The sequence below is a fragment of the Triticum urartu genome, chromosome 7A (genome assembly GCF_056163025.1).
Source record: "Triticum urartu cultivar PI428250 chromosome 7A, HENAU_Tu73, whole genome shotgun sequence".
Lineage (NCBI taxonomy): Eukaryota > Viridiplantae > Streptophyta > Magnoliopsida > Poales > Poaceae > Triticum > Triticum urartu.
In genome coordinates this window covers 623,413,690-623,485,778 of record NC_141879.1, presented here as the reverse complement: position 1 = coordinate 623,485,778, position 72,089 = coordinate 623,413,690, and the positions used below count along the sequence as shown (strand labels likewise).

The following is a 72,089-nucleotide window of genomic DNA, read 5'->3' as shown; positions in this document are numbered from 1 at the left end:
GGACCTGTGGTCACCATGCGTCCTCTCGGACCATTGTGGCTAAAGCATACCGAGTTGGATTTTATTGGCCACGAGCAAATGAAATGGTGAAAGATATAGTCAACAGATGTGAAGGCTGCCAGTTCTACTCCAATATGTCGCACAAACCTGCATCAGCCCTGAAGACCATTACACTCGTCTGGCCCTTTGCTGTTTGGGAATTGGACATGGTTGGTCCACTGAAGACTGGTAGGAGTGGCTTTACTCACGTGCTTGTAGCAGTCGACAAGTTTACCAAATGGATCGAAGCCAAGCCTATTAAGAATCTTGAAGCTAGTACTGCTGTCAGCTTCATTAGAGAGTTGACATTCAGGTATGGGGTTCCGCACAGCATCATCTGACAACGGATGAAACTTCGATTCTGATGAGTTCAAAACCTTCTGCGCCTCACAAGGCACGCGAGTCGATTATGCTTCAGTCGCCCATCCCCAGTCGAATGGACGAGCAAAAAGAGCAAATGGCCTGATTCTCAAAGGACTGAAACCCCGACTGATGCGAGGTCTCAAGCACGCAGTGGGCTCCTGGGTTGATGAACTTCCATCAGTTCTTTGGGGATTAAGGATAACTCCCAATCGGTCGACTGGCCGAACTCCATTCTTTTTGGTCTATGGAGCTGAGGCAGTTCTACCGAGTGACTTGCTTCACAATGCACCACGAGTTGAGCTCTTCTCTGAAGATGAAGCAGAACAAGCTCGGCAAGACGCAGTTGACCTCCTAGAGGAGGAAAGAGAGATGGCTTTGATCCGGTCGACCATTTATCAGCAAGACTTGCGTCGATTCCACGCTAGACACGTGAAGGGTCGAGCCTTTCAAGAGGGTGACTTGGTTCTTCGAGTGGATCAGCAGAAACCACACAAGCTCGCCCCAACCTGGGAAGGTCCCTTCATTGTCACCAAAGTGCTCCACAATGGAGCATACCACCTTTACAATGTTGAGCATAAGAAGGACGAGCCACGAGCTTGGAATGCGGAGCTGCTCCGCCCCTTTTATACTTAAGTACTCGTTCAAATAAAATGTAATAAGAAATACCTTTGTAATTTGTTTATCAAAGACAAGAGCTTTACAGTCCTCTTAGGTGATTGTTGTTGCTTTTATTTGCGTCTGAAACCCCCCAAGTGGGTGACTTAGCTGCGAATCCGTTTTGCCTAAGTTCAAAAGAAAATCCTACCGAGTGGTGAGCAAGTCTCTCACTCGGGGGCTTAGCCGCGAATCCGTTTCGCCTAAGTTTGTAAAATCCTACCGAGTGGTGAGCAAGTCTCTCACTCGGGGGCTTAGCTGCGAATCCGTTTTGCCTAATTTTGTAAAATCCTACCGAGTGGTGAGCAAGCGTCCCACTCGGAGGCTTAGCTGCAGTCCAGTACTCGCCTAAGTTTGTAAAATCCTACCGAGTGGTGAGCAAGTCTCTCACTCGGGGGCTTAGCCACGAATCCGTTTCGCCTAAGTTTGTAAAATCCTATCGAGTGGTGAGCAAGTCTCTCACTCGAGGGCTTAGCTGCGAATCCGTTTTGCCTAAGTTTGTAAAATCCTACCGAGTGGTGAGCAAGCCTCCCACTCGGAGGCTTAGCTGCAGTCCAGGACTCGCCTAAGTTTGTAAAATCCTACCGAGTGGTGAGGACCCCTTCCACTCGGGGGCTTAGCTGCAGTCCAGTACTCGCCTAAGTTTATAAAATCCTACTGAGTGGTGAGCACCCCTCCCACTCAGGGGCTTAGCTGCAATCCAGTACTCGCCTAAGTTTGTAAAATCCTACCAAGTTGTGAGCAACCCTCCCACTCGGGGGCTTAGCTGCAGTCCAGTACTCGCCTAAGTTTGTAAAATCCTATCGAGTGGTGAGAAACCCTCTCACTCCGGGGCTTAGCTGCAGTCCTGTACTCGCCTAAGTTTGTAAAATCCTACCGAGTGGTGAGCAACCCTCCCACTCGGGGCTTAGCTGCAGTCCAATACTCGCCTAAGTTTGTAAAATCCTACAGAGTGGTGAGCAACCCTCCCACTCGGGGGCTTAGCTATAGTCCAGTACTCGCCTAAGTTTGTAAAATCCTACCGAGTGGTGAGCAACCCTCCCACTTGGGGGCTTAGCTGCAGTCTTGTACTCGCCTAAGTTTGTAAAATCCTACCGAGTGGTGAGCAACCCTCCCACTCGGGGGCTTAGCTGCGGTCCAGTACTCGCCTAAGTTTAAAAAATCCTACCGAGTGGTGAGCAACCCTCCCACTCGAGGGCTTAGCTGCAGTCCAGTACTAGCCTAAGTTTGTAAAATCCTACCGAGTGGTGAGCAACCCTCCCACTCGGGGGCTTAGCTGCAGTCCAGTACTCGCCTAAGTTTGTAAAATCCTCTCGAGTGGTGAGTAACCCTCCCACTCGGGGGCTTAGCTGCAGTCCTGTACTCGCCTAAGTTTGTAAAATCCTACCGATTGGTGAGCAACCCTCCCACTCGGGGGCTTAGCCGCAGTCCAGTACTCGCCTAAATTTTAAAAATCCTACCAAGTGGTGAGCAACCCTCCCACTCGGAGGCTTAGCCGCAGTCCAGTACTTGCCTAAGGTTTAAAGTCTGTCCCTATCCGCAAGGACGACGAGGTGCAGGTCGACTGCGGCCTTCTTCTCCGAGCTACGAGGTGGTGCAATTGTCTCTGGATACCCCGTGCGCACGGGGCTGACTTAGCCCGTGCGCACGGGGTCCAACGGGCAAAAATCTCCACAGCCCATGAACACTATAAAAAGGCCTTTCTTCCTCCTCCAACCTTTAACCCTAATGTCTTGTTGAGCTCCACCATTGCTACAGCCCATTTTGCTCAATACTCTCAATCCATCCACCCAAACTTGTTGAAACTTTGGGGATTGGGAGAGCAAGACCCGATCTACAACTTGACCAAACCAAATCGCGTTCCCCGCAACATTTCTTCCCCATTGACTTGTTACTCTTGGAGCTTGGTCTCCTAGGCGGTTAGAGGTTCCTCCGGAAGCTTCCTTGCTTGTGGTGTGCTCCGGAGAAGTTTGTAAAGGTGTGGTGGTCACCTTCAAGACCAACCCCGAGTGGTTCGAGGCTCATCCATTGGGGGTGACTCGAAGGAGAATACGGTGAGCCCTTGGTGGCATTCCGCAAGCTTTGGCTCCGGCACCGCTCCAAACGGAGATTAGCTCTTCCCCAAGGAAGAGTGAACTTCGGGTTAAAATTCGCGTCCTTGTCTCACTTGTGGTTAATCCTTTCCCGCACCTTTCTTTGTTGTTGTATGCTTGTTGGGTTGCTAAGTAGTTTGTTGCCTAACTTTTCTTCCTGGAGTTTGCTTGTCATATAGGTTGCATTCACCTAGTTACATATCTAGTGAACTCTTTTATCCTCTAAGCCTTAAAATCTACAAGAAAGATTAAAATTTGTTGTCTCCTATTCATCCCCCCCCCTCTAGTCGATCGTATCGATCCTTTCAATTGGTATCAGAGCCTCGTGCTCTAATATAAGGTTTTACAACCTTAGAGGATATGGTCGATCTAGGGAATGAGGGAGGTGGCCTACCCGTTGCGGGGGATGGTCAAAACCACCACCTCCCCCCCCCCCGCCGCGACTGAGACACTGAAAGTGCGTTATATCGACTAGAGGGGGGGTGAATAGACGATTTTTATGAAAGTCTTCAAACGTTGAAGTTATGAAGACAAACAGTAGAGATATGCCTATTACTATGCAGCGGAAGTTAGACTACACTAGGCAAGCCATGGTCAAGTATCAACAGAGTGAAAGCACAGTGACAAATGGCTGTAGTGTAATTAGGATCAGGTAGGAAGATACTATGAAGCCAAACAGATCATACACTCACGTTGTGAAGACAAAAGATAGAACAGACACGCAATGACTTCACAATGAGTGATCAGTAAGTAAAAGGAAGTGAAGATGAAACCAGTGACTCGTTGAAGACAATTATGTGTTGGACCAGTACCAGTTGCTGTGACAACTGTACGTCTGGTTGGAGCAGCTAGGTATTTAAACCTTAGGACACACAGTCCCGGACACCCAGTCCTGAACATGCAGCTCAGGACACCAAGTCCTCACCGTATTCTCCTTGAGCTAAGGTCACATAGTCCTCGCCCAATCACTCTGGTAAGTCTTCAAGGTAGACTCCCAAACCTTCACAGACTTCGTTCACTGGCAATCCACAATGTCTCTTGGATGCTCTGAACGCGACGCCTAACCGTCTGGGGATGCACAGTCCTCAAGTGTAATAAGTCTTCAGATCACACAGACAAGAAGACTTAAGTGATGCCCAATGTTCTCTGGCTCTGGGTGGTTAGGGCTTTATCCTCGCAAGGAATTCTCTCTCTCAAAGGCTTCGAGTTGGGTTGCTCTCAAACGACAAAAGCCGTACTCTCAATCTGAGCAGCCAACCCTTTATGGTTGTAGGGGGTGGGCTATTTATAGCCACTTGGCAACCCGACCTGATTTGTTCGAAATGACCCTGGGTCACTAAGGAACTGACACGTGTCTCAACGGTCAGATTTCAAACTCTCATGGCAACTTTACTTAGGCTACAAGCAAAGCTGACTTGTCCGGCTCTGGACAAGATTCGCTCTCATTGTCTTCACTCGAAGACATTGGTTTTTGGTTTAGGCATCACTTCAGTCATTCTGACTGGTTCTCCTGGACCCCACTTAACAGTACGGTGGTTCCTATGACTCAACACAAAATAAAAAGAACTACGAAAAATCTAAGTCTTCGAGCTCCATAGGCTTCATAACGTGTCTTGTTTTGTCATAGTCTTCAATGTGAATATCTTCATATACCACCTTTGACTTCAATGTCTTCATACATTTTTAGGGGTCATCTCTGGTAGTAAAACCGAATCAATGAGGGACTTCTACCTGTGTTATCCTGCAATTCTCACAAACACATTAGTCCCTCAACTAGGTTTGTCGTCAATACTCCAAAACCAACTAGGGGTGGCACTAGATGCACTTACAATCTCCCCCTTTTTGGTGATTGATGACAAACTAGTTGAAGTTTTCAACGGGGAATATAGTCTGTGAAATTGTAAAGGATAAGGAATTGTCTTCATAAGTTGCAAGGGCTCCCCCTGAAGATGTGCATATAAGTTAATTTGCTTTTGGAATGCAAATGCACATGCCAGGTTGTACTTGTGGAGATCCACTTCAGCTTATGATGACAATCCACTATGCATGTGAAAGTATATGAAGATAATGACATGCATAATGGAAAATGGACGTCTGCAGAATGAGATAAGTGCGGAATTTATCGTCGCACATGCGGAATTTATCTTCGCATAACAGGGTGGCAAACAAGTAGCAGACGACCATCTGGTTTAAGTGTTACAACTCATAAGAATCAAATGTAGCAAAAAAACGAGAGTTGTAAGCACGAAGCAAAATATAAGGCACCCGCCCATATGAACCCGCTTGAAGACTATCAATCTCATATGCTTCTCCCCCTTTTGTCAGTAATGCCAAAAAGGTTTGAAGACATAGAGCCTCTACTCGTTCCCATGAGGAGTACATGAAGTAGCAGGGTTGTTGGCGTTGTTTGGCGGTGCAGAAGAGCTTGGAGGTGCTGAAGCAGGTGGCGGTGAGGTAGCATCGTCTTCTTCATCAATGATTCTGGCAGTGACTGTGGTAGCAGAGGAAGAAAACTCAGAGTCTTCAAGAGATGGAGTCCCCATCAGCACAGCTCTTCGAGGAGGTGTGGAGTCAAATTTGAATCTCTCAGTGAAGCCATCCTCTTGAAGATCAGCTTCAGAAAGCATCATCGTTAGCCCTTTCCATGTGCGGCGACAGGTTTCATGGGCAACGAAAGCGTTCTTGGTGGCAAGATTTCGGATGCGATTTACATCCACCAAGAGGCTTTTCATCTGTCTCTTCAACCAGTCATGATGCCTATCCTGCTTTTGATGAAGGGCCACAAGAAGCTCTCGGTCGTTGAGAACACGAGTGCGCTTCTTGGGTCTTGAAGCAGTGGCGCTGTCAGTGGCTTCAGTTGAAGCAGGGTGTGGTGCACGTGTAGTGCCAGCCAAAGGATACACCCTGGAGATGGCTTCAACACCTTCAACGTTCTGAGTGAAGCTCTGGTGTTCTGCATTCTGAAGACTCAAAGGTTGCTTGGCAGGCTCAGGATATATAGCTTCAGCAGAGGTATCCACATCTGGCAAGAAGATCCGATGGTTGCGGGCTGAGGGCTAATATGAGATCGCAGAGTGAAGCTTGATCAGTCTCATTACCTAAGGAGCATAGAACTTCAAACCAAGTAAATCTGAGCCTGATGCAGCAAGTTGGCGTATGAAGAAGTCCTGTGCGTTGAAGCATTTGCCAGGAAGGATACAAAATATCAGAGTCTTCATTGCACCTTCGATCTTGGCATTTGGAGAGTGCCCTTTGATAGGCCAGAGAGTCCGCCGGATAATGTGATAGATGGTTCTGGGAAGGTACTCAAAGTCTTCAACGAAGAACTCTGTTGGATAAGGAGCATCGTGGGGCAATGGCTTCATCATGGAGAGCATCTTTCTCATATTCGGTTCAGGCCTCTGGAATATGCTCTCAAGAGCTTCAGTGTGTAGTGGACAGCCTTCCTCGAAGAATTCGCCAAGAGTGGGCAGGCCGGTGAGCTCAATGATATCAAATGCATTGGCTTCGTGATGGACATTGCCGGTCATCCACTCCAGGGCCCAAGTCTTCGGATCTCTGTTGTATCCTTTGATGTGGAGGGTGGCATAGAATTGCAGCAGAAGCTCTTCATTCCAGTGCTCTTCATCAGTTACAAACTGCAGCAGACCCACTTGCTTGAAGCAATCCAACGCTTCCTCTAAACAGGGCAGACCAGCAATGGCTTCAACATCAAGGCGCTTGTGCGGGAAGATGCGACCTTGGTTGTATAGTATGCATGAATAGTAGCTCTGCTGAGGATAGCTCCAGAACCTATCTGATGAAATCCTTTCCCTTGAATAGGGGTTCTTGAAGCTGTTGAAGAACGTATTATCTGCCTTGAAGCTGTTGATGTTAAAGGAGCCAGGTGCTGATGCAGGACCTGGGAACCTCGGCAGCCTTGGGACTGGCTTCTGGACATGAGGCCTGTGCTCAACATGGTAATCAAATTGAGCACCTGCAGCAGACTCAGGAACAGAAGTGTCTGGATCAGTAGCTTCGCTGTCTTCTGAAGCTTTTGGTGGGGAGGGCTCCACATTGGCTTCAGTGTTGGTTGTGGCAGCCTCAATATTTTCAGCCTCCGCTTGACTAGCTGGAGGGTCGGTCACAAGCACGTTCTCCTGGAGAACTGCTTCTTGGTGGAGCATAGGAGTGGGCTCTTGTGGTGCTTCTTCTGTGGCTGATGCAGCCGGAATGTCTTCAGCATAGACTTGAGGCCTTGGACCTTTGCGAAGCCTGCGGAATGCAGACGACGCCTGTGGGGTAGGAGTGGGCTGGGCCTCATTGTCTTCTTCCTCTTGAGGGCGATCCGCCCATGAAGCATCCTGTGCAATTGGCGTCAGTGGACGACCAATGCTGATGAGTTCGTTGTGTTCTAATTGAGGAAGGGCTGCATCATCTTCTACATTGTCACGATGACCAATGTCTTCAGCAGCGATGGGATCAGCTGCTGGAATGTCTTCAGGAACAGGAGCCTCTGTGGAAGCAGGCTCATGCACCGTCAGTTGACGTTCTGCGTCAGGGTGAACCATAGAAATAGGTTCAACTATCAAGGGCTCTGTGGGAGCAGCCCGAGATTTCTTGGTCTTTCTCTTTTTCTTGCTGGGGGCAGTAGGAGAGGCTTCAGAGCTTTTCCTCTTCCTGGCTTCAGCCTCAGCAGTTCTTGTCTTCTTGAGCTCTGAAGCTGTTGACCGGCTCTTTGGCTTCGAGCCAGTCGTTGCAGTTGGGAAGACAAGTGGAACTGCTTCCTGCCTTGGTGCCTCTTGTTCAGCTGGAACAGTCTTTTTATTTTGCTTTGCGGCCATCTTGGGGTCGATGCCAGGACGCCCAAGTGCCTTGCGCTTCTCAGCCTCATTGTAGGCCTGCACACATCTGTCTGCCAGAGTCTTCATTCGCTCCCGCGAACCTTGAGCTTCTGCACGCTTCTTCAGAAAGTTTTCCTTTAGTTCGTGCAACATGATCTTGAAGCTCTTCACTTCTTGCACGCTGAGCTTGGCCATATGCTTCTTGAACTGAGCCTTTTCATGATCAATTTTCTGCTTCAGTTCAACAATGCGCTGGGCAATTGCAAGTTCTGAAGCAATAGCGCCTTGGAAGGCGACGCTGAGGCCAACGGGTAGCTGCAGATCTTCGAAGCTGATGTTTGGTGTGGCAAACCATTCATCGATGAAGTTGTGGATGATGGCGACAGCAAAGAGAGGAAAATTGTTGAAGATTTCAGCTTCTTCTTTGCTGTTGATGAGCTGCTCGAGAGCGTCATCTCCAAGATCTTCATCACTTGACAGATCAATGGCTTCGCTGCGCAGAATGGCAGCAGCTGTGAGCTCTTTGCCGGTGTGTGGCTGAGGCATCTTGGCCTTCTGGGGCTTGGAGACGCGGGATACGTCTTCAGACTGCACACTGTCTTCAGGAGGTGCAGTTGCCAATGGCTTCGCCCTTGAGATTTTTGGAGAAGGGGCCGGCTTTGAAACTTTTGGCTTCTTCGACTGCTTTGGCTTCGGTACAGCAGGAGCTTCATCAGACTTAGAGTCAGCTGGAGGGTCATTCACGGCAGTCCCTTGGACTAAGATGCGGGTGATGAGGCCCTCAAGGTTGGCATACGGACCGATGATATTGGGTTCTGCGTCGCGTGTGCCATCTGCCCGTGGTGCTGAGGGACCAGGGTTGAAGTCTAACCCAAATTTCTTCTTGTTCTGCTTCGCTGATTGTTGGGCAAACTGGAAGTTGCGCTTGAACAGATTGTCGTCATGACACCAGAGTAGTGACGACGGATGTGCTTCAGCAGGCTGTGGTCCTCGGACCATGCATGGGTAGAAGCCTTGAGCAATGGCTTCATCTCTGGTCCTGGGTATGAGGTTCTTGTAAAGGATGTCCCCCCATGGTCTTTTGATGGCACTTTTCTCAGCATACTCCTGGGTGACGAAGCGGTATTGGAACCATTGTTCTGCCCAATAGCGTCGAATCCATTGGATTCGGGTCTTGCCCTGACCAAAATTCTCTTCAGGATCTGTTTTGTACATTTTTGCCAGTTCATCAGGCAGATCTTTGGATGTTCCTCCACGTCTCTGTCTGCCCCCCTTCCTTGCTGCTGTTTCTGACGCCATAAACTTTAACTTGAAAGGCTTCAAAACTTTCAAGGGCTTCAAAGGCTTTCTCTTGCTGGACCAACAGGAACTGGCTTCAGGAGAATTTATGTGATGCTGTAAGAATTCTGCAAATGAATGCAGACTATGAGAACCAAAGGATTCTCCCACGGACATGTACCTGTGACAGCATTAAGGTGCGAGGGAAGGGGAAGAGGTCATATGCATTCTCAGAAGATTTTGAAGATAAATCAGTTTAGAAGACATTGACCTCATCGTGCGAAGACATTCATTCATAGATAAGAAGTTAGTTCCAGATTTGTACGAATCCACAGATCAGTACAAGTGAGGAATCTAACTACTTTGTGAAGCACAAGTGAATATTCTAGGCATGTTATGAGATGCAGTTTGAGAGAGATCTAGCTTGTGTGAACAGAAACTTCTTGTGGTAGAAAGTGACAGAACAAGAGGATCTATGGTGCTGTAAAAAGGAAGTTTTATTTACCACACTGAGAACTACTAGACGGAGCGAGAGATGAGGCCGAGCAGTTCACTCGTCCGTGCCCTAACTTGGCGACGGGGGAGACCTACGGCGACGGCGGAGAGGACGATGTCCGCGGTCGGCGTGAAGACGGCGTCAGAGAGGTTGCGGCAGCGAAGCGCTTCGTCGCCGGCGTCGTCGAGAGCTAGCGGTGGCGCTAGGGTTCGTGCGAGGGTGGAAGAAGAGATAGTTACCGCTGTGAGTGTGTATTTATAGGCACAAGGGCGGAACTGTGCTGTTACACAGGTGCCCCTGGAGATTCGCATCTGAGGAACGCGTGGCCAGTTTGCGGAAGTTTGGGGTTTGTTCCACGTCCCACGCACGCCTGGATTGTCGGGTGGTCGTTCCTGCTTCTCCGGATTTTATGTGGAGGAATGAGCATTGAAAACGGACTTTATGGTTGTCTCTATATCTTCTGCTGACAAGGACGCAGTGAAGACATTCGACAGTTTCAATAGAATGCATATGACTTGGAGAGATAGAGTTTGAGATAGAAAGCATAGAGAAGTTGGGGTCCGATCACATTCACTTAGTTCAAAAGATTCAACACGAAGATATAGCTATAAGTGAATGTTGTAGAGGACAGAACACTAGCATATATATATATATAATCAACATGGTGAAGATAATCATGAAAATATGTTGAGTTCTAAGCCAAATTAAATGTGAAGACATTGCAAGGTAACGCCATGAGAGAAACACTTCAAAATAGAATGTTTGGTGGTGGCGTTACCCACCGTATAGGAAGTATTAGACCCAGACACGGCGCACAATTATTGTGGCGCTCCGAAGTCAAATTCCACATTAATGTATTCACACTTAGAATGTATGTCTTCATTGACTGAAGATATACTTCACTTCGTGTGTTGCACATCTAAGTCATCAATATGCATAAGGGTTAGGATGTGTGCCTGATCACAGGACATTTGAGGATTCCAGGATATTTAGCTCACACCGTAACTTGCAAAACCTCTTCTCATCCAAGGGCTTGGTGAAGATATCTGCCAATTGCTCTTCAGTGTTGACGTGTATGATATCAATGTCTTCCTTCACAACATGATCTCTAAGAAAGTGATGACGAATTTCAATGTGCTTTGTCTTCGAGTGCTGAACTGGGTTGTTGGCAATCTTGATGGCGCTTTCGTTGTCGCAGTAAAGTGGCACTTGCTTCAGATGAATGCCATAGTCCTTGAGTGTTTGCTTCATCCACAGAAGCTGAGCGCAGCAAGATCCAGCAGCAATGTATTCAGATTCAGCAGTGGAGAGAGATACACAGTTCTGCTTCTTTGAAGACCAACATACAAGTGATCGTCCCAGAAAGTGACATGTGCTTGATGTAGACTTGCGATCAACTTTGTCACCAGCATAATCAGCATCCGAAAATTCAACCAAATCAAACTCTGAGCCCTTTGGATACCATAATCCTAGAGTTGGGGTGTGAGCCAAATATCGAAGAATTCGCTTCACAGCTAAGTGATGCGACTCCTTTGGTGCCGCTTGAAATCGAGCACACATGCAAACACTAAGCATAATATCTGGCCTAGATGCACATAAATAAATTAAAGAACCAATCATGGAGCGGTATACCTTTTGATCGAACTCTTTACCATTGTCGTCAGGACCCAGATGATGTTTGGCTGGCATTGGTGTTGTGAAGCCTTTGCAGTCTTGCATACCGAACTTCTTCAGGCAATCTTTGAGATACTTCTCTTGAGATATGAAGATGCCATTGTGTTGTTGTCGTATTTGAAGACCAAGGAAGAACTTCAGCTCCCCCATCATGGACATCTGATATTGCTCTTGCATCATATATCCAAACTCTTCACTGTACTTCTGATTGGTGCAGCCGAAGATAATGTCATCCACATATATTTGGCACACAAACAGTTCACCATCATATGTCTTCGTGAAAAGAGTGGGATCTAGGGAACCAGGTATGAAGCCTTTGCTCTTCAGGAAATATTTGAGTGTGTCATACCAGGCCCTAGGGGCTTGTTTGAGGCCATACAGTGCCTTGTTGAGCTTGTATACCATGTCAGGATGTTTTGGATTTTCAAAGCTAGGCGGTTGTGCAACATACACTTCTTCTTCAATCTTGCCATTGAGAAAGGCACTCTTCACATCCATTTTATATAGAAGTATGTTATGATGATTTGCATAGGCCAGCAGTATGCGTATGGCTTCAAGCCTAGCCACAGGAGCAAATATTTCATCGAAGTCAATGCCTTCCACTTGAGTATATCCTTGAGCAACGAGACGAGCTTTGTTTCTGACAACTTGACCATGCTCATCTTGCTTGTTGCGGTATATCCATTTGGTGCCTATTATGTTGTGCTTCCGTGGATCAGGACGCTTAACCAGTTCCCATACATTATTCAGCTCAAACTGTTGAAGCTCTTCTTGCATAGCTTGAATCCATTCAGGTTCCATGAAGGCCTCTTCAACTTTCTTGGGTTCTGATATTGAGACGAATGCGAAGTGCCCACAGAAATTTGCTAGCTGAGTTGCCCTTGAACGAGTGAGTGGACCAGGTGCATTGATGCTATCAATTATTCTTTCAATCTGCACTTCATTGGCAACGCGAGAATGTATAGGGCGAAGACTTTGCTCTTGCTGTTCACTGTCGTTGTTGGAAGGAATGTCTTCAGGCTGAGCAATGTCTTCATGTTGATCAGGTGCTGAAATGATAAGTTCTTCTTCAGGATGAGCTTTAGAAGGTATAATCTCTCCAGTTCCCATTAGCTTGATTGATTCACTAGCTGGAATTTCATCTAGCACATTTGGCAGTTGCTCTCTTTGTGAACCATTTGTCTCATCGAACCGCACATCCACTGTTTCAACCACTTTGTAATGAAAGAGATTGAAGACTCTGTAGGAGTGCGAATCCTTTCCATATCCAAGCATAAAACCCTCATGTGCTTTTGGTGCAAACTTTGAGGTGTGGTGTGGGTCCTTGATCCAGCACCTTGCACCAAATACTCTGAAGTAACTGACATTTGGCTTCTTGCCAGTTAGGAGTTCATAAGATGTCTTATTCAGAAGCTTGTGAAGATAAACACGATTGATTGTATGGCATGCAGTGTCAATGGCTTCAGTCCAGAATTTTCTTGGAGTCTTGTATTCATCTAGCATCGTTCTGGCCATCTCAATGAGTGTTCTGTTCTTGCGTTCGACGACGCCATTCTGCTGTGGCGAGTACGAAGATGAGAATTCATGTGTGATGCCCAAGGTATCAAGATATGTATCAAGGCCAGTGTTCTTGAATTCTGTGCCATTGTCACTTCTGATGTGCTTTATCTTGGCGCCGTAATTGTTCATAGCTCGATTGGCGAAGCGTCTGAAGACATCCTGCACTTCAGTCTTGTAAAGGATTATGTGCACCCAAGTATATCTAGAGTAATCATCAAAAATGACAAAGCCATAGAGGCAAGCAGTAGTGGTAAAAGTTGAGTAGTGAGTGGGACCAAAAAGATCCATGTGAAGCAGTTCGAAGGGTCGAGTAGTGGTCATGATTGTCTTCGAGGGATGTTTTGCCCTCGTCATCTTCCCTGCTTCACAGGCACCGCATAAGTGATCTTTCTTGAACTTGACGCCCTCGATGCCTATGACACGCTTCTTCTTCGCAAGGGTGTGGAGGTTCCTCATGCCAGCATGCCCAAGCCTCCGATGCCAAAGCCAGCATTCTGAAGCTTTTGCAAGAAGACATACTGCAAGTTGTGGCCCTGCTGAGAAATCTACCACGTACAGATCATCTTTTCGATACCCTTCAAACACTAGAGACTTGTCAGATTCCATTAGTACAAGGCAACGATATTTTCCAAACATTACGATCATGTTCAAATCGCAAAGCATTGAGACAGACATTAAGTTGAAGCCAAGGGATTCAACAAGCATGACTTTATCCATGTGTTGATCCCTTGAGATTGCAACTCTACCTAGACCCAATACCTTACTTTTACCAGTGTCAGCAAATGTGATGTGACTCTTGTCGGATGGACGTAAGGTTGAGTCCAAAAGAAGACTTCTTTTGCCAGTCATGTGATTTGTACACCCACTGTCAATAATCCATTCTGAAGACTTTGAAGACGCTGGTGTCGTACCATACAGTGCAGTTAGGGGGATAGGCTTCACGAAGAGAATTGTGAAGCAAAAACATTTGACGAACCAGTGGGTTATGGAAACTTAGATCCAGATTAGGACTAATAGGGAGAGTATCATGCGATTCAGGAACGAAGTACATAATGATGCCATTCGGGCATTTTATCTTGCGCCCTACAAGTTTTTTAAGGTCCCCAGCAATAGTGTCAGAAGATTTTGGTTTTCTGCTAGAGACCTTTCCCTGCAAAAGAGAGTTAAGCCTTCTTAACCACCCACATCTTCAAGGGTGGCTTAGAAGCAATAAGTCTAAGTGCAGCATCTGAGAATTTTGGCTTTGAAGCCTTAGCAAACAGTCTTGCAGGTGGACAATAGTACTCATAAGAATAAGCAGAATAATTTTTGGTCATATGAACATGACGGTTTGATGAACCGCTCTCATATTCATATGCCTGAGTATGGTTTCCCTGCAAAACATTTGCGTTAGTGTGACTCAGGTGAGTCCTCTGTTTGTATGAAGCCTTTGGACCGTATGAAGCCTTTGGTCTGAGGTTTGTCTTCTTCAAGTGAGGTGTCATGAAGACATTCACAGGAAGATTTTCCAGACACTTTTTCGGAACCCAGATCTTTTTCATAGGCGGTCCATTCCTGCAGTTAGTACCAATGTACCTGGCAAACACTTCACCATTCTGATTCTTAAACAATATATAGTTTGCATCGAAGGATTCATCAATGATAATGGGGTTAGCACAAGTGAAGCCAGATAAATTGGATGGATCTGCTGAAGGTTCCTTTGCAGCAACCCACTTGGTTTTGGGGTACTGCTCAGGTTTCCAGTAAGAGCCATCTGCATTTATTTTCCTTACGAACCCAACACCCTCTTTCCTAGGGTTTTGGTCCAGAATCTGCTTCTTGAGGACATCACATAATGTCTGATGTCCTTTAAGACTTTTGTACATCCCTGTTTCAAGCAATGTCTTCAACCTAGCATTCTCATCAGCAATAGCAGTGGTATCCTCAGCAGAGGGGTTAGTTACCACATCAACAGTTGAAGATATTGCAACAGCAATAGCAGTGGAACATTCAGCAACAGAAGTAGCATTATCACGCTCAATGCATTTAAGACATGGTGGTTCAAATCCTTCCTGAGCGGAACTGATCTGTTCGGCGCGAAGTGACTCGTTTTCCTTTTGAAGATCTTCATGAGCCGCTCTCAATTTCTCAAGTTCTTGCTTCCTTTGAAGATAATCATAGGAAAGCTTTTCATGAGTTGTTGAGAGAGTATCATGACGATCTTCAAGTTCCTGATACTTAACATGAAGATTTTTTATGTCTTCAATTAAGAATTCAGATCGAGTCATTTCAGCACCCAACAGATCATCGCTTTTGTCTAACAGTTTTTGAATATGTTCCATGGCTTTCTGTTGTTCAGTTGCAATTTTAGCAAGTGTTTTGTAACTGGGTTTTGAATCACAATCAGAGTCATCGTCACTAGATGTTTGATAGTGAGTAGTGCGTTTGTTTACCTTGGCACCGCGTGCCATGAAGCAGTAGGTAGGAGTGGAGTAGTCCTTGTCATTTCCATCGGTGTCGGTGATGACGTCATTGTCTTCAGTGTTGAAGATGGACTTGGCGACGTATGCTGTAGCCAGACTTGCAATGCCAGAATCAGAGTCCTCCTCAGACTCCGCCTCTGCCTCCTCAGAAGCGGACTCCTCTGAATCCATTTCCTTGCCAACAAACGCACGTGCCTTGCCAGATGAGCTCTTCCTGTGTGATGAAGACTTTGAGGAAGACTTGGAAGAAGACTTTGTGTATTTCTTCTTCTTCTTGTCGTCAGAGTCATATTCCTTGCTCTTCTTCTTCTTTCTGTTCTCATTGTCCCACTGTGGACACTCAGAGATGAAGTGTCCAGTTTTCTTGCACTTGTGGCATGTTTTTGTAGTCATGAGCAGAAGCTTCATCATTCCTTGAGCTTGATCGTGAAGACTTTCTGAAGCCTTTCTTCTTGGTGAATTTTTGGAACTTCTTCACTAGCATTGCAAGTTCCCTTCCAATGTCTTCAGGATCATCAGAACTGCTGTCAGATTCTTCTTCAGATGAGTAAACAGCTTTTGCCTTCAAGGCACGAGTTCGCCCATAGTTTGGACCGTAGATATCTCTTTTCTCAGAAAGCTAAAACTCATGTGTGTTGAGCCTCTCAAGTATGTCAGATGGATCGAGTGTCTTGAAATCAGGACGTTCTTGAATCATCAGGGCTAGGATGTCAAACGAACTATCAAGTGATCTCAGCAGCGTCTTGACGACTTTGTGTTTGGTAATCTCAGTGGCGCCGAGTGCTTGAAGCTCATTTGTGATGTCAGTGAGTCGGTCAAATGTGTGCTGGACATTCTCATTGTCATTTCGCTTGAATCGGTTGAAGAGATTGCGAAGGACACTGATTCTTTGATCTCTCTGGGTTGAGATGCCTTCATTGACCTTGGAGAACCAGTCCCAGACCAGCTTGGATGTCTTCAAGGCACTCACACGGCCATACTGTCCTTTGGTCAGATGTCCACAGATGATATTCTTGGCAGTAGAGTCCAGTTGAACGAATTTCTTGACATCAACAGCAGTGACACCTTCTCCAGCCTTGGGATCGCCGTTCTCGACGACATAGCATAGGTTGACGTCAATGGCTTCAAGATGCATACACATCTTATTCTTTCAGTAGGGATATTCAGTTCCATCGAAGACGGGGCACGCAGAGGAGACTTTAATTATCCCTGCAGTCGACATAGCTAAAACTCTAGGTGGTTAAACCGAATCACACAGAACAAGGGAGCACCTTGCTCTGATACCAATTGAAAGTGCGTTATATCGACTAGAGGGGGGGTGAATAGGCGATTTTTATGAAAGTCTTCAAAACGTGGAAGTTATGAAGACAAACAGTAGAGATATGCCTATTACTATGCAGCGGAAGTTAGACTACACTAGGCAAGCCATGGTCAAGTATCAACAGAGTGAAAGCACAGTGACAAATGGCTGTAGTGTAATTAGGATCAGGTAGGAAGATACTATGAAGCCAAACAGATCATACACTCACGTTGTGAAGACAAAAGATAGAACAGACACGCAATGACTTCACAATGAGTGATCAGTAAGTAAAAGGAAGTGAAGATGAAACCAGTGACTCGTTGAAGACAATGATGTGTTGGACCAGTTCCAGTTGCTGTGACAACTGTACGTCTGGTTGGAGCGGCTAGGTATTTAAACCTTAGGACACACAGTCCCGGACACCCAGTCTTGAACACGCAGCTCAGGACACCAAGTCCTCACCGTATTCTCCTTGAGCTAAGGTCACATAGTCCTCGCCCAATCACTCTGGTAAGTCTTCAAGGTAGACTCCCAAACCTTCACAGACTTCGTTCACTGGCAATCCACAATGTCTCTTGGATGCTCTGAACGCGACGCCTAACCGTCTGGGGATGCACAGTCCTCAAGTGTAATAAGTCTTCAGATCACACAGACAAGAAGACTTAAGTGATGCCCAATGTTCTCTGGCTCTGGGTGGTTAGGGCTTTATCCTCGCAAGGAATTCTCTCTCTCAAAGGCTTCGAGGTGGGTTGCTCTCAAACGACAAAAGCCGTACTCTCAATTTAAGCAGCCAACCGTTTATGGTTGTAGGGGGTGGGCTATTTATAGCCACTTGGCAACCCGACCTGATTTGTCCGAAATAACCCTGGGTCACTAAGGAACTGACACGTGTCTCAACGGTCAGATTTCAAACTCTCATGGCAACTTTACTTAGGCTACAAGCAAAGCTGACTTGTCCGGCTCTGGACAAGATTCGCTCTCATTGTCTTCACTCGAAGACATACGTTTTTGGTTTAGGCATCACTTTAGTCATTCTGACTGGTTCTCCTGGACCCCACTTAACAGTACGGTGGTTCCTATGACTCAACACAAAATAAAAAGAACTATGAAAGATCTAAGTCTCCGAGCTCCATAGGCTTCATAACGTGTCTTCTTTTGTCATAGTCTTCAATGTGAATATCTTCATATACCACCTTTGACTTCAATGTCTTCATACATTTTTAGGGGTCATCTCTGGTAGTAAAACCGAATCAATGAGGGACTTCTACCTGTGTTATCCTGCAATTCTCACAAACACATTAGTCCCTCAACTAGGTTTGTCGTCAATACTCCAAAACCAACTAGGGGTGGCACTAGATGCACTTACAGACACTTGGTGCTCCGGTCGTTGCTCCTGCCGCTACTACTAACCCGAATGTCCCCTTGACCGCGGCCGATCTTCTTTCAATGTTTGCAAACCTCAAAGTCTCTATGTTGAAAAAGGTTCGAGCCTCAGTCAAGGAGGAAATTGATGCTCGCCTAAAGCCATCAACGTCCGCATCAAACTCGTTTAACCCAAATGAGGTTCATGATGCGGATGACTCGAGAGAACCTCTTGCTTCCCCGGCTCGTACTCAAGTTCCCCAATACAATGCCGTGGAACCCTTTTACTCTCCTCAACCCTTGCAACACCCCCGCATTAATCCTGTTGGGCCTCCGCCCCCTTTGAAAGCTAATGCATTTGCTAAGTGGAAGCTAGATATGGAGTCTCACATGCGCAGTGCTTCAACTCAATTGTGGTGGATTGTGGTCAATGGATTCAACCCCAAGGACCCAATGAATCTCACTCCAAGGGAAGCAGTTGACGATCAACTCAATGCTACCACACACAACATGCTTCGCAACGCTGTGACTGAAGACTATAGTGATTCCATTGCTCTTCTGAAAACCGCAAAGGAAATTTGGGATTGCCTTGAGGAGGCTCTTGAAGGAGATGAAGCAATTCGAAGATCTCTGCTGGCCTTGCTCAAACAAGAAGTCAATCTCTTTGTGAGGAATGAGGGTGAGTCCGCAGAAGAGGTTTACCGAAGGTTGAAGTCCCTTGTGCTCAACTTGAGAACCTTTGGGTGCACTTGGGAAAATGATGAATTCATCAAGGACAAGTTCATAGATGCTATGGTTCTCACAAAACATACCATGGTCATGATGGTTCATCAACGTTCGGACTATCACAAGTTGACTTCGGCTCAAGTTTTTTCCACCTTCTCTACCCATGTTCTTTTGGAAACCAAGTCCAAGAAAACATTTGCAATAGCTCAAGCAGCCAAGAACTCCAATCTTGCCTTGAAGGCCAAGAAAGTGATGAGCCAATCCTTAAGGGAGGAAGAAGTGAGTGAAGAGATATGTGAGGAGGATAATGATACCTCATGCCCGGCAAATTATTTTGCAGAAGACTTGGCTCTCTTAGTCAAGAAGTACTCCGGGACCATGGCAAACCAAGGAAGAAATCTTCAAGGAAGATCTTTTGGACGAAGGAAATGCTACAATTGTGATAGCCCAAGACACTTTGTTCATGATTGTCCATATGAGAGACGTGAAGACAAGTCCGAGAAGCTTGTGCTTAAGAAGAAGAAGTTCACCAAGTTTGAAAAGAGGAAGGATGACAAGGCTCTTGTTCATGAAGAATACATGTCTGGAGATGAAGATGACGGTGATGATGATCAAGTGGGCACGGCCGCCTTTGCCATGCATGCCACTACCTCCTCCACCACCACCGGCCTCTTCGACTCACCAAACGAGGACAAGCCATTCACTCATCGATGCCTCATGGCCAAAGAGGTAAAAACAAAGTCCAAACCCAAGAGACCCGACAACTACACTCCGAATGTCTCATGTGAGATAGTGGAGGATGAGTGTGAGGAGGGTGTGGATAATGATGAGGAATCCTTAATGGCTTTCATGAAAACTCTTCATGGTGAAGCTCGTGCTCGTTTTGGCGATCTCCTTAAGTCACTCGCCGAACGCGATGACTTTATTGAGAACGTTGAGAACCTCCTTATAGAGGAAAAAGAGAGAGTTGATCTCCTCGAGCACGAACTTAATGAAGAGAGTGTCATGAGAGCATCACTTGAGGAAGCCTTGTCTGCTCATCAAATTGACTTTGTTAAAACCAAGGATGCTTTGCAACTTGCTCTTGAGAATAAAGATGCTCTTAACGTTAGAGTTGAAAAACTTCTAGTTGACCATACAAGACTTGTTGAGGAGCATGATTTCCTTGTGATTAGTTCCAAGGTTGTCAAAGGTGACCTCATTGCTCTCACCGAGTCTTATGCTCAATTAAAAGCTACAACCATTAAGGCTCTCACTTCCGTACCTCATATTGATTTAAATGATAATGCTTGTACGGCTAACTTTGCTCATGATTGCACCTCCCTTCAAGAGGAAAATAAGAAGTTAAAAGCTCAAATTGAGAAATGGCTTGTATCATGCATCCAAGGGGAGAAAAACCTAAACGATCTCTTGAGCAACCAAAAGGAGTGTGTTGCCAAGGAGGGAGTTGGGTTTAATCCCGCATCTAAGAGTGGTAAGAACAACAACAAGAAGAACAACAAGAAGATCGGTCTGACTCCTTCCCCTCCCCAAAAGTTAGTGTTTGTGCAAGAAGGGCACAAGGAGAAGGAGAAGGAAATGAAGGGTGTTGGGAATGGTAAGGTCATTAGGGACAAGGCTATTCCCAAGAATTTTGCTAGCAAGAACAATCCATCATATGTTCTCATGAGAGGAGATGATGGCTATACCTTTGCAAAATTTGTTGGAACTAACTATGATGATTATGCTTGGACTATTTGGATTCCCAAGACCCTTGTTGCTAACTCACTAGGACCCATTGCAAAATGGGTACCTATAACCAAAGCTTGATTATTGTAGGACTATGTCTCCGGTGGAACTCAATGGGTGATCGACAGTGGATGCACCAATCATATGACCGGAGAAAGGGAGATGCTTGTGGAGTTCGTTGATTCACTCAAGGCCTCTTCGAACATCTCCTTCGGTGACAATAGCAAGGGAAAGGTATTGGGTTTGGGCAAGGTGGTAATCTCTAATGATTCATCTCTTGCAAATGTCATGCTTGTCCAATCCCTTCACTACAATTTACTTTCAACTATTCAATTGGCTCGTGCCGGATATGGTTCACATTTTGGTGAATTCCATGTGACCGTCTTTAAGAGGAGCAATCTCAAAGTGGTCTTTGTTGGGCATGTTGAAGACAACCTTTACGTGGTTGATTTCTCGAAAGAGAAAACTCATCTTGCAACATGCCTAATGGCCAAGGCCGACATGGGGTGGCTATGGCACCGTAGGCTAGCCCATGTGGGCATGAGAAATTTACAAGCTCTCTTAAAGGGGGAGCACATTCTTGGACTAACCATTGTGTCTTTTGCCTAAGATCGTCCTTGTAGTGCTTGCATTGCCAGAAAGCTTCATGAAAAAGCTCATAAAGTGAATACTATCATCACCACCCTGAGGCCCCTCGAGCTTATCCATCTGGATCTATTTGGGCCTCCAACATATGATAGTTTGGGAGGAAGGAGATATTGCCTTGTCATTGTTGATGACTTCACAAGATATACTTGGGTGTTCTTTCTCAAGACTAAAGATGAAACTCAAGAAATCTTAATCAACTTTGCCAAAGAAGCTCAACGTCAACATAACTGTGAGATCAAGGCAATCCGAAGTGACAATGGCACCGAGTTCAAAAACTATACAATGGATGAATTCTTGAGTGAAGAGGGGATAAAGCACCAATATGCCGCACCATATACTCCCCAACAAAATGCTTTTGCGGAGAGGAAGAATCGGACTCTTATTGAGATGGCTAGGACCATGCTTGATGAGTACAAATCACCATACAAGCTTTGGGCAGAAGCCATCAACACTGCGTGCCATGCTTCAAACCGGCTTTATCTTCGCAAGCTCAAGAACAAGACCCCTTATGAGCTCCTAATTGGGAGAAAGCCCAACGTCAAATACTTTCGGGTATTCGGTTGTAAGTGTTTCATTTTAAACAAAAAATTCCGGTTAGCTAAATTTGAGTCTAGAACTTATGAGGGCATATTTGTTGGATATGCATCAAACTCTCATGCTTACCAAGTTCTCAATAAATCCACCGGATGCATTGAGGAAACGGTAAATGTGGAGTTTGATGAAGATAACGGCTCCCGCATGGAGCAAATTGTTCCTAGTGTTGTAGGTGAAGAGGCTCCTTCACAAGCTATAAGGACAATGGGGATAGGCCACATTCTCCCAAAAGAAACACCACATGTCCAAGTAGAAGAAGAAGGAGTAAGAACCCCTCTTGAGGATTTTCCACAAGGGAAGTCATCACTGACACCACTTGTACAAGATGCCTTGGGAAGTAATGAACCTATCCAAGAACAAGATCAAGACCCTCATATTCCTGAGCTAGATCAAGAGCAAACTCTTACGAATAATGAATAACCAATCGTTGAGGCTCAAGATCAAGCTCAAAGTCATGATCAAGATCTAGATCAACCCCAACCACAAGTGTCTTCATCGTCATCACTTCCCACTGAGCAAGAACCTATGGTTGCAAAGAGAAGAGTGTCTCCAAGGATAAAGCAATCTCAAGGGCAAGCTTCTTCATCAAGTCCAAAACCAAGTGAAGAAGAGCTTGACCGCAAAGAGAAAAAAGTGGCCGCCAAGCTAAAACATCTTCAACACCTCACCGAGAACATCTACGAAAGCATCAAAAAGGGGGTAACTACTCGTAGACGTTTGGCAAACTTTTGTGAACATCACTCGTTTGTTTCTTGTGTTGAACCCCTTAAGGTGGAAGATGCCCTTGACGATCCGGATTGGATAGATGCCATGCATGAAGAACTCAACAACTTCACACGCAGCAAAGTGTGGACCCTTGTAGAAAGACCCAAGGAATTTCATAATGTCATTGGAACAAAGTGGATTTTCAAGAACAAACAAGATGAATATGGACAAGTAATAAGGAACAAGGCAAGGTTAGTGGCACAAGGTTTCACCCAAGTTGAAGGTTTGGACTTTGGTGAAACTTTTGCCCCCATTGCCCGTCTCGAATCCATTCACATCTTTCTTGCTTATGCCTCTCATCATGATTTCAAATTATATCAAATGGATGTTAAGAGTGCATTTCTTAATGGTCCTCTTAAGGAGTTGGTGTATGTTAAGCAACCTCCCGGTTTTGAAGACCCCGATCATCCCTCTCACGTTTATGAACTCCATAAGGCACTCTATGGACTCAAACAAGCACCTCGTGCTTGGTATGATCACCTTACGGCGTTCCTAAGCGAGAAGGGGTTCCAGATTGGGGTAATAGATTCCACTCTCTTTACGAAGAGGGTAAAAGGAGAGTTGTTTGTCTGCCAAATATATGTTGATGATATTATCTTTGGGTCAACTAACCATGCTATTAACGTTGAGTTTGAGAATCTTATGACTAAGGAATTTGCGATGAGCATGATGGGAGAGTTGAAGTTCTTTCTCGGTTTTCAAGTGAAGCAATTGAGAGGAGGAACCTTCATCAATCAATCTCGTTATATCCAAGACATGCTCAAGATATTCAAAATGCAAGATGTCAAGCAAATGAAGACACCCATGGCCACAAATGGTCAACTTCATCTTGATCCAAATGGTAAAGAAGTGGATCAAAAGGTATATCGCTCTATGATCGGTTCCTTGCTTTACCTTTGTGCATCTAGGCCAGATATTATGTTGAGTGTGTGTATGTGTGCAAGATTTCAATCCGCTCCTAAAGCCACTATTCGACAGTGAAAAGGATCCTTCGATATTTGGTTCATACCCCAAACTTGGGCCTTTGGTATCCCAAGGGATCATCATTTGAGTTAATGGGTTACTCGGATTCGGATTGGGCCGGGGACAAGGTTGATCGCAAGTCCACATCCGGCTCAGGTCAATTCCTAGGGAGATCGTTGGTAAGTTGGTCTTCAAAGAAGCAAAATTGTATATCTCTCTCCACAGCTGAAGCCGATTATATTGCTGCCGGAAGTTGTTGTGCCCAATTACTATGGATGAGGCTAACTTTGATGGATTACGGTGTCAAATGTGACAAAGTGCCTATTTGGTGTGACAATGAAAGTGCCATCAAGATCGCCGAGAATCCGGTTCAACATAGCAAGACCAAGCATATTGAGATTCATCATCATTTCATTAGAGATCATGTGGCCAAGGGAAACATTGAGTTACTCCATGTCAACACTGAGAATCAACTAGCAGACATCTTCACCAAGCCCCTTGACGAAGCAAGATTCCGCGAGTTAAGGCATGAGCCAAATATCATGGATATTAGTAACTTCGGATGAAACTCTTGCTCGCACACACATAATCATGTACTATCTTGCTTAGATGTAGGCACATGTCTAGGGGGAGCTAGCTCAACTCCTGAGCTATCTTATCCTAGAAGGGCATAAAACAAACACAATCTTTCACATAAGCCACTTTAGGTGGTACTTGTGCTTCAAAGATGAGTATTGGTCTTGGGCCCAAGGTTCATATCTTTGCGGTGCCATACCAAGTAAACTCAAACATGGTGGCCTCGGCCACCGCCCTCGCTTGAGGCTTGTCCGTGTTTGTTTCGTGTGTGTGGTGTGGTGGTTCTTTTCTTTTTTGGTTGGTTCTCCTCACTTCCTTTTGGTACAAGTGATCCACATATACCCTTTCCATAGTGATAGGACTTTCCTCGCGGCGTGTTCAGAAACGTAGACCGAGTGCCTTGTGAAGTAGGGGTAAGAGTATACACTCAGCCATGTATTTAAAGATTCACTCATGTCAAAGTTCCTGAATACCCCGTGCGCACGGGCCTGTACCGTGCACACGGGGCCCCTGTGCCCACGGGCTCTGTACCGTGCGCACGGGACCCTCGTGCCCACGGGGCTCACTTAGCCTGTGCGCATGGGGTCTGCGGTTTCTGGTCCCGAAGAGGTGGGGCGTGGGGGGGCTCGGGTTCATTCCCACCCATTTGCCCCCTCCACTCCCCAGGAATCCTCCAGCGCCGCCGCCGTCGCCTCCACTCGCCAGAGCTCATCCGGGCTTTGTCGGAGTTCTTCCTCCGTGGATCTGGATCCTGATGGGGTCCTCCTCCGATTGGTCCTCTCCTCTTGTTCCATCTCCTTGAGTTCCCTTCTTTTGTTCTAGCTTGAGGGTTTCTTTGCTCCCTAGATTCGTTTGGCCTCAACTAGTTTGTAGATAGAAGTCTAGTGCTTAGATCCATTGGTCCCTCTGCTGCACCCACTCCCGGAGCTCTTCCTGGTAGTGGCTGCCGCTAGGAGACCCCCGTATCCACGGGGTGTTTGACCCCCATGCGCACGGGGCCCTGTGCCCACGGTCCTGTACCGTGCGCACGGGACCCCCGTGCCCAAGGGGTCTAAACCCCCGTGCGCACGGGCTATCCAGGAACTATTGCCTAGACTTTTGTCTATCTCCTTGCCATTTATCTTGCACTTGTACTCATTTGTGCCTCGTGCTTTGTGTTGTTGGGTTTTTGTGTGTGTTTCAGACTCCGCTGACAAGAGGTCTGAGCTTCGTCACAAGCGTGCAAAAGGAGGATCAAAGGACTTCACCATTGCTCGTCGTCAGCCGTCTGAAGGCATGGGTCAGGGGTCTGGGACAGGTCAGGGTCGTGCTCGCCGTGCAGCCTCAAAGCGGCCCGTTGTTGAGGCTTCCGATGAATCTGAGGAAGAATATGACTCACAAGATGATGAGATAGAAGAAGAGGATCGTGGTGAGGAAGATGAAGAAGATGATCGTGATGAGGAAGATGAAGAAGAGGAAGAGGAGTCTAGTCCGAAGGAAGCCACTCCGGGCAGGCGTGACCTCCGGAATATGCCTCTTGTCAAGTGGACCAAGCTAGAGATCTGGGCTAAGAGATAGAACCATCCGTATGTTAAGGCCACGAGTATGGGAATGGATCCCCGTTTCAAGAATGGGTTTCAGCAAAGAATCTATCATGAGCTTCTTATGACCAAGTCAAAGAAGTTTGCTCCTCACAAGCAAGTCAACACTGAGAGTTTGCGCGACAATGATCATCTGTACCCCGGTGAGTACTCCGCTCTTGTACGACTGGGTTTGATTCCGTTTGTCACCTTCAACCACCTCTACAATGAAGATCTAGTGCTGCAGTTCTTTGCCACTATGTACTTCTCCAATGATTCTGCTTGCACCCCCACATGGATGCCCGGAACGTATCAGTGCTCAGCTCCTATGGCAAAGTTCTCCGAGATCATTCCCTACCCATTCATGGATGAAGAGACTGTTTCTGATGAGTTTGGCATTGTTCGGGAAAGTGGGCAGCGCACTAAGGATGAGATTGCCTTTGCTTACAAACAAGAGAAGTCGTTTGTCATTGGGTCAATCAAAGACCTCTTGCCCCTCTATGACACCATGCGCCATATCCTGCGGTATACCCTCACTCCAAAGGCCGGGGATTCCCATAACATTCGGAGCTCCATGCTTGATGTCTTTGTGTATCTTCATTAGAAGAAGAAAGTGGATGTTCTGGATTTCATGTACTACGAGCTGCATTAGTGTGTTCAAGAGAACAAGTCTTTGATCTATGTTCCTTTCATACAGGCGTTGATTGAGACCGTCTGTCCAGCAAAGTACATTGCTAGCTTCAAGACTGTTGTTCCCAAGCGCAACTCCAACTGGACCCCAGCTACTCCTGCTCCCTATGTGCCCATCAAGAAGGGGTGCAACCCTAGGCCTGAGGATCGTGCTACTTTCACTCCAGGCATGTCCTCTACTGCACGGATCCCTCGTGGTAAGGCCAAGTATGTTGGCTCTGAGGCCATCTTTGTCAAGGGAGAGAAGAAGTCGCTGTTCAAGACCTTGAGCAACATGTTAAAGATGTGTCAGTCGATTCAGCATCGTCAAATCAAGGAAATCAACAAGGAGAAGCTTGTTCGGCGTGAGCAGAAGGCAGCAAGGGCTGCTGCTGGTGAGGAGGTCGGTCCAGGTTCTGAGGATGTCGACAGTGAGGCCACTGCTCGGTCTTTCCCAATGGTCGGGTGGCGTTTTGATGATGATGATGATGCCTCGAGTGCTCCTCCTCTTGTCTAGTGAGTCTCATGTCGCCATTTGTCTCCTTTTTGTTGTCTTGATGAAAAAGGGGAGAAGTGGTGTGTGCGGTTGTGTGTTCGTGGGTGTGTTGAGATCTCAAGCCTCGTGTTTCTCGCTGTTCGTGGGTGTGTTGAGATCTCAAGCCTCGTGTTTCTCGCTGTTGGTTGGTTTTAGTTGGCTTGAGATACTCTTATTTCCTTTCCGTCTATGTGGTTGTGAGCCTCTAGCGTTATTGTGAGACTCTAGCTTTATTATTGAACCTTGCTATTATCCTCTTATGCTTTTTGGGTCCCACATTATTTGCTCACCACACTGTGTCATGAGATCTAGGCACCGTTATAGGTTTATTTTGACGAATCTCATGACTTATCAATAATGATCTTGGTCGAACCTCCTATGGGTGTACTAGATGCATTCTTGTTTTCGGGCACACATATAGGGGGAGCTATCATGATCATTATTTGGTCCATGGCTTTCTATCTGTTTATCCTCTTTGCCATGCTCTAACCACGTTGTCATCAATGCACCAAAAAGGGGGAGATTGAAAGTGCTAATGGCACTTAAGCTATATTTTGGTGTGATGACAATGTGGTTAGTTGCACTAATATCGGTTGCTAAAGTTTATCTCAGGTTATTGGTTCTAAGTGCCTGCGATGGAGATGTGCGCCCCCCCCCCCATTTCAAAAAGGACAAAGGCGTGGTCTTTCGACGCTTCGAAGGTTTAGTTTTGGTTTGCTTCGAGTCGTAGGAAAGACCGCACTATTAAGAGGGGTCTGTGTGGATAAATGTTGTGTGGGAATGCCTTTGCCGAGCCTTACTCTCTTACCCTTCCCACTCCAACCACCTCATATGATCATAGTGTGTGTGCTGTGGTACTCAGAAAGTTGCAACAGTAAGTTACTGGGTACCCCGTGCGCACGGGGTCTTTTGACCCTCGTGCGCACGGGGTACTGGGCAACTCTCTGGGTACCCCGTGCGCACAGGGTACTGCGTAACTCTCTGGATACCCCGTGCGCACGGGGTGGTGCGATTGTCTCTGGATACCCCGTGCGCACAGGGCTGACTTAGCCCGCGCGCACGGGGTCCAACGGGCAGAAATCCCCACAGCCATGAACACTATAAAAAGGCCTTTCTTCCTCCTCCAACCTTTAACCCTAATGTCTTGTTGAGCTCCACCATTGCTACACCCCATTTTGCTCAATACTCTCAATCCCTCCACCCAAACTTGTTGAAACTTTTGGGATTGGGAGAGCAAGACCCGATCTACAACTTGACCAAACCAAATCGCGTTCCCCGCAACATTTATTCCCCATTGACTTGTTACTCTTGGAGCTTGGGCTCCTAGGTGGTTAGAGGTTCCTCCAGAAGCTTCCTTGCTTGTGGTGTGCTCCGGAGAAGTTTGTAAAGGTGTGGTGGTCGCCTTCAAGACCAACCCCGAGTGGTTCGAGGCTCATCCGTTGGGGGTGACTCGAAAGAGAATACAGTGAGCCCTTGGTGGCATTTCGCAAGATTTGGCTCCGGCACCGCTCCAAACGGATATTAGCTCTTCCCCAAGGAAGAGTGAACTTTGGGTTAAAATCCGCGTCCTTGTCTCACTTGTGGTTAATCCTTTCCCGCACCTTTCTTTGTTGTTGTATGCTTGTTGGCTTTCTAAGTAGTTTGTTGCCTAGCTTTTCTTCTTGGAGTTTGCTTGTCATATAGGTTGCATTCACCTAGTTACATATCTAGTGAACTCTTTTATCCGCTAAGCCTTAAAATCTACAAGAAAGATTAAAATTTGTAGTCTCCTATTCATCCCCCCCTCTAGTTGACCGTATCGATCCTTTCACCTGGACATTGGCCCGAAGAGCCACGCTGGCATCGTAAGCAGCCTAGCTATTCTCGTGCACCATCTTCATCCGCTCCATCATCACGTTAGCCTGACGGATAGCCTCCACAGCGGCGTCCGACTGGCTTTCCGGAACATGATAGTTGGTGAAGAAAGGGGAAGACGGCCCAGATGCGGCAGCTTGGAGCTCCGAGACATGGGGTTGGGCGGCTGAAGGAAACACTGGTACAATCAACGATGCAGGGCGCTCACTCGACAATGGGACAGCAAAAGTTACAGAGGCCCCACCTGCATCTTCAGGTTGTTAGACAGTTGGTTTCGTCGTCAGCCCCGGCTGAGATGTCTTGCCAGCCGCTACTTTTTTGTTCTTTATGGGCCTCGGGGCCACATCTTCATCATCATCCGGAAGCTCTATAACGTTGGGTGGGGCTGCAAATAAATCAGTCGACCCCAAGTGAATCGCCAGAATTTGATCGACCAAATAATCAAGAACAAGATCACGGGAATTTTACCTGGGTTGGAGGTAACCGCGTCTTCCATTTCCTCGTCTCGGTATTGGCGGGAAGAAGTTCCAGAGGTAGCAGCACTGCAAATGTCAACTTTCAGTCGGTTATATTCTGTTGCTCGAGTCGACCAAAAGATCGGGTCAGATGATTACCCGGAGATGGTGGGAATAGTCACTTTGATTCTGGGCAAAGCCTTCAGTGGTTTGCAGGATGTGGCCTTCAATAGTTTCGGCGCAGGAGGCGGCGCAGTCTTGAGCTGTTTCGGTCCCTTCTCAGTCGGCACCGGAGAAGACGTCCGAGGGCACTTTGAAGACTGCCCGGTCGGTGCGGCCACCAGGTCAGGGGTGTTTGCCGGGTCATGAACGTGCTTGGACCTCCTTTCTCTGTGAGGAGGCGAGTCGACCTCTTCTTCGTCACTCAGGTTGTCGCTCTCCTCGTCCTCCTCTGCATCCCAGTGCCACTCGCCACTCTCGCCCCCGCTCGCCTCTTCCTCGACATTTTTCTCCTGCACTCCATTGGGCATCGAGTACACGTCAATAAGAGCCTGAAAAGACAATGAACAAAAGAAAGACAGTCGACCGTCAACAAGATGTTACATAGTGAATCAAGAAGACACTCGACAATGCAGAATTGTACCTGTTCCGGCTGGCGCAAATGGTCGAATGGAACCACCCTCCTGGACCCCCGGGGATTATCCTTGTTGCCGGTGATACCTCTCAGCCACTTCTCCACTGTGTCCTCACTAATATCCTCTGGGTGGATCCGAGTGGAATCCTCGAGTCCCGAGTACAACCACATCGGATGGTCATGAGCTTGGAGTGGTTGGATGCATCGACTGAGGAAGACCTCCAGCAGGTCCATACCAGTCACTCCGTCGCGGACAAGTTGGACAACCCGCTCGACCAACACCTTCACCTACGCCTTCTCTTCCGGGATCACTCTCAAGGAGTAGGGCTTCTCCACTCGAGCCATGGAAAAGGGGGAAGTCCAGTCGACTGACCCGGGGTCGGCTGGTCCTTGCAGTAAAACCAGGTCGACTGCCAGCCCCGGACCGAGTCGGGTAGGATCATAGCTGGGAAGGTGCTCTTGTTCCTCATTTGGATTCCAAGACCCCTGCACATCTGTATCACGTGCGTCCTCTCGTCACTCGGGTTGGCCTTCTTGACCGTCTGGGAGCGACATGTGAATATGTGCTTGAAGAGACCCCAGTGCGGTCGGCAACCCAAGAAATTCTCGCACATAGACACATAAGCAGCGAGGTACACAATGGTGTTTGGAGAAAAGTGGTGGTGTTGAGCCACGAAGAAGTTCAAGAAACCGCGAAAGAAAGGGTGAGGAGGCAAAGAAAACCCGCGGTCGACATGAGTGGTGAGGAGGACGCACTCACGCTCCTGCGGCTGCGGCTCGGTCTCGTTCCCCGGGAGCCGCGCCGACTCATGGGGGATCAGTCCCCCCTCCACCAAGTCATCAATGTCATCTTGACTGATTGTCGAGCGGATCCAGTTGCCCTGGATCCAGCCAGGCGGCAGGCCAGACCTCGACGAAGATCCGCCTCGGCTGGTCTTCTTCCCTTTCGCCTTCGCCGTCGCCTTCTTCGCACGCTCCAATGCCACCGTCTTTTCCTTCCCCATGGCAGCGAATCGAGTTCGAGCGGGGCAACGACGCCGAGAGGAGAAGTAGGCGCAGCGGAGGAATCTGAGGAGGAGGAAGAAGAATGGGGGTGCACTGTTCAAAGGCCCCGGTCTGGCGTCTTATATAAGGTCACTTCCGAGTGACTGACTTGTAGGCCCGGACGATCTTATCAAATCCCGCAACAGTCGCGCACGCGATACGTGGCAAAAAAGGTGGCGCGGAGACCGAGGCGGCCAGCCTAATCCGTGCTGATTACTGCGGCCTCCCCCGCCCGGCGCGCTTCCCAAAATTCGAATCCCGCGAAATCCGCAAGGGGCGGAACAACCCTTCAGACGGAAGATTTTTTCCATATCAACACTCGAAACTTAACAACGAAAGTTCACTCGACAAAACCAAGAATGGATCAAGGCGACTGAACAAGCAGTTGAAGCCATCATGAAGGTTCATTCGACCTCTGGATGAGACACTCTCAAAGCACAAAAGCTGAATCGGAAGGATCATCAACTTCTTCTCCACTCGAACCCTGAACCATTCGGGGATTAATGATGAAGCTACGTACCTAGGGTAGGGTCATAGACCTGACCTAGACATCCTCCCCTAGGACAACACCCTAAAGCCAGGATCATCCAAAGAGTATCGTCATTCACTCGACCGGAAAGTTCCACTCGGAAGAATCGATGTCACTCGACCGTCGCAGAAGTCACTCGACGGGCAGAAGAGCTAAAGCCACTCTGCATATGCAACGGTCGAGCATTTACTCATAGGCTTAATTGACATTCACAACATTTTAATATAGGCGTTACCAGTAATGTTCTCTCTTCAATGTACCTTAAACCCTCTGTGTCGTGGGCTGGCTGGGGTCCTGGCGCACTCTATATAAGCCACCCCCCTCCACAGGCACAAGGGTTCGCACCCCCTGTAACTCACACGCATATAATCCAGTCGACTGCCTCCGGGCTCTGAGACGTAGGGCTGTTACTTCCTCCGAGAAGGGCCTGAACTCGTAAAACTTGCGTGTACAACTCCTCCATAGCTAGGATCTTGCCTCTACACTCCTACCCCCCATTCTACTGTCAGACTTAGAACCACGACATTGAGGCAGTGAGATTTAGAGAAGACTAATAGATTTTGTGATGTCAAGAGTGTTGTTTTCCCTTATTTTTGGCCGTAGTCTATTCACTGCAGTTCGTGGTGCGCTTAGGGCATCTTCAACGCTGACACCCAATTTTCTTCCATGTCTGTCTATCGATTGGAGAGACTAATCCACGGACACGGATGCGAGAGCCGGTCATCCAAAGCTAGCACATATGTCCGGTTATATTTTAAATATATTTTAACACAAATGAATAAATTTGATTCAAACTCAAACGAACCGGCACCTTCCTGCCACCATCAGGTACTCCTCTTTGTTTGATGTTGTTGTCGTGCTCGCCTCTGCTGATGTTCTCTTTTCTCTTAGGCCAACTCCACCGCACGACCCCATCCTGTCCGCCCCTGTCCGTTTGGGGTAAAACGGACAAACCCCACGCCCCAACACGCAATGAATTGGACCCATCTTGTCCGTTTTATGTCCGTCTGACCCTATTTCCAGACCAAACTTGGGCTGGATTTGGGGCCAAAGCGGACAGAATCGGATGTGTCTCCGTCCGCGCTAGTCCAGGGTGACCCCACTTGTCACCCACACACCCCACCTCCCATCACTCTTTCTCTCTCTTCCTTTTTCTCTCTCCCCACCAACTCTCCTGCATGGCTACTTCTGGAGCGCACGACGCCGCGCCGCCCATCGGCTCTTTGCTGGCTGCAATCGACGGCAAGCGAGCGAGGCTGGGGCGCGGCGGTGCTTCTCGTAGGCAGGCGCGCGGGGTCGCGGGGCTCCACCCGTGGCTCGCGGCAGAGCCAGCGTGATGTGCTTGGCGCCCGGGGCGCAAGCGGCAGTGCACGAGCGCGGCAGGGCGCGTGGCGGCAGCCGTGACGCAGGCTGGCACGGCGCGGGCTGGCACGGCGAAGGCGTGGCGGGGAGCGTTGCTAGCCCGCGTGTAGGCGGGCGGGGCGGTGGCGCGAGGAGCCGGGGCGGGCGGGGCGAGGCCGGGCGCGGGCAGGGCGGGGCGAGGGGAGGCCGGCAGCGCGGCGAGGCGGGCGGGGCGAGGCGGGGGCGGGTGCAGGCAGGGCAGGGCGATGGCGCGGGCGGGGCGGTGGCGCGGCGCGGCGCTGGCGGGGCGGGGGCGCGGTGAGCCGGGGTGAGCCCAGGCGCGGGCAGGGCAGGGCGAGGGGAGGCCGGCAGCGCGGCGCGGCAGGCGGGGCAAGGCGGGCGCAGGCAGGGCGAGGTGCAGGCGGCGGCACGGCGTGCGCGGGCGGTGGCGCGGCGTGCAGGCGGCGGTGGGTCAGCGCGGGCGCGGGCGCGGCGTGCAGCGGCGGTGGGCAGCGCGGGTGCGGGCATGCAGGCGGCGACAAGGCAGTGGAGGTGCGGCAAGGCGCGGCACCGGCTGCGGGTTGGACAGGAGCTGGGCGTGGGAGAGCGCCCCGGCGAGCGAGCGCGAGCAGCCACGGCATGGCACGACGGACGCGAACGGCAACGGACGTTTTGGGGTTGGTTGCTGCGTTGGGCGACTCGAACAGACACCGGACGCATATGTCCACTTTCACACCCATCGCCATCCCAAACGGACGAAATCCGGACAAACCGGACGTCCGTTTTGGGTCTTGCGGTGGAGTTGGCCTTATGTTGTGCCCTCTTTCTTTTTGTTTTTTCATGCTATCAATGGTGAGTAGTCCTGTGAGCAGCAAGGCAGTGAAGAGGTTATGTTTTCTGCAGGCTCTATGTAGTTGAGATAGTCTTTCATCTGTTCGTTTTTATGCAAGTAATTTGGTGTTGTAATTTTTTGTAACCTCGTGGTTGAACCTGCTCAGGATCTAGTGGTGGTCTATTTGGTGGTCATCTATGTTCACTGTTATTTGCAATTCATAAGCTATGTTGACCTGATTACTGATTTCTTTTCTTTCATTACTTTTCTGTATGAACCTGATGGCCACTGGCAAGTGTAGCAAGAAATAAATAAGGCTTCTGTTAGGCGAAGTTGATTAGGTTGCAGTACACACTGAATGCCTCCATAAGAATCTATAGATAAAAATGCCAAATAAAGGTGAGATTGGGCATCCCATAGTCTTGATGTAGTTTTGTTAAAAAGATATTCCATTGATTTCCGTATTTGGATATATGTTTATGATCATTTTCTTCTAACTGCATCTTAATATATGCTTTTTTAGACTGTCCGTGATAAGATAATGGCTATAATGTGAGCGACTTTTACTTCCAGAAAATGCACACTAGTAAAATCTGACATGTCTTCTTATGTTTCTCATCTTTTTGTCTTCATTTGAATGATTAAAATTTAGCTTGAAATCAACAAATAGTTAATATTAACCAAGTTATTTTCCTGCTCCACTCTTAGTTGTCAAATCATGATTCATAAAGTTATTGTGCATCTTGCACAGGTTATGATAGTATGATATTATTGGTTGCAGGGTCAATGATATAATGTGGATATTTATACCGACTGATAGCCCATGGCCCATTTTAGCTCATTTTGATGTGAATGTGATGATCAAGGTTCTGACCTACAGTTTTGTATTTTCCTTGACTAATTCATGCAGCTTCCTTCTTAATATATGCCGCATGCTAATCTAAAGTTTCTCATTGTACAAAACTTGTCAGGAGAGCAAAAGGAATAAATATGCTACGGTTTTCCTTGCAGCTCAATGTTCACACCCTTCCCAGGTTAATCTTCACTATTTTCTTCTCTGTCCACACCTCATCAAAATTGAACCAAGAGGCATCACATATGTTTAGATAATGTGTGTGTGAACATGGTTTAAACTATGATGTTTCTTGGAGAGAGCAAACTAACCTTTTCCATTTGATGGTTTGTTAACTAAAATATTGATCAACGACGCTCATGCCTCTGCTTACTCATGATTAGCAAAATTAATAATGATTTCCGAAGACAAGTACCGAATTAAAAAAAACATATAGATGTATAATCTGCCCATTTTAAATTTGATTGTTTGTAGGCGTGTTAAGATAAAAGTGGTACATCAATGTTGAAATTGCCGCTTTCATTGTTCTTGAATATTGGAATTTCTTTCTATGCATGCAGGATCAGTTTCTGGAGCTTATTATCAGACAATTTTAATTACTTCCTCCTCCTATTAGCTTTTTGTGGATTTACATCATGTTCATTTATGAAAAAGAGTCTGTGAGATTTCATACTCGGGAACAATATAGTACATCTAGGTTACTATCAGCCAGACATTTTTGCGAGGGTATAGTTGCTTTATTACTTGTATAACTATCTATTCGGTTCAGATTTGAAATTATTCACATGGTCGAGAAGATCATGTAACCAAATTCACTGTCAACATGTTAACAAATACGACAACTTGATTGATGTGCACAGTTCCACCTTAAATACGATAGCTTGATTAGTGCGCACAATCCCACATCAAGAGGCATCACCAGATGGCGCCTCAGCAAAAAGTACAATAGCAACAAACATTTTTTGGAAAAGGAGGATTATCTCTGGCCTCTGCATCATCGTATCATGATGCACACAACCATATTTATTAATTATTGACTAGAGTCCGACAAAATGAATACAAGGATCAACCCAAAGCTCCTTTCAAGGCGAACAAGGTCGCTACACCTATAAGTATACGGATGTGCCATGTCCGCATAATAGAGACAATATAATCCAGTGACCTGGAGACCATCCGGTCTAGGCGTCCCATAACATGCACCGCCTGCGTACGCTTTAGGATCCGCCGCCACCATCTTCCACCATCCCGTCTTCAGAAAAAATCACCGCATAGTTCTTGTCAATCTCATCTGCCGTCGACGTCATCACGACACCAGACAGCACCACCAGCCTCCGCGTGTCGATCAATCCGCGTCCAACTCTGAGAGTTCACTGCTCCACGCCGCCGAGACCCACCGTCATCAATGCAGTCGATGTAACACCGCTCCACCTTTGGCTTCTTCAGTGAACCAGTCCTCCAAGACGATGCCCCCAGGAGGGAGAACGTCACCAAAGTCTCAGTCATCATCCGATCCGGGAGACCCAGATCTAGGGTTTCCCTCGGAACAGCTGCCACCTGGAGGAAGAGGGGCTTGCCAGCCGATGCACCTAAGCGGTGCCCACCACCACATAGCTCTCACGACAACGCCTTCAAAAAGGACACGGCACTAAGAGCGTCGTTGCCGCCCTATGGTTTTCATCCGAGAGACCGTGAGGTGAGAAAATGTAGGTCGAACGCGAACGACGTCTCCAGGAAGAAAAATGGTACCCTCGAGTGTCGCCATCGCCGTCGCGGCCGGCAGGAGCCAACCTGGGAATTATCCCAATCCAGATCCCCACCTCCTGCTTCGTCCCAACCCGGTAACCGGCTAGCAGCACGGCCATATCCGGCAAGGACTATATGCAACATGAGTTGAAGGAAGGAGCAGCTCGGCGTCGTTGGCCGCCGGGGCAGCAAGCCGTGGCAGCAACCCGCCGGCCACCCGGTCCGATCCCCGGCAGTCCACACGTCCTGCCGCGCCGCCGGACGGGGAATCCTCGCCAAAGGGACCGTCATTCTTGATCCATGGATCGCAGCATGTACCAGCCTCGAGCAGACGGAGAAGGGCCCCACTTATACTTTTATCTCACTTAGTCGCCCAAAAGACGAGCAAATGTAACATACGAGGAATCTTCACACTGTTCGAGAAGAAGAAAAAGGTCGACAAGAATTGATCGCCGTCCATCCCTGCTTATTCCTATGTTCATAAAGCATGTAGTTCCTTTTCTTTTTTAGTGCCATTTGTGTACAAAACACAAACCATCTCAAAGGCTGTAGATACAGATCCAAGCGACCAATTTTTTTCTTTAAAAAAAATCATGAGCTGTTGCATTGCCGCTAGAACTTTGCTATACGTCTCGATCGATTCTTAATGGCTCGTTGCTGTACGTGAGAGCCCATGGCGTCGCCATGTCGGGGCAGTCGGGCGTCTCATTTTCCATCAGAAAATTGGCAGCTACAGTCTACAGAGCCGGCCTGCCTGCTCTGTCTCCTCTCCTCTCCTCTCCTCTGGCGCCAACTCACACGCATTACACTCCTCTCCGGCCAGTTCGCAGAACCATCCATCCATCCATCGGGCACGCCACGCTCATCTCCAAATCCCTATATAAACCCCCCATGCCCTGCTCGTTCCACTCACACAAACACAAAGCTTCCATCCAGCTTTCTCCTCCTCATCATCAACCTTCTTCTAGTTGAGTGAGCGTACTTTTGGGATCACGAAACGCATGGCTCGCATGGCGGTTTCGGTGCTGGCGATCCTGCTCGCCTCTTGTGCCCTGGCGGCGGCGAGCTTTGACAAGGAGTTCGACGTCACTTGGGGTGACGGGCGCGGCAAGATCCTCAACAACGGCCAGCTCCTCACGCTGGGGCTGGACAAGGTCTCCGGCTCCGGGTTCCAGTCCAAGCACGAGTACCTCTTCGGCAAGATCGACATGCAGCTCAAGCTCGTCCCCGGCAACTCCGCCGGCACCGTCACCGCATACTACGTGATTAACCCGACATCATCTGCTTCTCGGTTTGCTTGGTTCATGTGCGTGCCTAACAAAAATCGATCGGCTTGGTGTGTGTGAATGTGCAGCTGTCGTCGCAGGGTCCGACGCACGACGAGATCGACTTCGAGTTCCTGGGGAACGTCACCGGCGAGCCCTACACGCTGCACACCAACGTGTTCACGCAGGGGCAGGGCCAGCGGGAGCAGCAGTTCCGCCTCTGGTTCGATCCCACCAACGACTTCCACACCTACTCCATTCTCTGGAACCCAAAGCACATCATGTATGTTTGTTGATCTCCATTGCTCAACCTTCGCTTTCCTTTCAAGAACGCTGGCCATATTTGGCTTCTGCAACACATGGACTGATTGATTTGGTGGTGTAAATAATAATGCAGCTTCATGGTGGACGACATGCCGATCAGAGACTTCAGGAACTTGGAGGGCAAGGGGATCGCCTTCCCCAAGAACCAGCCGTGCGCCTCTACTCCAGCCTCTGGAACGCCGACGACTGGGCCACGCAGGGCGGCCGCGTCAAGACGGACTGGTCCCATGCCCCGTTCTCCGCCTCGTACCGCGGCTTCAAGGCCGACGCGTGCGTGGTGACCGCGGGCGGCAAGCCGCACTGCGGCTCCAGCGTCGGCACGGAGGTCGCCCCCGGCACCGGCGCGGCGGGCGAGTGGTACAACCAGGAGCTGGACCTGACGAGGCAGCAGCGGATGCGGTGGGTGCAGAGCAACTACATGATCTACAACTACTGCACCGACCCCAAGCGCGTCGCAAAGGGCGTCCCCGCCGAGTGCTCCATGTAATCCCCATGTCCACTCAGCAAGCTAGGGTTGGACCGTCCGTGTATACGTCGATCGCCGGAGGAAGATGACCGGAGAAAGGGAAGATGGCGGCGTCTGTACTGTATGATAAATAAGGACCGGTGTGGGGGATAATGTGAAATGTAGCCGGTGGTAGATTCTTGTGTTCGTTCTTTGTCACGCTCACGCCCACTTCGTGTGTAATATATGCCTCGTCTTGTTCTTCTTCATGTGTTTGTTGCTCTCTGTTCCACTTCTCTGCAACGGCTTGGGTTGATTATTCGCACTGGCGGAGCCAGAAACTGAATATAGAAGGGCCAAAACATGTCATATAATACAGTATTAGAGGGGGCCAAATCATGTAAACCTAGATAATTTTGTTTGACAAATAAAAAATTAAAAGTACATATAGATGTATTTATGAGAGCATAGGGAAGGCTAAGGCCCCTGCCAGCACCCCCTGCCTCCGCCACTGATTGTTCGATCGCGGTACGTTTACTGTGTGCAGAGCTTATCTTGAGGCTTGACAAGCCAAGCCAGCAGTTGTTATTCACTGATAGTATAACTTTGCCCTGTCAATCATCAGTCACTCGGTCGATGGAACTACGCTGCTTTAGATGCATGCAACGTGACAAAGAAGTCACAGGGCACGGCCGCTGCCTACAAGATCACTAGCGCGACAAAGGAAAGGATAGGGGCTCGTAATAATCCGTCAGGTACTCGGGTCCCAGACTCGATCCCAGCTAGCTAGCTAGCTGCATGCCCTCATCCCTACACTGGCAAAAAGGTAGAAGGCGTGGTCTCAGTCCGGCGTTCGGATCTGCACGGGACCAATCAACGTCCTGTTAGGCATTTGACAGGCCACTGGCGTTCGCTTCTGTTCTCGTCTCGGACGAGAAGGCCTTATCTTTTCCAGGAACTGTGTGTCACTGACAAGCTCGTGCTTGACATGAGGCGGTCTGAATTTTGTTCTGTACCGTACGCAAACAATTGCCATTATGCATTTCATTCTTCTGCTTCCTTTTCCAGAGCTACTGTGCTACTGCGTATTTTTCTTACTTTTCAACTGGAGTGTCGCGTGCTTGTATGCCTGGGCGCCGATCTACCCAAGTGCCCATGACGGAGCTTAATTGCTGTACGTGGCGCAATGATGGACTCAAGAAGAGGAGACCTGCGATCTTGTCTGATTCATGAACTCTGGACAAGGGAGACATATAATTGGGTTGGGTGTACCCGGCGTTTATTTAGGTGGGGTATATGCACTACGCTCTCCATCACGCTGTCTGCTTGCTCGCTGCCTTCGTCGCATCCTGTATTTCAGACCTGCAGGACTTCCTTACTACTTCTACGGATTTAGATGTATTATTATTATTATTATTATTATTATTATTATTATTTATGATATTCATTATATTATCATGATTAGTGATGAATGGATTGAAAGTTTCCTCGAGAAAAAAAGGAATTCCTTACCACCGCAGAACCTCCCTACAATTTCACACTTGAACAAATCATTAAAACCAATACAAATCGAGCAGGAGATGATACAAACAATAAAAAAGAATTAATTCATCTGTTGATAGTGCCTTATGAGTACTCCTTGCTTCTTCACAAGGTGACCGCATCACACAAAATGTTCTCGAATAAGATCAATGGGTATAGTATATATAGAGGAGGTCCATTATTATTGACCTATTGTTTCCTACACTTGCATACTTGCATGGCATGACATTATTGTTGGCCAGCCTCTAGAATCAAAAGATTGCTGGTCCTCTATTTCGTGCAACACATGTTGTTTTGCGCAAACCGTGAAGGGGAAAAACATCATGATTGCTATCACAAAGCCACCGGTCCAAGATCTTGCATAGGTGCAGGCCATGCTTTGTTAACTACTGGAATGATTGCAAACTAGTATGCATTTGCACCCAAGGTAAATAAGTTGTGTACTTGTAAGGGCATCTTCAACAGGTTGTATGCTAGACTTGGTTGTAAAATGTTCATGTCATCAATCAACAAACTATCATACAACTACTCCAATAGGTTGTATCTAAGTTATTCAATAGATTATGAGAAAATAAATGTGATTGCTCTCTATTTTACCTTGGAGCTTGTGCAAAGGTTGTTGGTTAATCTACATACAAAGTTTGCTCGCTCTCCATATTTATTACATGTCACATCATCACTATGTACTAGGTGGCAAATTTACCAACACATATCTTACAATTGTTGGAGATGCCCTGAGGGTTGTGATTATTTATACCCCACATAATACTTTTTGAGTTGTTTTTTTACTTGTTACAGCATCTCCAAAGAAGACCTTCAAACCTTTGGTATTTGTCAGGATTATGTGTCTAGATCTTTCTGTCAACTTTTGTCATCCAATGGAGACCTCCATCGACTCGCGAAGTGGTCCAAACGTTCGTTTTTCCTAAATCCGATAGAAACATGGAGAGTGTTTGCCAGAGTCCGGACATGCACTTGACCAACACAAAACCTCCATGTGATCCTTCTCTCTTTTCTCTATCTTCACATGCATGGTTCCCGTCTTACCTCTCCTCCTAACCGGACACCACATCACAATATTCCACCACATGCATGGTACCCCACCGCTCTCGCTCTCTCCTCCCAAGCAGATTAGTTTGTGAAAATTCGTTTGTTCATTCCTGGTTTTAGATTTATTCAGGACTGTTTCCACATTTTGAAACATCAAGTGACATGTGTGGCAGAAATTTGAACTCGGGTGGTTTTCAATTCTCATATTTTGAAGCGAAAAAACCTACATATTTTCTTTTTGCCCAAGATTAGGCTTTAAAATGGTGCACATTCCAAAGCCCAAAAGTTCATTGCATTTACAAAGGACACTATAGTTGTGTTGAAAAAATATTTCCCATTTTGGGATTCATCATTTCTTTTGTATTTTCATTATATTATGATTTACATTATCTTAATTAGTAGCGAGGCATCAATTTTGTGGAGGAAAACCAGGCTCGAGGTAAAAGAAGAGAGGAACCAATTGTTGTTTTATTAAGTGATTTATGTTGATTTTGCAAATTTCTTCATATGAATTTAAGAGGAGTTCTTCGTGCTATAACAGTTGTTTCATGTAGTGTAACAATGTAATTTTGTCTCACACAACTATGAATTAACTAGTTTTAACTTTAAAAAATAATCAGATATAGAAAGATGTTCACTATAATGTAAACATTTGGTTATTTGGTGAAAATACTTATCATGTTTGTTCTTAGTTCAAGAAAATATGAAATCTTGTCCGTGTTTCAATGCCAGATTGACTATCCTCGGTGTCGACTCAGAGACAATGTTGTGATGTAAAGAAAATGTAGTGTACGTGTTTCTATTATAAAGTAGGCCAATGTCGTATGAGTAGTCCATTTTTCTTAATGAATGAACTCCCCCCTAGAGAAACTAGTAATTACATATTTTTGTTCGTTATCACTCCCTCTGTTCGTAAATATAAGATGTTCTAATATTTTATGAATTGGACGTATATAGACACATTTTAGTGTGTTTGTTCACTCATCTTAGTCTATATGTAGTCATATTGAAAATTTGAAATATCCAAGACTCTTTATATTTATGAAAGGAGGGAGTACTTCTATAATGTGAATCTACGGTAGGTGGGTTGGACTTACGTCCATCCAACCGGAGTCTACCCATAAGAGCAAGTACAATAAAACTGAGTCAGCTGGCTATAAAAGATAAACTAGTATATTCTTGTTTAATTGGAGGAAAGAAAAGAGGAGAAAGAAGGTAAGCGGGCTCTTGGTGAAGAGCTAGCTCTAGCACGTGCTCCTAGGCACTTTGTGAGAGTGGAAGATGTGTCATATAATAAAAATGTAGTACACTCTTTTAATCAACTATTGTACATATTGATTATAAAATAGGCTATACTAGATGACATGTCAATGATTTATAGCTAGCAGTTAGCTATACTATTAACCATGGTCTAATAGATACACCAGGTAAGATGAGTAGAGCAGGGACTCATGGACAGTGGGCCCACGAGGCCAAACTTGCCAATGATTTTCAGGGACTAGGGAGTACTGGACGAGACTTGCCTACTCCTCCAGCGTGCTCCCATCCGTGCTTCTGCATACGTGGCATGATTTAATTGGAACAAAATAAGGCCCGGCCCCATCCTCTTAAAATCAGGGGGGGAAGATGATTAGATTAGAAAGAAAAAGGAGAAAAAGACAGTCGTAGGATGGAGTGGGAGCACGGATGGGAGCATGGCGAGGGAGCATGCACCAGTGGTATTGCATTGCGATTTTCGGCTAATTCAGGGACCAGGTCGTCCCCAGCCGTATGCTACCCCTATTCCGCATAGACACAAGCCGTGGAAGTTCGGTGCTCGATGGCAGATCACACCTTCAGATAGCCCTCGTGCATGGCCCTCTCGAGCTCGCCAATGTGGGAGAGGATGCTGGGGCTCTCATCAGAGTTACCGTTTTTGCGTGGGAGTGCAGTTTTGGGGAAAACCTGATGTGGAGATGGAAACTGACGGAGATGAGAGGACGCTAGAAATCTGCCTGCCTGCCTGCCAAGATCAGCTTGGCGTGTGCACGGACCGGTAATCCGGTATGAGGGCACATGGCCTGAGATAATTGGTCAGCCATCCTGGACACATGCTAGCCACGGTTAACTGAAACCCATTTGAAGCGAGAACCACACTGGCAAACAGCAAAGATCAATGACGGACCGGGTGATGAGAGCTTCGTGAGCGAGCAATGGTTGCTGTAGCTTCAGTTACAGTTGAAGCCGCACGGCCATCGTTCGAGCTGTGTCCAACTGAACTAGCTACTGGAGTAGTAACCCTATAACTAGCGGCTAATGCTTTGTTTAGGTTGATCCCAGTACAGGTTTAATTATAACTTTCGGTACTGCTCCAGCTACGAAGTGGCTGAAACACTGGACTGTCTTGGTGCTGTACCGTGAGTCCGAATCATTAGCTAGCTACTGTCCGTAGGCGGTACTCCACTACTCCTCACTGCTAAGAAGAACCAGTACTCCCTCCATTTTATATACAAGATCACTATGAAATATACATTTTGCATCTATACAAGGCTATCAACAGTAATCATGGCAAAATTAATGATATTTTCTCGTACTAGCAACCTGTTTAATAGTTGCATGCATGTAGTCATAATGACAGTCAGTTACTTTCTTCACTCAGTTTTCTTGCATACATGTAGGGTATTAATGATCCCAGTAAACGAAAAGAAAAGCTAACTTTCAAAACAAACAATAAATTTTACATTGATATCTGTAATTTGAGTTTGTGACCTTGTATATAAAAACGAAGGGAGTACTACATACTCCCTCCGTCCGCGAATAAGTGTACATCTAAGTTTTATCCTAAGTCAAAGTTTTAAAACTTTCACCAACTTTATAGAAAAAAGTAGCAACATTTATGGCACTAAATTAGTATCGCTAGATTCGTTTTGAAATGTACTTTCATAATATATCAATTAGATGTCATACATGCTACTCCTGGCTATAAAGTTGGTCAAAATTTTAAAACTTTGACTAGAACAAAAGGTAGATGTTCATTTATTCGCGGACGGAGGGAGTATGGGAGTTTCATTGCGATGTCAAACAGTGATAAATAGGGAGCAGAGGTAACATAAATAGCTGACCCGTGATCCAACCACCACCTGGCTTTGAAATGTTTTGGCCACTTAATTAGGCTAGTCATAGTGGGAGCTTAGTTAGTAACATAGCGCACTTTAAGAAATTTTTGCTTATGTGGCATATATTTAATGATGAGAGAGGTGTTTAAGAGTACTCCCTCTGTCCGCGAATAAGTGTATTTTTAGGTTTTGTCCTAAGTCAAAGTTTTAAAACTTTAATCAACTTTATAGGGAAAAGTAACCGCATTTATAACACTCAATTAGTATCACTAGATCTGTTTTGAAATATACTTTCATAATATACCAATTTGACGTAATATATGTTACTAATCTTTTGTATATAGATGATCAAAATTTAAATTTTTTGACTTAAGACAAAAACTAGAAGTACACTTATTTACGGACGGAGGGAGTAACATAGTATGTTACTGTAACATAGCGCTTTCCGAGAAAGTATGAGTCTGTAAGATAATAAATGAAGTCATCTATGACATTATTATTATGTTACTTTACACTATAAAAATAGTAACTTAGACTAGTGTCATATGCATGACACTACTCCCTCCTTCCATTTATATAGGGCCTAATACATTTTTCAAGACGGCCTTTGAATATTGACAAGATTAATAATACTCCTACATGACATGCATAATGTGAAAATTATATCATTGACATCTCCTTTCACGTACGAATTTGACGACATGCTTTGTGTAAATTGCATGTCATATATTGTTGCTCTAACATTTGGTCAAAGTTAGTCTCAAAAAACGCATTAGACTTTATATAGATGGAAGAAAAGAGTGTATAAGTTACTCCCCACTATGACCAGCCTTAGCAACTGTATCAGGGACGAAAGTGGCGCATCAGCAACTTGGGTCTCGGGTGTTTTGATCGGTGCCCGTCGATGACCGGGGAGACCTACAGACACCACAGCAGCTGAAAACGATCACGAATCGGCACGGCCTGGGCGATGGGTGAGTGGGCGTGGACGGGATGAGTTAGTGGCGACAACGCCTGCCTGAACAGCGCGCCGACGACTTGCAGTTATTCCGCCGGCACGATGCTGCTGCCGACAGATTTTCGTGGAACATATTTCTCTGTCGTATGATTCGTTAGGTTCCGGTCTCGGGGGAACGTGACCTTATGGCTCTACAGGCGCCACATGGGTACGACAGCGTGGCTTCATGGCTGCAAGAGATAGATAGAGAGCGAGAGAGAAAATGAGCCGTGTGTTGTTAGATGAAAATGACTTGTTTTCTCTCCATCGATGCGTACACGTCGATCGCCGGAGCAGCACGACCGGAGATAGGGAAGATGGGGGATATTATTGTGGTGACGGGAAAACGTATTTCCGGATGCAAAGAGGCGTTTTGTGCAGCCACTGGTTGGTGTCGCGGCTCCAGTGCTCCGCCATACATGCAAGAACATTTTGTTCTGCTTTGTCCACCGGGTGCGGGGCATGCCTGCATGGACGTACGTGTGGTTATTACGGGAGCTCGGTCAGGGCAAGGCATGGGCGCAGCTCACTGCCCGCAAGACGATAGAGGAAAGTACAAGGGCCTTGGTTCGTAGTAATGATCATCTCAGGTCCCAGCTATCCCTACGCCTTCTTCGCTGCCACGCTTGGTAGACTGTGAAATGCATGCATGTACGCTCGAGCTGCTTCGAGGCCTTGTTAGGATTGGTCTGGATCAGCACGCAAGGAACTGATCAGGCTTCAGACGCCTATCTTCTCGAGATCCGAGTGTACAGTACGCGAGCCACACTCACACAACGATCCAGAAATGCCGCGCAGCTGGCTATTTCTACTTGCACTTTCAGGGCAGAGTTCACGTGCTCCCGTTCCCTCATTTTTTTTAAATTCAGTTTTAAACGTTTCAAACAATTCTGAAAAAAAATTGAATGTTCATAAGGAATGTGTCAACAACCCTTAATCAGAATTTTTTGAAACATTTAATCCAGAGACAAACAAAGAAAATAAAAGTATAACGAAGAAACAAAGAAAAGCCAAAAACCCAGAGAAAAAAATTTAAAAAGAGGTATAAAAAAGAAAAAAAAAGCAAATAAACCAAAGAAAAAAGGGGGGAAAGCGTCTGAAAACCCCAACTGTGAGTGAGTTTCTGCCCCAAAACAGACGCTACTCTCACTATAAGCGAGACATAATTCTTGTAGATTTTTTGGACAGAAAAAGGGGCACTACTTTGTCTCGCCTGCTGCACAACGGCGCGAGAACTATATCTCGCTTATAGAAAGATGGAAGGATCTCTCGCTCGATCACTATTATTAGTTCACTGGCTTTGTCGTTTGCTCGACCGCCATTGTTTGTTGGTTTAGTTCGTCTTTTTCAGATTTTTCAATTTTTTTCTCTTCGTTTTCTTTCTTTCTTCTGGATTTTCTTCAGTTTTTCTATTTTTGTATTTTCACCGAGTTTATTATTGTTTCTTTTGTGATTTTTAATGGATTTTCCTCTCTCATTATTTTTTCTTTGCTTCTCTTCCGGTATTCATTATTTTTTCTTTTCTTTCTTTGTTTCATTTCTTGTTTTCTTCGTCTTTGTTTCCTTCTCGGGTTTAACTATTTTCATTTTTACATTGATTTTCTTTGGGTTGTTATTCTTTCTTTTTCCATCTTTTGTTTTACTTCTGGATTTTCATTGATTTTCTTCAGATTTTTTTATTTCTTTTCAACACATATTTATTATTTCAGTGTAGAATATACATTTTATTTAAGTGTATACGTGAAACATATTTTTACACACATTGAACATCTTTTAAATGTAAGATACACATTTTCTTTTTATTACATATTTCACACATTTTTATTAAATGGTCAATATTTCTTGAAATACACATTGACATTTTTGTTATAGGAATAGATTTTTTTTCAAAAAGTATGTAAACATTTTTGAAAACACGATTAACCTTGCTGAAAGATGTTTTTATGTCTACTTTTTCAATAAACATTGTATATTTTCTGTATATATTGGGAACATTTTCTATATACACATTTAATATTTTCCAAATACATGGTTAAATCATCTGCCAACATATTTTTTCTGATGTCTACTTTTTTTATACACACTACTACAGGAATATCTTTTATATTCACGTTTAATATTTTCCTATTACATGATTAACATTTTTGAAACTTATTTTTAATATCTACATTTTCATCTACTTTTTCCATAGACATTCTACATTTTTTGTATACATCATGAACATTTTTTAGACTAGATGATGCCCCGCGCGTTGCTGCGGGAACCTTGGTGAAATAAATGCATAAATTGATGCTTGAAAAAAATAAAGTATGTTGTCCACATGAGCTATTGATTATTCATCTCAAATAGAAACTTGTGCAAGCATAGACTAGAACATCTGGACTCAGGCACAAAGACGGTCATGTTTGAAAAGTTTCCCATTGACTGTCTATGCCCGCACAAAAATAAGTAAAACAAAGTAACATGCATGGGTGCTGAGGTGACATGATCGCATGAATATATTAATGCATAAATTATAACTTATGTCCACATGCATGACTTAATGATGTGGCATAGTTGCATGTAGAGAAAAAATAGATAGTGGGTTGCAACTATATAAGAATAGAAGATACACATTTAACCTTCTTTAAATACATGATTGATATTTTTATTTTGGATCCATGGATAATATTGCCATCCCTACTCTCGGCGACTCAAAATCGATGAAACAGGGAGGAACGTCTGCCAAAAAAAGGTTCTCAAATGGGACAGTTCTATATTTTAATTAGTTTTTTTAGACACTTTTAATTAGTAAGAAGACGCCTAGCATGATTGATATTAATTTTTTAGACACTTTTAATTAGTAAGAAGACCCCATGCTGGTTAGGCCTTACTCCGTGACAGAATCCAGCACATCCATTTCTCTTACCTTCTTAACTGGACCATGGTTGGGCCAGAATTGCTAGAGGTGTGGAGCAGAGCCACTGAGCCAGCATGTGTGGTTGTTCATGGAACCTCGTATAGGCGTTTCCTATTTGGCGCCCGATGTACCTGTTAATGTCTTAAATGCAAACAGGCGCACACAAACGCGTGCGCGACGTTCGTTCACGGTGATTTGAACCTGCTACCTCCCTGTACTGGGTAAACTGCAGCCACCACCCGCTCACAATGCCTCTTGTGACCAATTCTCCCTTTTCTTCTTTATTTTATTTTTCCTTTTTTACTTCCTTTTCTTTTTTACTTTATTTTAATTCATGAACACTTTTCAAGTAATTGACTTTTTTTTCAAAATCGATGATTTTTTTTCTTTTCAAATTTGTGAACTTTTCCCAGAATTAATGAATATTTTTTCAAATACATGAACTTTCTTTTCGAAATCGATGGATTTTTTTCTGAATTTTTGAGTTTAAAAAAAACATTGATGATTTTTTCGAAATCAATTATTTAAAAAAACGACGAACATTTTTTATAATTTGTGATCTTTTTTGCAAATAAATGAAATTTCTATAAAATGGATGATTTTTTTCCTATGCTGATGAACATTTTTTATAATTTGTGAAGTTTTTTTTTGAAAATCTATGGACTTCTGTAAAAATTGATGATCTTTTTAAAATTTTGAGAACTTTTTCGAAAATTAATGAACTTTTTTTCAAAATCAATGAAATTTTTTCAAAATATTTTTTTGTTCAATCTGTGAACTTTCAAAAATCACATCCCCCCCCCCCCCCCCCCAAAGAGTCACATTTTTCTAATATATGTGCAATAAATAGTACGGCTACAATTGTTCTTAAACTACTCGCGCTGAAAACTATGACTAGCGCCTAGTAGTTCTAGTGGTTTGGTAACCTACATTTGAGCTAGACAGTTGGAGCTCGATTCCTTGCCGGAGCAACTTTTTGGGGGACTTTTGATGCAATAAATTCATTTTCGGTGCACTGGATGGTTGTGGGCCGGCCTATCGGGTGCGGCAGCGAGCGCCAGTTCCCTGAACCAGCACATAAAGCGCCGTATATGCTGCAAACAGGGAGCTCGTATCTGCCGCTCTTTGCGGCAGATTGTCAGCTGAACACACAGGCTAGTACTTTAGCAATGCAAGGTAGAGCGAGCGAGGCTAGTACATTAGCGATGCAAAAAAATATTGCTCCACCGACAGATCAAACCTACGACTCTCACTAAAGATGACGACCTGCCGACAAGTTGAACTAGCGAGTGTTGTTGACCATACAATAGAGGAAAGCCTTAATGGCCAACTAAAATGCAGATTCATTTTTTTTATTTCGAAGACAAACATTTTTGAGAACACGAACCTTTTTCTAAAATCAAACAATTTTCGTGGACAGGAACATTAAAGATCACTATTTTTTTTCAAAACGCGAACCTTTTGAACAAGATTTGAAAACACAAACAGTTTTTAAGAAATGAACATTTTTCTAAAATTATGAACAAATTATGGAAAGAACATATTTTGAAATCTATAAATAAATTGAGAACACGAACATTCTTTTCGATGGGAACATTTTCTGAAAGTCAAAATCAAAATTTGGATACATGACCATTTTTTTAATGCGAATATTTTCTGGAAATCCAGAACAAAATTCGAAAACACAAATAGAGATTTTAGAGAAAAAAACAAGTAAAACTGCCTAACAAATTTGAAACATGATTTTTTTTAAAAAAATGGGATTTTTCTTTAAATTTCCGAACATCTGTTGACAAACAAATTTGGAAAATAAAAATTAAGAAAAAATAAAGAAATCAAAAAAGGAAAGAAAAGAAACAAAAAGTAGAAATCAAAAAATGAAACAAAGTAAAAGGAAAAAGTAACCAAAAAAGAAAAAATAAATATAAAAAGTAAAAACCAGCTCAGGAGCCATCTAGAAGGTTCTCAAAACCAGAAAAATGGCTGGGAAAGTCTAGAAGTTTCCAAAACCGAAAAACGCTGCAACACGTTAACGGGCCATCCATGTCACCGCTCGATCGCCAGCTCATGCGCGAAAGATCGACAATTTGATGCAGAATGCATCAAGTAGGATATTCTTGCAAAACATGTGTCATATTAGGAGCGTGACGCAAAGCAGTTCACCCGACTGAGCCGATCTACTAGGGTTCGAGCAACTTGTCTTTTTTAGCTCTTGATGAAAAACCATAAAAAAAAACTAGTTTCTCTTACTCCTATTGTTTGGGCCACAGTTAGGCCAGAATTGCTAGATATGTAGAGGAGAACCAGTGAGCTAGCATATGTTGTTGTTCATGGGGAGAGCGGCACAATACAGTTCGCGCGATTGGGCTAGCCCAATGGGGCGTGAATGACTTGTTTTTTTAGTGCAAAAGTACGTTGTGCTTGCGAGGAATCGACCTAGCAACCTCATGCTACCGAACACCCGCTGTTAACAACTAGGACTGATAGCTGTTGGTGACCAATGGGAAGCACGAAATGTTTAAGAAATAATGCAACTTCGAGAATTGAAAACTTTTTTTAACATTGTGAACAATTTTGAAATGCTAATTCTTTCTGAGAAATGCAAACAATTTTTAAGTTAATTTTTTCTTGGAATTTATAACATTTTATGAAAAAAACTAATTTTTAAAACTGAACAATTTTAGAAATTTCCAAAAGAAATTCAAAGTGCGAACATTTTTTGAAAAACAAGAACAATTTTTTGAGAACAAGAATCATTTTCAAAAATGCAAACATTTTTTGCGACGTGATTTTTTCTAAGAAAAGAGAACAAATATTTGAAAATCCAAACATATATTTAAAATAGTGAAGTAAATTCACAATTCCGGACATTTTTTCAAAAATGAACAAATTGTTAAGAACGTGAACAAAAATTAAAATTCCGAATAACTTTTACAAATTGATTTTTAAAAAATTCTCAACATTTTTTGAAAAAATAATTGACAAAAAAGAAACAGGAAGACGAGATTTTTTTAAAAAAGGAACAAAAAAAACGAAAAAAAAGAAGACGAAAAAAAAGGGTGGCCTCGCACGTAGTACAAGTGGGCCGGCCCACTCTGTCTTCCCTTGTGCGTTTCGGCTCCTATTTGCTGCAGTGAGCTCCGCTCAAGAAACAAATCTCATCTGTACGCTGTTTCTCCTAAAAAAATAGGGAACCCAAAAAGGGATACTGATAGGAAGTGTTTCCCAAAAACATATAGAAATAAACAAACAATCCTGATGAAGGTGTGGGAGCTACAGCTGCAATTATTCAAGATGAAAGAAGTAATTTTTTGGGGCTTAGTGCAAATTTGTTCCTCACGCAGCGGATGTCACATCTACAAAAGCTTTGGCACCGAGAGATGGGCTAGTGTTTGCTAACTCATTGGGGTGCAACAGACTAGAAGCGAAGTCAGATTCTATGCAAGTTATAAATTCGTTGAATGGTCAATCAAATTGGTGGGATTCGGCGGCGGCCATCTTCGCTGATTGTGTGGATACAAATGTGTTGATTGGGGAGGTCATTTTATCGAAAAAGGCTTTCGCCCTATAAAGCACCAATCAACAAGCATCCAGTACAAACACACACCACGCCACCGCAACACATTGAGGAGGGCATTTTTAAGCATTGTTATCGTTCGTTTAATCAAGCGGCTCATGTGCTAGCCCATTTTGTTATTGTAATAAGATGTCTAGTAGTTGATTGGACGAGCCTCCTGACATTATTGCCACCAAGCTTGTAGACAATGTAAATCTGTTTTAATTCAATAAAGCTAGCCATGATAGCTTTTCTTTTAAAAAAACAATATGAACGCTGTTAGTTCTCGATTAAAAACTTGCACAGTGTTTCTAAAAAAGATGATCTAGTAGAAGCGCGACCGTGAGAGCCGACTGCATGCAATGTGCACTTCAGGCAAGCCTTTTTCCCATGTCTAACATGTATTTATGCTGAGTTTATGTTTCACACTTTGAAACATCCATTCTCGTGATGGACGTCCCAGAGAAAGTCCAACCAATGCAGATCGTATCCATACCACGCTTGAAATTTCTCCTAGTTCAGTTTTGCCATCGTAATGAACATATAGCTAATATCCGTCGATCACGTGGTTGGTAGGAGCTGTTGGGGAGAGAATTAATAAAACACAGCTCGCTATTCTCGTGGCTACTTTTCCCTCTTTTTGTACATTCACATTATTGCAAAAGACAATGCGAGTTGTTGGCTGGTCACTGTTATATGACACCCTGAAACCATTAACATATATAAACAGCCCAACCCCAGCCATGGCACACCTTCATTCTGAGGCCATGGAGAGTTCAGAAACTCGTCCATCTGAAGCCGTGTCATCCAAAACCCATACCGAAAATCTCATAGCAACACTTCCAACCAGAGAAGGATGGTCCACGCCACTCCTCCTCTACAACAACTGCTGGATCAGACCACATTGCCTCAACGATGCCATGGCTGTCCAGGACAAGCTCAAGCCCAGCCCCGACGACATCATCCTCGCCGCGCATCCGAAATGCGGCACCACCTGGCTGAAGGCCCTCCTGTTTACCGTCCTAAACAGATCTCGCTACACCTTCGCCGACCACCCGCTGCTCAACTTGTGCCTTTCGTCGCGCTACTGCCGGGAGACCTCGACAGAGCCGAGATGCTGCCCTCTCCGCGGCTGCTCTCCACCCACCTGCCGCTCCCCCTGCTCCCACCCGCAGTTTCCACCCTCGGCTGCCGGATCGTGTGCGTCTGCCGGGAGCCCAAAGACGCATTTCTCTCAAGGTGGCACTTTGAGAAGAAGTTGCACCAAGGTATATCCCTAGGTATGGATGAAGCATTCGCAATGTTCTCCGAGGGGTGCACGCCTTACAGTCCTTTCTGGGATCGCTATCTCGAGTACTGGAAAGAAAGTTTGGCGAGACCACGAGAGGTGATGTTTCTGAGGTATGAGGAGATTATGTCAGACACACCCAAGGTTATTAGGAAGCTAGCAAGCTTCCTCGGCCCCGTTCACCCGTGAGGAGGAAAGCGGCGGAGTCGTGGAGCAAGTAGCTGATTTATGCGGCTTCACTTCACTTAGCAGCGTCGACCCCAATCGGGCAGATCGTGTTGAAGTTGAGCATGCAGGAGTTAAGCTCGTTGTTAATCCCTCTTCGCTGTTTAGGAAAGGGGAGGTTGGAGATTGGGTGAACCACATGAGCAAGGACATGGCAGCTAGAATGGACCAACTTGTCGCTGAGAAGTTCAAGGGATCAGGTCTCACGTTCTGACATGTGCATGTTGTATCGTGTACTGTGTACGATTGATCTCTACAACTTTGCATCGCATGTGTAGGTCATGCATTTCCCTTTTCTCCCCTCATGTATTGAGCAAGCTTTATTGATTCAAATGAAACAGATTTATTATTCCCTAAGTCCACCCAGAATTTGGGATTTGTCTTTTTCTATTTCAACCAAGTAGCACAGTCAAGTCGAGCTGCATAAAAAGAATATATGCAGCACTTTAGGCATTGAATTAATGTGTAGTTTTTTGGTTGCATATTTCTAAAGCTAAAATTGCATATATGGTCCGGATCCGACTAGCGAGAAGTTGGCAGCCGATAGATAGGTTGCTGGCAGCAGTGATGGTTTCCACAATAAGTATGTGCGTACTCTTGGTGAAACCTATGATCTCGTTGTTGGATTATGGATGGGCTTAGGCCCATATAAGACACTAATCCTTGGTTAATTTTGAGGCCCATGTATGAGATGGCGGGTGGTGGGAAGTTTAGTCCCACCTTGCTAGTTAAGGAGAGTTGAGACCCCTTTATAAGGGCTGCTCTACCACTTGCCATTGTGAGCTTGGGAAAAGGAGTGGTACAAGCGCGCTCCTCCTCCGCCGCCCACCTCGTCCCGACGCGCGCGCGCCGCGGGTTGCGGGAATGAGCCGAAGCTTATTTTTGCCGCTCAGGAATGAATTAATTAATCAGAGATTAATTAACGAGTCGCTAAAATGTGGGCCACTGTCCAAGACGCTGGACGGTGGGCTGACTTGCGTTGTCGGGAACAACGACTCCCTCGCCGGGAGTGGGCCGACTCGGTCGTGGGCCTCGACAAGGCCCACGACTTTCTTCCTTACGGACTATATAAGAAGGCTCTGGCCAGTGAAGTAACCAAGTTCGGTTCACTCACTCCCTCTCGTGCGACCTAGCCGTCATCTACTGTTCCTCACTATGTGCTGCTTTCGGCGATCCCATCCCGACGACTGCGTGCACGGCTGGTCGGGAGAGCAGGTGCCTCCGGAACCCTGTCGTTCGAGATCCTGCCCGGGAGAACGGCAATAAGATTTTTGGGGAGCGTCTCGACGCGACTGCTCCCGATCCGTCCCCAACTCTGTTCGCCTCTGCTTTCACTACTTCCTCTACATCGACACCATGGCCGACGACGTCACCGCTAAGAAGAAGGCCACGGACAACGCCGAGGCTGCTACTGCAGCCGCCGCGTTGGCCTGGCCAACCGGAGGATATGATCTGTTCATCCCTCGTTTACTCGTACTTATGCTAGCCGTATATGTGCTGCTCATAGAAGGTTCAGTTTTATGTTCTGCACGCGCTAGTATGCTTATGTATCGCTATGAGATGCATACCTTTTATGCCATGCTTACTGTTTACTCGTGGATAAGTCTAATCGGAAAAGTGCTAATATTTCCAACAATCCAAAAACCTTATTTTAAGCACTTTTCGATTCAAGGCTTTGCTGCTACTCTGAAACCGGAAAAGTTTACCGGGACACATTTTAAGCGTTGGCAGACTAGGACCACCTTGTGGCTCACAGCGATGAACGTGTTCTGGGTTGGTGGTGTGTCCCTCACAGAAACGATTGCTCCTGAACAGGAGAAGGCGTTTAGGGAGGCAACCACAATCTTTCTGGGAGCAGTTCTGAGTGTGATTGGAGACAAGTTGGTTGACGCCTATATTCATATGGGTGTTTCCAAAAACTTGTGGGATGCACTCGAAGTCAAATTCGGCGCAACTGATGCTGGCAGTGAGCTGTATGCCATGGAGCAGTTCCATGATTACAGGATGGTTGATAACCGTTCTGTATTGGACCAGGCTCATGAGATACAGTGCATTGCTAAGGAGCTGGAGCTCCTGAAGTGTGAGTTACCGGACAAGTTATTCGCGGGTCGCATTATTGTAAAACTCCCTCCTAGTTGGAGGAACTTTGCTACTTCTCTCAAGCACTTGAGACGTGAATTCTCTGTTGAGGATGTCATTGGTCATCTCAGTGTTGAGCAGAACTCGAGAGCAAAAGACTCGCACGTGAAAGGGGCAGAGGGTTCTTCTAGCGCCAATGTGGTGCAGAAGAACTTTCACAAGTTCAAGGGAAAGAACTCTGTCCAGCAGAATACTACCTTTAAGAAGAAGGGTAAGAAGAAAGACAAAAAGAGAGATGGCTGCTTTGCTTGTGGTTCAGATGAACATTGGACGAACAAGTGCCCAAACAGGTATAAGAAGCCAGCACAGGACTCCATGTCTGTGAATGTCACTCTGAGCAACAATGATGCGGCATCTAGGTATGGTAATCTGTTTACCATACTTTCAGTCTGTCAGTCCACCGATTGGTGGATTGACACTGGGGCCAATATTCATGTGTGTGCTGATGTGTCTTTATTTTCTTCTTACCAGGTCACACGAGATTGTTCCGTCCTGATGGGGAATGGCTCGCATGCTTCTATTCATGGTGTTGGCACGGTAGATCTGAAGTTTACTTCAGGAAAGATCGTGCAACTGAAAAACGTGCAGCATGTCCCCGCCATAAAGAAGAATCTCGTTAGTGGCTCCCTTCTATGTAAAGAAGGGTTTAAGTTGGTATTTGAGTCTAACAAAGTAGTCGTATCTCAGTATGGACTATTTGTTGGAAAAGGATATGATTGTGGTGGTTTGTTCTGCCTTTCCGTGGAGGATTTCTGTAATAAAGTCATGAACCAAATTTATTCTAATGTGAACGAATCTGAGGTTTGGCATTCACGTCTTTGTCACATAAATTTCGGTTGTATGACGCGGCTAGCTAAGATGGATTTAATCCTGAGTTTCACTTTAGCCAAAGGCTCTAAGTGCCATGTGTGTGTGCAAGCTAAGCAACCTCGTAAGCCTCACAAGCCTGCGAAGAAAAGACACCTGGCACCTCTAGAGCTCATACATTCAGATCTCTGTGAGATGAATGGTGTGTTGACTAAAGGTGGAAAGAAATACTTCATGACTCTGATTGATGATTCCACTAGATTCTGCTATGTATATTTGTTAAATACCAAGGATGGGGCTCTACACTACTTTAAAGTCTATAAGGCTGAAGTTGAGAACCAACTTGAGAAGAAAATAAAATGAGTCCGGTTAGATCGTGGTGGAGAGTACTTTTCTAATGAGTTTTATTTACTCTGTGCGGAACATGGCATTATTCATGAGAATACGCCTCCCTACTCACCCCAGTCAAATGGGGTTGCCGAACGGAAAAACCGTACTCTAACTAAATTAGTTAACGCCATGTTAGATACATCGGGTTTATCCAAGGCATGGTGGGGGGAGGCTGTATTGACATCTTGTCATGTCCTGAATAAAGTTCCCACAAAGGATAATGAGACTACTCCCTATGAGCAATGGGAAAAGAAGAGAACTACACTCTCTTACTTGCGCACTTGGGGCTATTTGGCGAAAGTCAACGTGCCGATAATCAAAAGCGCAAGTTGGGACCAAAGACCATGGATTGTGTTTTTCTTGGCTATGCCAAGCATAGCGTTGGCTATAGATTTCTAGTGGTGAAATCTGAGGTACCTGACCAGAAGGTCAGTACAATTATAGAGTCTAGGGATGCTACATTCTTTGAGGATATTTTTTCCATGAGAGATATGCAAAGCAATTCTAGACTGGAATCTGATGAGACTCCTGAACCCGCTATTCCGATGGAATGTTATGAACATAAAAGTGATAAGAGTTCCACGGAGGATAACGAGGAAGCTCATGTTAGGAGCAAGAGACAGAGGACTGCAAAGTCCTTTGGTGATGATTTCCTCGTATACCTCGTGGATGATGATACTCCTAGCTCCATTTCGGAAGCCTATGCATCTTAGGATGCTGACTACTGGAAGGATGCGGTCCGTAGTGAGATGGATTCTATCTTGGCTAACGGGACATGGGAGATCACTGATCGTCCTTATGGTTGTCGACCATTAGGATGTAAGTGGGTGTTCAAAAGAAAGCTTAGGCCCGATGGTACAGTTGAGAAGTACAACGCTAGGCTTGTGGCCAAGGGTTATACCCAGAAAGAAGAAGATGATTTCTTTGACACTTATTCACCTGTGGCTAGACTGACAACCATTCGAGTGTTACTCGCTTTGGCTGCCTCGCATGGTCTTCTCGTTCATCAGATGGACGTTAAGACGACTTTCCTTAATGGAGAGCTAGACGAGGAAATTTACATGCAACAGCCGGATGGCTTTGTAGTAAATGGTCAGGAAGGAAAGGTGTGTAAGCCAGTGAAATCTTTGTATGGCCTGAAACAAGCGCCTAAGCAATGGCATGAGAAGTTCAACACTACTCTGACATCTGCTGGCTTTGTTGTGAACGAAGCTGACAAATGTGTATACTATCGCTATGGTGGGGGCGAAGGAGTTATACTGTGTCTGTATGTCGATGACATACTGATATTTGGGACCCACCTCAAGGTCATTGAGGAGGTCAAGTCTTTTCTATCTCACAACTTTGAGATGAAGGACCTGGGTGTGGCTGATGTTATCTTGAACATCAAGCTACTGAAAAATTCTGAGGGTGGAATTACACTTTTGCAATCCCACTATGTTGAGAAGATTTTGAGCCGTTTTGGATATTCGGACTGCAAACCTTCTGCAACACCATATGATCTTAGCGTGCGGATTCGAAAGTTCGAAGGCACGGCTGTAGATCAATTGAGATATTCTCAAGTGGTTGGTTCACTTATGTACCTAGCAGGTGCTACTCGTCCTGACATCTCATTTGCTGTGTGCAAACTGAGCTGATTTGTTTCCAATCCGGGATATGTGCATTGGCATGCTGTTGAGCGAGTGATGTGTTATTTGCAAGGTACTGCGAACTATGGAATTCACTATTCTGGGTACCCGACGGTACTTGAGGGGTATAGTGATTCGAATTGGATATCCGATGTTGATGAGATGAAAGCCACAAGTGGACATGTCTTCACACTTGGTGGTGGTGCTGTTTCCTGGAAGTCTTGCAAGCAGACGATCTTAACCAGATCAACTATGGAAGCAGAACTCACAGCATTAGATACATCATGCATCGAAGCAGAATGGCTTCGAGAGCTTTTGATGGATTTGCCGGTGGTTGATAAACTAGTGCCAGCTGTCCTTATGAACTGTGACAATCAAAAAGTGATTGCCAAGGCTAAGAGTTCAAAGGACAACATGAAATCCACAAAGCACATAAGAAGAAGATTGAAATCTGTCAGAAAATCAAGAAACTCCGGAGTAATAGCGTTGGATTACATCCAGACGGCTAAGAATCTAGCAGACCCTTTTAAGAAAGGGCTATCACGGATTGTGATAGAAAATGCATCGAGGGAGATGGGTATGAGACCCACGTGAGTTGCCATGGGGGTAACCCAACCTATGTGATCGGAGATCCCGTGAATTAGGACCTGGGAAAACAATCCAACGGTCAACTGAGGAGAGTATCCTTAATTAACCCACTCCATTGGAGATGCACAATACTCTCAATTCTGTAAGGCAGGCTGACTTTTGTCTTAATGTGTTCTAAAGCTTGTGTAAGCAAGATGCTAACCTACAGAGCATTCTTTGGAGGAACACACCTATGTGAGCCCGACTACGGGTCACAGTCTATGAGATTGGGTAATCTCTAGTAAGCTCATGAGAAGGTACGGAGTATGACTAATAAGCTCCACCCGTGGGGTTTAGCCTACGGCAACCATGTATCAGCTGACAATAGGCGAAACTTCTGCACGCCAAACTGACAATTCAAGGCATAGTCCATTGTTTAGTTGTGAATAAGTCTAATCCTGTTGCTCTAGGTGAAGGTTCAACTTAACAGTCTCCACTTAAAATTCTGGTATATCAAACATTGTTTGGAACAGTTGACAAACCTATGTGCCTCGAGATCTGGTGGGGGATTGTTGGATTATGGATGGGCTTAGGCCCATATAAGACACTAATTCCTGGTTAATCTTGAGGCCCATGTATGAGATGGCAGGTGGTGGGAAGTTTAGTCCCACATTGCTAGTTGAGGAGAGTTGAGACCCCTTTAGAAGGGCTGCTCTACCACTTGCCATTGGGAGCTTGGGAAGAGGAGTGGTACACGCGCGCCCCTCCTCCTCCGCCGCCCGCCTCGCCATGCCACGCCATGCTTCGCCTCGTCACAATGCGCGTGCGCCGCGACTTGCCGGAATGAGCCGAGCCGAAGCTTATTTTTGCCGCTCAGGAATGAATTAATTAATCAGGGATTAATTAACATGTCGCTAAAATGTGGTCCACTGTCCAAGACGTTGAACGGTGGGCTGACTTGCGTTGCCGGGATTCGTCGAGTCCCTTGCCGGGGGTGCGACCCTTGCTGGGACCCGCATATTCGTTGACTCCCTTGTCGGGAAAAATGACTCCCTCGCCGGGAGTGGGCCGACTCGGTCGTGGGCCTCGACAAGGCCCACGACTTTCTTCTTTACGGACTATATAAGAAAGCTCTGGCCAGTGAAGTAACCAAGTTCGGTTCACTCACTCCCTCTCGTGCGACCTAGCCGTCATCTACTGTTCCTCACTCTGTGCTGCCTCCGGCGATCCCATCCTGACGACCGCGTGCACAGCTGGTCGGGAGAGCAGGTGCCTCCGGAACCCTGTCGTTCGAGATCCTGCCCGGGAGAACGGCAATAAGGTTTTTGGGGAGCGTCTCGACGCGGCTGCTCCCGATCCATCCCCAACTTTGTTCGCCTCTGCTTCCACTACTTCCTCTGCATCGACACCATGGCCGACAACGCCGCCCCTAAGAAAAAGGCCACGGACGACGCCGAGGCTGCTGCTGCAGCCGCAGCGTTGGCCTGGCCAACCGGAGGGTATGATCTGTTCATCCCTCGTTTACTTGTACTTATGCTAGCCGTATATGTGCTGCTCATAGAAGGTTCGGTTCTATGTTCTGCACGCGCTAGTATGCTTAGGTATCGCTATGAGATGCATACCTTTTATACCATGCTTACTGTTTATTCATGGATAAGTCTAATCGGAAAAGTGCTAATATTTCCAACAATCCAAAAACCTTATTTTAGGAACTTTTTGATTCAAGGCTTTGCTGCTACTCTGAAACCGGAAAAGTTTACCGGGACACATTTTAAGCATTGGCAGACTAGGACCACCTTGTGGCTCACAGCGATGAACGTGTTCTGGGTTGGTGGTGTGTCCCTCATAGAGACGATTGCTCCTGAACAGGAGAAGGCGTTTAGGGAGGCAACCACAATCTTTCTGGGAACAGTTCTGAGTGCGATTGGAGACATGTTGGTTGACGCCTTGTAACGCCCTCGATGCGGCTATATCTCCCACGTGTCGAAGCACGACTTAGAGGCATAACCGCATCGAAAGCAATGTCGCAAGTGAGGTAATCTTCACACAACCCATGTAATACATAAGGGAAAGAGATACATAGTTGGCTTACAATCGCCACTTCATACAATTACAAGAATAAAGCATTACATCATCCAAATACAATCAAGGTCCGACTACGGAACCAAAATAAAAGAAGAACCCCAAAAGCGACAAGGTCCCCCGATCGACCCCAACTGGGCTCCACTACTGATCAACTAGAACGAAACAACACAAAGGATAAGATCTTCATCGAGCTCCTCCTGAGCTTGGTTGCGTCATCTGCACGGACTCAACGGCACCTGCAAGCTGGTTTTGGAAGTATCTGTGAGTCACGGGGACTCAGCAATCTCACACCCTCGCGATCAAGACTATTTAAGCTTATGGGTAAGGTAAAGGTATGAGGTGGAGCTGCAGCAAGCGACTAGCATATATGGTGGCTAAACATACGCAAAAGAGAGCGAGAAGAGAAGGCAAAGAACGATCGAGAAAGTATGATCAAGAAGTGATCCTAAACAACCTATGTCAAGCATAACTCCGACACCGTGTTCACTTCCCGGACCCCGCTGAGAAGAGACCATCACGGTTACACACGCGGTTGATGTATTTTAATTAAGGTCAACTTCAGGTTTTCTACAACCGGACATTAACAAATTCCCATCTGCCCATAACCGCGGGCACGGCTTTCGAAAGTTCATAACCCTGCAGGGGTCCCAACTTAGCCCATCATAAGCTCTCACGGTCAACGAAGGATATTCCTTCTAGCAGGAAGACCCGATCAGGCTCGGAATCCCGGTTACAAGACATCCTCGACAATGGTAAAACAAGTCCAGCAAGACCACCCGCTGTGCCGACAAATCCCGATAGGGGCTGCACATATCTCGTTCTCAGGGCACACCGGATAAGCTAAGCGTATGGGAGCCAACGTAACCCAAGTTGCCAAGGGACGGCCCCGCACGGTGCTCTGGGTTGGACCAACACTCAGAGGAGCACTAGCCCGGGGGTTTAAATAAAGATGACCCTTGAGTCTGCAGAACCCAAGGGAAAGAAAAGGCTAGGTGGCGAATGGTAAAACCAATGTTGGGCCTTGCTGGAGGAGTTTTATTCAAGGCGAACTGTCAAGGGGTTCCCATTATAACCCAACCGCATAAGGAACGTAAAATCCGGGAACATAACACCGATATGACGGAAACTAGGGCGGCAAGAGTGGAACAAAACACCAGGCATAAGGCCGAGCCTTCCACCCTTTACCAAGTATATAGATGCATTAATTAAATAAGAGATATTGTGATATCCCAACAAGTAAACATGTTCCAACAAGGAACAACATCTCCATGTTCCAACAAGGAACAAACTTCAATCTTCACGTGCAACTAACAACGCTATAAGAGGGGCTGAGCAAAGCGGTAACATAGCCAAACAATGGTTTGCTAGGACAAGGTGGGTTAGAGGCTTGGCTCAACAATATGGGAGGCATGATAAGCAAGTGGTAGGTATCGCAGCATAGGCATAGCAAAAGAGCGAGCATCTAGCAAGCAAAGATAGAAGTGATTTCGAGGGTATGGTCATCTTGCCTGAGATTCCGCAAGGAAGAAGAACGAGTCCATGAAGAAGACAAACGGACGTAGTCGAACGGATCCTCACAAGTCCAGAACGAAACCGAAGCTAACGCGAGAAACAACCCGGAAAGAAGCAAACAACATAATAAACAACCAACACATAATCATGGCATGATGCACAACCAAGTATGATGCATGTCCGGTTTAAAGATACATGGCATGGCAAAGTGTCCAAACAATCCTACAAATTAAGTGGAGCCGTTGCATATTGACGAAACACCACATGACTAATTTAGTTCTCTCTCGTTTAGGTACTCAACAATATTAAATGTTGTTAAACATGGCAAGAGGAGAAGCATAATAAAACTATACCATCTAGACAATTTAAATGGGGCCGGATATAATAAACAACAAAACCGGTAAATCCCCATATGCAATTATCAATTTGGTGCAACAACAATTTTAACCAATCTTGAACTTGTTATCATGATGCGGATGACATGTGCAAGTTTTAAGCCATATTTGTGAGAAAGTTGATAAGAGCATATTAAGAAGCATTTGTCATCGTGGCGGAAACAAAAGGGGTGCCACGGCAACGATAACGAAAATGGTGCCACGGCAACATATCGGTCTCCGGTAACTCGATTGAGACATCGGTGCAAAGAAAGTGACGGGAGCGTGTCGTGCAAGATGGTGGGGTGATCCCGGTAACAGGGTTCCCACGGGTTAGCGGCAGAAGAGGAGGACCGAGCAAGTGACAACTCGGGCACGGTGCAAACATAGGGTGCAACTCATACATCACACAACATGCATTCGTTCCACGGGTCATCGTCTCGGCGGTTATACCTTTGAAGCAAGCGTTTTGGGCGAAACGAGATCATAGTGGAAGTAGTTGTTCACGCGACGGCGGTAGTGGAAGTAGTCGTTCTCGCTTTGTAGATGTTCATACTCCGTAGGTGTTTGGGGTCAACACAAGGAACTTGACGTCCACGGTTCTTCGAGGGTCGATGGTACATGTTCTGTAGACGTTCGGGCGGTGGTAGTGGTACATGTTTTCGTAGATGTTCGAGTCATCGGTAGCGGTACTTGATGAATCCCAAAACGGTCTTGGCGCCTTCACGCGTAGGGCTACTTATCATCGTGGTACTTGGGTCTTCGGATTTGCCGGTCTTGTTCTTGCGACGGTAGTCGTTCACGTTCGTTCGGAGAGGTACTTGATGACTCCAATGTCTTCGAGGCGACAGTAAGCGTACACACGAAGGTAGTCGAACTTGATGGATCCAAGGGCTCCGGGCGTCGTGCACAGTTCGTAGACGTTCGGGTCTCCCGTAGAGGTACTAGACGCATCACGGATATGTAGACATACACGCACGTAGATGAAATTGACGGGTCCTCGACGTCCTGGTACTTGGCGTTCGGTGCGGTACTTGCCGAGCAAGAGGCGAAGTCGTAGTTCGATGGTATTGACCGCAAAGGTGGTTGCAGCCACGGAAGGTCGTCGGAGAGGGAGCAGGGGCGCGAGGAGGGCCATGGTAGGCACGTGAAACGCGAGGCAGGCGAACGGGGATGGAACAAGCTGCTCGTCATTGGGGCTTGGCAAAGAGCAGCAGCAGCGGGGCTCGCTGCCGGCGTGGGGAGGCAAAACGGCAGAAAAGGAGGCCGACGAGGTGTTGCGCGATGATGGCCTCGGGAGGGCCATGGTGCGGTGAAGGCAGGGAGCGTCTCAGGCTGCTGCTGCTCGCGTGCTCCAGCGTGGGCGGAGCTAGCAGCGAGGAGAAAGGAGCTGGGGCGCGCCGGAGGTGGAGTGGCGCCTGGCCGGTCGTCCGGGTCGCGGAGGATGGTGGGGAGGCGCGGCACTGGGGCCTGCTGGATGGGTGCTCGAGGTGGCCGGTTGGAGAAGGAGGGCAAGGTGCCGCAAGGAGGGAGAAGGCAGGCGGACGATGATGGCGGGGGGCGAGCCAGTGAGAGGAAGAGAACGAGGGGATCGGGTCGAGGGGAGAGGGATGGCGGCGCGCGTGGGAACTAGGAGGAGGAGGTATCGAGCAGGGGTTGGGCTAGGGTTGAGTCCTTGCTGGATGCTGGCTGGGCCTCTGGGGTTAGGTGGGCCGGCCCGGACCAGTGGCTTGCGGGGATGGTGAGCGGGCTGGGGACGCGCTGCTGGGCCGCGGCAGCTGCTGCGCTAGGAGGCCAGCCCGGAAAGCCTTTCCCTTTTCATTTACTTTCTGTTTATTTGAAATAAACAGTTACAATAAAAGAAAAAGGCCAGGGGGCTAGAAGATGAGCTTTTCAGATATAAAAATATCCTCAATCTCCTGGAACTATGACCTAATTGATAAAATTGGTTTGGACAATTTTAGAGGTATAAAAAATAAAACAAGTTTGAATTAAATTCAAACTTGGGCCATTTTTAAACCTAACCAAAACAACTCAGAAAAGATGAGATTAGGCCGAGAGGTAAGTGGCATGGTCCAAAAATTATAGGAAAAGAAAGAACATTAAATTGGTGCAGGGAATAGAATACCACAATTAAAATGGATTAATGAAGAAGGACAAGAAGATGACCAAGCACGGTTGTGGGTGGAGAAGAAGATGAAGTTGAGAAAGAGACAATGCAGGGGTTGATGCACTGTGCAAAGAGACTCCGGTTTAGGCAAGAGGGAAAACGAAGAACATGGTTGGTCTTCGAACGGTCAACAAAAGCAAGGGGGAACGCGACAGCTATGAGCGGATGCAAGTTTTAAAAACAATTACGGCAACGAGTGCCGACGCAATGCAAATGATGACATGATGCAATGCACAAATGCAAAGATGAATGCAACAGACAAAACAAATCACATGACGAAACTCAGAAACCCTGTAAGGCATCTGAAGCTCCGGTCTTGGGACGTTACAACACTCCACCACTACGAGAGGATCTCGTCCCGAGATCTAGGATGGCACCGGAGGGAAAACGGAAGAGAAAGAGAAAAGGTAAAACTAAGTTGCTTCTTTGACAAACGAGTGAAACCACGAGCCTTGAGAGGTTGAACAATTGAAAGAAAGAAAGCAACGAAGGAGAACAAAGTTGAAAGCACTCCGGTAGGGAAGAGGAACAAGGAAGAACAAATTCAGACAGCACTCCGGTTGAAAAAAAAGAATTGAATAAGAAGTAAGATGAGAAGACACTTGATGAAATCACAACACACTTCCTCCGGAACTATTGAATGAATGGAACAAGGGGTAAGAAAGATCTCAGACAGCACTCCGGTTGAAAAGAGATGTCAGGCTTGATAATGCGAAAAGAACTTGAGCAAAAAGGGCACAACACTCTGGTTAAATGGATAAGCAAAGGAAAGAACATGATCTTTGATAGAACGAGATGATGGTTGAAGAAGCAATAACACGATGCCTCCGGAATGAAAGAATGGAAGTTGGATCATCGGAACAAAAGAACGGGGAATAAAACACCATTCTTCTAACCCAAATGAGCTTGAAAAGCATCTTGACGAGAAGGGTCGAACGGAATTGTTGGAAAAACCAGCAAAGAAAAGAGTACGCTTGTTGTGGGCTTATGAAGAACATCTCAAAACTTAAGGTGAAATTCTGCCACTAACGGAAAACAATAGATTGGATTGATATGAGCAAGAAGACGAGAAACTATTTCACCGGAGGATAAAAGAAGAAATTGGGTCACTTATAAGCACCATAGATAGCCACAATCCTTAGGTAAAGCTTTAGGTGAAATATAACCCAAGATACATCCATTAAAGAGATTGGTGGATTTAAAATATCTCATTCTTGACAACATGTGAATCATGAAACACGAAGAAAAATTATCGAATGACATAACAGCACCTCAAAAGATAAGGTAGAAGGAATTGCACTACGAATGCAAGATGAGGAACACTTGAGCTCCTTTAAAAAGAATCTCAATCAACACTTCAAGAAGGAATTAAATCCTTGATGAACCATCATGTAGAACCCCCGTGAAGAACTCCGTTAAAAAAAAGAATGATCAAACGGAAGGAAAGAGAAGTTGAAAACACAAGGTGAATCCTTGTAATGACTTAGATGGATCCTCGTGATGATATAATTGAGAGAGCTTGGAATTGCGGAAAGAGAAGATGAAACAATTGAAAACGAGAATTTGATGAACCTCCGTAATACGGAATTGAGTTTACTCGATGAAACAAGAATAAGAATTACATTATGCTTATCTTTCATCAATTTAAATTGATGACAAGCAATGGATTTGGCATACTACTTATTCTCGTAGAAAGAATTAAGATAGATATAGCGCCAACTTGAGAAGGTCTTGAACGAACCAACGGTATGATTGAAACAACGAATAAATTGATATGATAAGAAAGAAGAAAAAATCTTGAACGAACCACCGTATGAATTGAAAATGAAAGTAGCAAAGGCACAAATCACCGGGTAGAATTGGAAAACGAATGAAGATACTTGAGAGTATTTAGATACAAGTGAACGAAGTGATCATGAACTGAATAGAGAATATATGAGCGATGCACCGGTAAGATTTAGAGAAAAAGAGCTGAAAGCTGAGAACGAACAAATCTTAGATGATGGGCTCCGGATAATCAAACTGAGAAGACTCTTGAATTGCTCCGGATAGGTGAAAAGAATTCTCACAATCAAAACAATTATGAGAGGATGGCCTCGAACTAGAACCACGAATCTCTGAGAAAACGGATAAGATATGGAGGTAAAACTCTTCTTTGGTCTTCAAATGTTGAGAATGACGACGAGAAACACCACCAAGAATTATTGAGGCACACCGGAATGAAGAATGGAAAGATTGAGCCAACTATGAAAATAATTTGAAAGGTCTTGGAGAAAGACATTTGACTGATGATAAATCATTCTTACGTCAAACTTTACAAAAGAATTTGAGAAGCTCCGAAAAAATAAGAAGAGTCAGGTAAGATCCTGGGAAAAGACCTGTGGGTTAGGGCCCACTCAAAAGATACACCGTTGAACGATTACTTGAAAAGAGAGATTGCACCGGTTGAATTAAATGGCTTGAATGAGATAACATCCTCGAAAGAGCTTGAATGAAAGCGGAGTGGAAACACGAATCTTCGAGATATCTTCAGCACTCCATACCAAAAGAATAGCAAGAAGTGGAATGATAATAAGGTGCACTGGGACGGAAAACATTTGAAACGAGTTAAGGGATATGATCAACACCAAAAGCTTGAATTGAATACACCGGAGAAGAAAAGAGGACGAAGAATGATGAACTTGAAGCTCCGTTAGAATCTTCATGAGAATCACCGGATTGATGGAAAAGAAATAGAGAGACTTCACAAGAATAAAAGGATACTTGATTAAGACATCGGATTCCTTGAAGAAAAAGGGTGGGTGGGCGGGAAAACAAAGGCAACTTGGGGATGGATGAAACAAACACCGTTGAGAAAAACTGATACTTGATCTTGCGGATGTTGCAATGATCGGATCCACTTGAAGAGAAGCACACCGGTTAAAAAGGATTGACATGACAGACTCGATGATCATGAAGGATTAGTATTCCCAAAGGAATATGAGAACACCTCTTCGGAAAAGGTATGGAATCAACATTTAAGAAGAAGGGTAAGAAGAAAGAAAAAAGGAGAGATGGCTGCTTTACTTGTGGTTCAGATGAACATTGGGCGAACAAGTGCCTAAACAAGTATAAGAAGCCAGCACAGGACTCCAAGTCTATGAATGTCACTCTGAGTAACAATGATGTGGCATCTGGGTATGGTAATCTGTTTACCATACTTTCAGTCTGTCAGTCCACCGATTGGTGGATTGACACTGGGGCCAATATTCATGTGTGTGCTAATGTGTCTTTGTTTTCTTCTTACCAGGTCACACGAGATTGTTCCGTCCTGATGGGGAATGGCTCGCATGCTTCTGTTCATGGTGTTGGCACGGTAGATCTGAAGTTTACTTCGGGAAAGATCGTGCAACTGAAGAACGTGCAGCATGTCCCCGCCATAAAGAAGAATCTCGTTAGTGGCTCCCTTCTATGTAAAGAAGGGTTTAAGTTAGTATTTGAGTCTAACAAAGTAGTCGTATCTCGGTATGGACTATTTGTTGGAAAAGGATATGATTGTGGTGGTTTGTTCCGCCTTTCCCTGGAGGATTTCTGTAATAAAGTCGTGAACCAAATTCATTCTAATGTGAACGAATCTGAGGTTTGGCATTCACGTCTTTGTCACATAAATTTCGGTTGTATGACGCGGCTAGCTAAGATGGATTTAATCCCGAGTTTCACTTTAGCCAAAGGCTCTAAGTTCCATGCGTGTGTGCAAGCTAAGCAACCTCGTAAGCCTCGCAAGCCTGCGAAGGAGAGACACCTGGCACCTCTAGAGCTCATTCATTCAGATCTCTGTGAGATGAATGGTGTGTTGACTAAAGGTGGAAAGAAATACTTCATGACTCTAATTGATGATTCCACTAGATTCTGCTATGTGTATTTGTTAAATACTAAGGATGAGGCTCTACACTACTTTAAAGTCTATAAGGATGAAGTTGAGAACCAACTTGAGAAGAAAATAAAACGAGTCCGGTCTGATCATGGTGGAGAGTACTTTTCTAATGAGTTTGATTTATTCTGTGCGGAACATGGTATTATTCATGAGAGGACGCCTCCCTACTCACCCCAGTCAAATGGGGTTGCCGAACGGAAAAACCATACTCTAACTGATTTGGTTAACGCCATGTTAGATACATCGGGTTTATCCAAGGCATGGTGAGGGAAGGCTGTATTGACATCTTGTCATGTCCTGAATAAAGTTCCCACAAAGGATAATGAGACTACTCCCTATGAGCAATGGGCAAAGAAGAGAACTACACTCTCTTACTTGCGCACTTGGGGCTATTTGGCGAAAGTCAATGTGCCGATAATCAAAAGCGCAAGTTGGGACCAAAGACCGTGGATTGTGTTTTTCTTGGCTATGCCAAGCATAGCATTGGCTATAGATTTCTATTGGTGAAATCTGAGGTACCTGACCAGAAGGTCGGTACAATTATAGAGTCTAGGGATGCTACATTCTTTGAGGATATTTTCCCCATGAGAGATATGCAAATAAATTCTAGACTGGAATCTGATGAGACTCCTGAACCTGCTATTCCGATGGAATATTATGAACATAAAAGTGATAAGAGTTCCATGACGGATAATGAGGAAGCTCCTGTTAGGAGCAAGAGACATAGGACTGCAAAGTCCTTTGGTGATGATTTCCTCGTATACCTCGTGGATGGTGATACTCCCAGCTCCATTTCAGAAGCCTATGCATCTCCGGATGCTGACTACTGGAAGGATGCGGTCCGTAGTGAGATGGATTCCATCTTGGCTAACGGGACATGGGAGATCACTGATCGTCCTTATGGTTGTCGACCATTAGGATGTAAGTGGATGTTCAAAAGGAAGTTTAGGCCCGATGGTACTGTTGAGAAGTACAAGGCTAGGCTTGTGGCCAAGGGTTATACCCAGAAAGAAGAAGAGGATTTCTTTGACACTTATTCACCTGTGGCTAGACTGACAACCATTCGAGTGTTCCTCGCTTTGGCTTCCTCGCATGGTCTTCTCATTCATCAGATGGACGTTAAGACGGCTTTCCTTAACAGAGAGCTAGACTTGGAAATTTACATGCAATAGTCGGATGGCTTTGTAGTAAATGGTCAGGAAGGAAAGGTGTGTAAGCCAGTGAAATCTTGGTATGGCCTGAAACAAGCGCCTAAGCAATGGCATGAGAAGTTCAACACTACTCTGACATCTGCTGGCTTTGTTGTGAACGAAGCTGACAAATGTGTATACTATCGCTATGGTGGGGGTGAAGGAGTTATACTGTGTCTGTATGTCGATGACATACTGATATTTGGGACCCACCTCAAGGTCATTGAGGAGGTCAAGTCTTTTCTATCTCACAACTTTGAGATGAAGGACCTGGGTGTGGCTGATGTTATCTTGAACATCAAGCTACTGAAAAATTCTGAGGGTGGAATTACACTTTTGCAATCCCACTATGTTGAAAAGAGTTTGAGCCATTTTGGATATTCGGACTGCAAACCTTCTGCAACACCATATGATCCTCGCGTGCGGATTCGAAAGTTCGAAGGCACGGTTGTAGATCAATTGAGATATTCTCAAGTGGTTGGTTCATTGATGTACCTAGCAGGTGCTACTCGTCTTGACATCTCATTTGCTGTGTGCAAACTGAGTCGGTTTGTTTTCAATCCGGGAGATGTGCATTGGCATGCTGTTGAGCGAGTCATGCGTTATTTGCAAGGTACTGCGACCTATGGAATTCACTATTCCGGGTACCCGACGGTACTTGAGGGGTATAGTGATTCGAATTGGATATCTGATGCTGATGAGATGAAAGTCACAACTGGACATGTCTTCACACTTGGTGGTGGTGCTATTTCCTGGAAGTCTTGCAAGCAGACGATCTTAATCAGATCGACAATGGAAGCAAAACTCACAGCATTAGACACATCATGCGTCCAAGCAGAATGGCTTCGAGAGCTTTTGATCGATTTGTCGGTGGTTGATAAACTAGTGCCGGCTGTCCTTATGAACTGTGACAATCAAACAGTGATTGCCAAGGCTAAGAGTTCAAAGGACAACATGAAATCCACAAAGCACATAAGAAGAAGATTGAAATCTGTCAGAAAATCAAGAAACTCCGAAGTAATAGTGTTGGATTACATCCAGACGGCTAAGAATCTAGCAGACCCTTTTACGAAAGGGCTATCACGGATTGTGATAGAAAATGCATCGAGGAAGATGGGTATGAGACCCACGTAAGTTGCCATGGGGGTAACCCAACCTATGTGATCGGAGATCCCGTGAATTAGGACCTGGGAAAACAATCCAGCGGTCAACTGAGGAAAGTATCCTTAATTAACCCACTCCGTTGGAGATGCACAATACTCCCAATTCTGTAAGGCAGGCTGACTTTTGTCTTAATGTGTTCCAAAGCTTGTGTAAGCAAGATGCTAACCTACAGAGCATTCTTTGGAGGAACACACCTATGTGAGCCCGACTGCTGGTCACAGTCTATGAGATTGGGTAATCTCTAGTAAGCTCATGAGAAGGTACGGAGTATGACTAATAAGCTCCACCCGCGGGGTTTAGCCTACGGCAGCCATGTATCAGCTGACAATAGGCGAAACTTCTGCACGCCAAACTGACAATTCAAGGCATAGTCCATTGTTCAGTTGTGAAGAAGTCTAATCCTGTTGCTCTAGGTGGAAGTTCAACTTAACAGTCTCCACTGAAAATTCTGGTATATCAAACATTGTTTGGAACAGTTGACAAACCTATATGCCTCGAGATCTGGTGGGGGTTGTTGGATTATGGGTGGGCTTAGGCCCATATAAGACACTAATCCCTGGTTAATCTTGAGGCCCATGTATGAGATGGCAGGTGGTGGGAAGTTTAATCCCACCTTGCTAGTTGAGGAGAGTTGAGAACCCTTTATAAGGGCAGCTCTACCACTTGCCATTGGGAGCTTGGGAAGGGGAGTGGTACACGCACGCTCCTCCTCCTCCGTCGCCCGCCTCGCCACGCCACGCCTCGCCTCGCCACGCCTCGTCACGATGCGCGCGCGTCGCAGGTTGCGGGAATGAGCCGAGCCAAAGCTTATTTTTGCCGCTCAAGAATGAATTAATTAATCAAGGATTAATTAATGAGTCGCTAAAATGTGGGCCACTGTCCAAGATGTTGGACGGTGGGCTGACTTGCGTTGCCGGGATTCGTCGACTCCCTTGCCGGGGGTGCGACCCTTGCCGGGACCCGCGTATTTGTCGACTCCCTTGCCGGGAACAACGACTCCCTCGCCGGGAGTGGGCCGACTCGGTCATGGGCCTCGACAAGGCCCACGACTTTCTTCCTTACGGACTATATAAGAAGGCTCTGGCCAGTGAAGTAACCAAGTTCGGTTCACTCAATCCCTCTCGTGCGACCTAGCCGTCATCTACTGTTCCTCACTCTGTGCTACCTCCGGCGATCCCATCCCGACGACCGCGTGCATGGCTGGTCGGGAGAGCAGGTGCCTCCGGAACCCTGTCGTTTGAGATCCTGCCCGGGAGAACGGCAATAAGGTTTCTGGGGAGCGTCTCGACGCGACTGCTCCCGATCCGTCCCC

General features: G+C 45.9%; 2 pseudogenes across 1 annotated transcript; both read left to right on the top strand.

Moving 5' to 3' along the window:
- Positions 1-37,053: 37,053 nt before the first annotated feature.
- Positions 37,054-38,455, top strand: LOC125524626 (putative xyloglucan endotransglucosylase/hydrolase protein 23; annotated as a pseudogene). Its single transcript, XR_015610630.1, has 3 exons — positions 37,054-37,414; positions 37,507-37,700; positions 37,815-38,455. The product of XR_015610630.1 is annotated as a putative xyloglucan endotransglucosylase/hydrolase protein 23 (transcript).
- A 13,634-nt stretch (positions 38,456-52,089) lies between these two features.
- Positions 52,090-53,191, top strand: LOC125522838 (cytosolic sulfotransferase 17 pseudogene; annotated as a pseudogene).
- The last annotated feature ends 18,898 nt before the right edge of the window (positions 53,192-72,089 follow it).